The following is a 72,089-nucleotide window of genomic DNA, read 5'->3' on the forward strand; positions in this document are numbered from 1 at the left end:
TTCAAAGACTTTCAGGTTTGAAGGTATTGGTGGAAAGTTCTCATTTGAGACTGCAAATTGAACGAATATTGTCAACATCAATTTTTTATCCAAGTTAAAATGAGCATCTAGAATGGCATGTGATATGATATTTGAAAGTTTATGAAAGCAGGATGTTAGATGTGGTCCTCCTGGGTTGAAACAACTTTTAATTTCTGTCAGGGAGCAATTTGAGACGGTATGAATCTCAACTTTGGTAAACTGGCTTAAGACTGTGATGCGGGAAACAGCAATGGATATGTCTCTATTTCCAGGACATTATATTCATGAATCTGAGACAAGAAGAGGGGAGTTTAAGTAATATTCTGAAAGAGGGGGCGTGACTTGACCACTGAACATGGTAGACACCTGGCATCTTTCTAAAAATACCCTAGATCACCCAGTCTTTTGCGACACCCAACTTACCCACAATAGTCAATACTTTAAGACGAACCATTAGTCTGCTACCACATGTGCTGGGGAGTGGAACTCTTTCAAAGTTGTTACCAGAGGTGTTTGCATGCAAATTATCACAGGTGTGTGTAGAGAACTGACTAGGCCCTTTGCAATGCGTACAAAGTGGTCACCTCCCTAGACAACTGCCCCCTCTCGGACAACACGGCATGCCAAGCCCTCACAGATGCTAACAAGCACAAAGCAGAGCTTGTGGAATGACTCTTATGTTTCAACTGCACCACATACACAGCCTGCATTCATGCAACCGGTGACAAACCAGGTCGTATCCTTGCACGGCTGTTTCATCAGGAAGCACATACCCCCTCAATTGCAGACATTCTGACCAACACAAGTGAGGTGGCATGGCCTCAATCAGCCATACTTCAAGCCTTTAGCTCCTACTATGCAAAACTATAGAGGGCACCGACCGCCTCCTTTTTGGAGAAGGCCAAACACTTCTTACACCCCCTTCACTTGCTCTCCATAAGCACGCTTGAGCAAGAGGATCTAGACGGGTTAGTCATGCCAGCTGAAGTTAAGCAGGCTATCCATGATTTAGCCCACAATAAAACACCTGGCCTCGACGGCATTCCCATCCAGTACTACAACCGGTTCTCAATCCACTTGGTGCCCCGACTGGTAGAGGTGTTTATCGAGGCCCTCCCCACTGGTGCTCTCACATTGTCTCTGCAGGAGTCAGTCCTTACCTCCCTGCTAAAACCACATTGTGATCCCACTCTATTATCATCTTACTGGCCAATAGCGATATTGGGGGCTGACTACAAAATCCTAGGCGAGGTACTGGCTGAGCGTTACCTACAGGCCCTCCCCACTTTAATCCACCCCAATCAAAACAACTTTATACCCGGATGAAGTACATCCAGTAATATTAGACACCTCCTCCACATCATGGATCAGGCCTTCCTGTGATGCCCATGGGCAGTTTGCCTGATATTAGACCTCAAGAAGGCCTTTGACTCTTTGTCGTGGGACTACCTTGTTGAGGTTCTAAAGGCAAGGGGTATAGGTTGGCAATTCCTCACCTATACCAAACTACTATTGGTTGTCTCATCTCTCCTCCAATCCCTATTTAATGCGGAACCCGCCAAGGATCCCGCGGGGATCCCTTTACAAACTCCAGCTACCGGTAGGACAGGGAGGACAAGGGTCCCCTTCCTTTGAAATTATTACCTGGTGGCCAGCTCCAGTGGATCTCCCAGTGGCTGATGGGGAGGAATGTACATGAAACGAGTACGGTTGATGGTCCCATCCCACCCCATGTATTACGCCAATTCCTTCACCCTAGCATTTTACTACAACAATCATGGTCTTTCCATGTATGGGTGGCTCGGAAATGCCTGGCCAGGGCCCTGCAACTGATATTGCAGGTCATCCCATATTTTCTGGTGGTCCCCCTAAAGGACCTACCCGGACCCTAAGGGCCTTTCGCGACTGTGCAGCTCACAGAATGGCACTCCTGCTCCGTGGCCACAGTGGGAAACCTTTTCCAGAATTCCCAGATTAATTTATTTGATCAGCTCAGCCAGTATTACGCCATCCCACCCGGTCAATTCTTGATGCATGGGCACCTACTAGCTGCTGTCCATTCACTTTGGAGAATAACGGATAGGTAGCTGCCAACACACACGGCGATCCATGTCTTACGCACCATAGGAGAGGGGCGACACCTCATCATGTGGTTTTACACAGCATTTAGAGACCATACTGGGTACTCACTGGCACCCAGTCGACAAGAGTACTATACTTGTCCTCATTACCACTAGCCACTCCACCTGAGCATGCATCACACACTGGACCGCGGCGATTCTCCACGCGTGCCAGGGCGCCACCAATACATATCTGTATGTGGCCTCAATCAAGTCAATCGTGTCTCCCACCAGTCCAACCCGAAACCTGGGCCCACAGATCCTCTCACCCCATCCTCCACTCCACTTTACTTTCTTCTTATACTCACCCTGTTCCCTACCACACCACACAAAGCTTCTGCCTGAGACTCTTACAATTATTATATTGATGATGTCTTTAACTACTGTCGTACTTGATCATATTGACCTTGTAATAACATTGATATGACCCTTTCATGCTAAAACCCCCAAAATGATTTAAAAACAAACAGTAATATTCTGAAAGACAGCACCTGACTGGTCCCATGCTGGAACTGTCTCTAGTTGTTATTTAAAACCAGTTGCTCATGTATCTTCTTTTGCCCTGCAAGGGCTTTAAAAATGACAAATGCTACCTTCCCTTCTTGACATAAAATGGAGTTTCTCCAAATGACCGTACAGAGAATTCACATTTTATTAAAGACAGAAATCGTAGCACTATGCCACTAGCCCACTCCTAGTAGATAAACAAATATTTATGAAAAATAAAATAAGAAACAAAAAGTAATTAGGTACATTTGATATTAGATAGGATTGTTTCTTATTACTAAGAGCCTGATTTAGATGTCGGTGGATGGGTTACTCTGTCACAACGATGACGAATTTCCCGTCCGCCGAAATATAAATCCCATTATTTCCCATGGGATTTAGATTTCGGGGGACGGGCTGTCCATCACCGTTGTGACGGAGTAACCCGTCTGGCACATGTATTTAGAGTAAGAGTTGAGATATGTGGATAGAAACATAGGGGTAATGTACATTGTGTCCTTTTCTAGATGCTAAGTGATTTGCATTTCTTATGTGGATGATGGAGTTTGGGAGTAATGTTTTGGAGCTGTTGATCCCTCGGGTATGATGTTCCTAAGAATGTTTCTGCTTCAGACCATAAAGAGGAGCAATCTAGAATGTTATTGTTAATTATAATGTTGTGGTGGACATTCTAGCTTTGGTTGTACTCTCTGGTTCAATGTTAGAATGAAGCTGCTTTGCGAGTAGAATTAATAAACAAATGCATAAAGCTAGCCTCCATATCTTTAATAAAATCTAGATGTTCCTTCCGCTCATTTGGAGGCTCGCCATTCCCTACATCTATGTAGTTCAGGACTTGGAAGGATAATGGGTGGACCATGGATTCCCTGCCATCTTTGGGGCTCTGCCCTCCAAGGGAAAGAGTGAGTGGGCCTTGGATTCTTTGGATCTCTAAAGTTAACTCCTGGGAGGGACAGGATACATGTGCCTCTGATTATTATCCATCTGTATTGTTAAGGTCGTGAATGTCATGGCGACTCAACCCCAGATTTTATGTCAAGATAGAGACTACCATTATAAATAACTCTTCTAATGCCACTTCAGTACAGCAGCACACTTTAAAGTAACCCTAGGTAGCACTAAGAACAAGATATCCCTCACCACAGAACATTGCCCCCTCATCCGACAGGCATCCTCATTCAATGCTGCTCCTCAGAAAATAAATTGTTGTCTTTGTCTGGGAAATTTACATTTTAAGGTTTTCTAGCTCTCCCTAGTTTGGGGAGTTGGATAGTTAGTGACATATATAAAGCTTTTAAACATAAGGATAAGTTCATTACTTATTTAGTTGGTGTGGTTATTTCTTGGAAGCATGCAAGGAGGTAAGTATTGTTATATGTTATAATATTTAGGTTTTTATTGGGGTATAGATTAGGGTTCCAGGTTTGAGGATCTTCCATTAAATTTTAACAGTGTCTTTACAGCCACAAAGTTTTCTGGTTTAAGGCATAGCATCAGTTAGGACCGACATGCACACTCAGAGGAAGTTGTACTGTTGTCTTGCTTGCTGGTGTGAGAGGCTGAAAGGTTCTGGTGCCACCGAGGGTCCTGGACAGAGTGGGCCCTGGTCATCACTTGAGAAAGGGTCCAGCACACTGTTACCTGTGTGTCCTGCATTTATGACTTCAGGTCAGCCGCATAGTCTTGATGGAAAGATCACAAGACTACACTGGCCATGTTGGATGGGGTGTTTCAATGGTAGCTAAAGGAAGAAGTTGTTGTTTGATGTTTCAGGTGCTAAGCAACGATTTTAGTCTATATAACGTTGACAATAACGTGTATCATTCTATCTGGGTTACAGATTTAGCTATTGATGGATTTGTGACATTTTCAAAGTCTGTATGGTAGTGGGTTTTAAGAAATTGTAATTTGTGTTTTCAGCTAAAACATACAAGAATTTTGTATGTGGTGGAAAAAGGATTAGAAGTAACAGAGATGGATTCTAGTTCCATGGAGAAGTTAAGAGTGCTTTTTCAGAGCGATTCAGAACTTGAAGCTTGAAGTAACGAAAGGGGTGCAGGAAAAAGCACAAGAAGCGAGGTGACGTTGTGGATAGGGGTGATTGGTAATTGTCCGAGGCAAACAGCGAGGTCCAGCGTGAAAAGGAGAAGAAAATGGGTAAATCTAAATTTACAATAAGTATTTAGAGAAGAGCCAGATGGCTAAGAAAGAATTAAAGAAAACTTTGAAAGAGATTTCAAAGAGAGGACAGCTTTCGTTTTGGAAGTGCATAGGCCAACCTCTTCCTCAAGGCCATGTTCAGTTGCAGGTCCAGAGACAGGATTTCTTATTTCTTGTGACTCCCTTTTGAGTTTAACCAACTTTGTTTCCTAGTCTGTTAGAAAAGACAGTTGAAGAACCTGTTAGCAGGGGCTCAAGAGCATTTGGTGGGACTGATGGGAAAACATCCTGTAGGGCTCAAGGTAGTCACATCATGAGTCCTGGACCCTGGGTATATGGATGTTTCAGAATTGGCATGGAACGCCTGGGTGTGTTGGTGCCATGTAAAGCTTCTGAATCCCTTGAGAGTTTCTCCTATAATTGTGGACATTTGCATCAGGCTGTTTACTTCACAGTTGAACTATATGATAAGTAATTGTCACAAAACATCAATATCTGCTGGCCATGTCCTTTTGAAAGATAACCTATTTGGAAGGACTATGATGGTGTGAAGGATAATGAAGGTGGCGCGTCTGTGGAGACCACCTAAACCAAGGTATAAAGCTTTATGGGATGCGAGTACTGTATTCAGCTCTTGAAGGAGTGGCCGTCTACTCCATTTCTGACAATGAGGTAGTTGTCTCTGAAACTGACCATATTGTTGCGGTTGATTTCTTTTTGCAGACCATCACAAATGTAATGTGTGTGTTGGGAGCAAGTTCACAATTTTTTACACCAGATAGTTTGACGTTTTTGGCAAACAGAAGGACTAAAACTTCATCATTTTCAATTTCATATTTGATCAGCCAGTTTGGTGTGTGCTAAGTTGTTTCAAGCAGGTCGGCAGACTTCGGTCCTTCAGGTGAAAATCAATAATTAATATCTTTCCGAAAGCTGCATTTCTACACCAACCTTTGTGAGATGGGTAAACGTGGCGACCACAACGGTAGTTGTGGGGTCTTTTACCGCTCATTCAGCTTGAGGGGCATGCAATGCAGAACTGTTTGTGCTAAAGGCATTTTAGAGGATATAATGAAAGCTGACAGTCAACTACTACATCTACTTTTCAAGTTCTTATTTGAAGCCTGTGGACCATGTAAATTCATTGGTTAGGGATGGATGGGCTTTAAACATGCATATCACTGGCCTCTGGTCTTGACACAGAATAACAATTCTGCAAGTGTATGACAAGAATGTCTAGATGTTATTAAACACGTGGAGGCTAGTATTATCTCGCCAAGTTACACATGAGTACAGTTTTAACAGGAGTTGTGCTTGCATATTTTAAAAAAATAAAGAGGAAAAATGCTCAGTTGTGTTTAGCAGTATAAGTACAATTGCATTTGTGCCTTTAGTTTTGCTCGGATATGGCTGATGTCATTTTTGCTACCCTTAGTCTGTGTTAGGTCAGCAGGAGGGCAGGTTGTGTGATGAATTCGATTCCCCAGACATACACTAGGAGTATCATCTCTCCCTGCATTGGTATGGTCAGTACATCGTTTGGGAAGAAAGGATGTCTGTGCCTGAAGCTCTGCTCAGAAGCAGGTGGCTGGTGGAAGTAAAGGCGCGCGCTGAACACCAAGGCCAGTAGTCTCTAATCCAGTACCAAACACTAAAAGTTTATTTTTCTCGTAGTTGCAGATTTCTGTTTGTGATTGTTTTGCTGCCTTTTTCCTCCTTCTTTCTGAGCTCTCTGTTCTTCCCCTCTCTTGGTAAATATCTAATGTTGGAACAAATAAGTGGTGGTGCCCCCCACCGTTAACCACCGGCTCAAATTAAGCACTGGATATAGTTCAGACCTAGAAAGATGGCGTGGTTGGACCTTGGACTCCCCCATCTCTATGGCTCAGCCCTTGGATTGCCTGCATCCCCCTGGCCCGTGCCCGCAAAAGCAGTCAGGTTGGGCCCTCTTATCTACCCGCTGGCATACTTCTGCCACAACCTGTCCCCGGCCCCGATGCAGGCTCTCTCCGTGCAACGTCAGAGCTGGAAGCCCCGCCCATGCCCTGTTGCACAGCCAAGTCCGTCACTGTCTATTACCCCGCACTGTCAAACTGGCGGTGTCAGCATCTCGCCCCTTCCCTCCCCCAATACATGCCATATGGACCCCTCTGTATTATTCACAGCCCCTGACAACACGCTGCCTGCTCCAAGACAAAGGGAACAAGGGACACAGACTTCATCTTCTCACCGCGAGTCACACACCCCCCAAACAGCCCCCTCAGGCCCGCAACCCTCCTCCCCCCATCTTCCTGGCTGCCTGCACCTCTGTTTCCCTCTGTCTCCCCTTCTGTTTACCCCTTCCCTCCCCATGCCGCTTCAAACCATTAACTCCCCACCACCCCCAGCCCCCTCCCCCCACGCCACGCCCCCAATCAGTCAAACTATGTCCTTGAGAAGAGTGCGGCTAATGCGAGGGGCACTTTGGCACAATCGCGCCAGTATTGGTGAGAATAATTGTAAGGTGTAAACAGCAAACCCCGCAAGTGAACTGAACGCAGGTGCAGATAACAGGTTTCGTTACTACAGACAAAACGAAGACGCAGCTGGAGAAATACATACAAATGATGACCACCGTCTGAACATGTGAAACGGAAAGACAAAAGTACTCCTACATAGGTATGAATATAAAATTGCTAAAGTTGCTTATAAAAGATGTATTCTGTTTCTTCTGGGGGGCTAAGAGGGCAGTCGTAGTCTTAAACAATATCTAAAGGAAGGGGAGAGCGCTGGACCTGGAGTAAATAAGAAACTGCAGAACGTGCGTACACTTGCAGGAGTAAAGTGCCGCGGGTCCCTGCCGAACACACCAGTGTGCAGTCAACAGGCAAAAGCGGAATCCGACTCCACCTTTCATCCTCCGAGGTAGATAAAACAGTTATAGTTTAGTCTTGAATGGAATGGTGACACCTACGCTTAAGCGCCAATATACAATTCCAGGTTTGCTGTGCGCTAAACGCACGTCCGGTAGTAATATGCGTCAGGGTGCATGACGTTTCGTTCGCCTGAAAATACATTTAGAAAAGGGGCGTTTTAAAATGCCAGGGACATGACCAACTTAAAAAGAGCTCATAATGTATTCGATCTCAAAATATATTAGACAGCCAGGATATGGCAAAAAGTATTGAAACGTGTCACCGTGACCAGGATAATTCCACTCAGAGGATGACCTGAATCACTACCCTTGAATCAATACTGTTATTGGCGCTTTCTGCAGATATCTGCAACAGGCGAACTCGAACTTTAAGCCTGCTAGAGCCGATAACCGAGAAATAAGTTGGGCGATATATCACTACGTGTTATTGCCTGCACTACTAAGAAAAGTCTGCAGCGGCTAGTGCTGGATGAAACACGAGGCAGTGTTACTGTTTAGGCGCTAGACAAAAAAACGCCATTATAGTTGTAGTGGTGTTTTTCCGTCTTGAGGGGAGTAGTGTTGCCTTTACGCCGCTTCTGTCGACCTAGCCGGGGTACCCCTCGCCAAGTCTGGCACCCATTGTTTGGAGGGCCCTTGACGTATCCCTGTTTTTGTCTGAGGCGGAGAGGCAATTGCCCCCTCCTCCCCCTCCCCGCACAGCCGGTTCATTGGTGATGTGGTGATTGTCCTGGGGGACTTTTGATGGATTAGGGAGCTAGCCAGCTCCATCGCGCAGACCACCTGATCTCGGCCCGGAGCCCCATATAAAGGCGGCGCTGCTGAGCTCAGCCAGTGCAGGCGACGCCCTCCCTCCCACCCGGCTCCTCTCTGCCCTCCCTCTCTCCAGCTCCTGCAGACAAGTAGGCGCTGTCCAGTGCTGAACCAGGGCTCCACAGCAAGCACCGGGCTTCTGCGGCTGGTCCCATCTCCTGGGGGGACAGATTTCTGGGTCACAAGAAGGACATTTATCGGCGCCCTCCAGTGAGGAAATATGCCACGCTCGTTCCTCGTGAAAAAGATAAAATTGGATGATTTTCAGTCGGGCGGGGGAGGGCCCCCCAACTACCACCTGCTGGAGGATTCGTACGTGCTGGGCCAGACGCTCGCCAGCCTGGGGGTCCCGGCCAGTGACCATGGTGAGTCGCTGTTCACTTTGGGGGTGCGTGGGTGCGGGGTATGGGAATTAAAGGGGCGCGTGCACGTGTCTCGGGACCTCTATGCGCAACATGCTGGGCTGCGATGGAAGGTAGATAGCGCTGCGATGGGAGATGTAGAGCTGGAATGGCAGGCGCACTGAGGCCATGGGCTGCGCCGGACTACGGTGGGGTACTGGCCTGTGGCGGGAGGTGGGCTGTGGTGGTGAACTACGGAGGGACTAGTGATGGGAGGCGTACTCCTGTCTGGTGGCACGTGCACGAGCCACGCACGGGCCCTTAACGGGAGCTACCACGGGTCCTGGGCGTGAGGTAAGACATCTTGATCTATAATGGGGTATTTTGGGCAGCCGTGAAAGTACCTGGGGGAGCGGGGCGGCGATGTCAGGTGTGCAAGGCTGTGATGAGAAATAAGGGACGGTGCGTTCTTATATGAAGGGTGTGTTGAACTGTTGTGGGCTGTGCTGGGAGGTGAGCGGTCTGTCCGGTCGGTGATGGCGTGCCTCGAGTTGTGATGAGGAGGACTGCAAGGTGTCCTGGGACGGGAGGTGTGCTGAACTGTGCTGTGTTGTGATTACTGTCTCAGACCGGAAATCAAGGGGGTGTGACGGAAGGTAAGCTGGACTGCGGTGATGGGGCTGTATCGGGCTTCGGTGGAAGTCCCGAGCTGGGGCGATATGAACAGGGAGTGGAGTGGAGTGGAGCTGTGGTGGTATGCGGTGACAAGCCTTAGAGGGCATGCTACTATCCCTGACCGGAAGTCATCGGCTGTTGTACAAGCGCCGAGGTGTGCTGGTATGTGGTGTGGCCCGCACTGTGCTGTGATGGAACGGGAGGGAGCCTGGGTCAGGCTTGGAGGGAGAGTACAGGATGGGGCCTGCAGTACCCTTGAATCTGTACCCTAGAATCCTTCTGCTTCATGCCCTCTGTTTCAGCTCCATGTCTCCGCCATCTCCCCCCTTCCCCCTCTGCCCTCCACATTCTCTGTACCCAGGGCCCCTTCTTTGTACCTAACCCCCCCTCTCTCATCCACTCTTCCTCCGTGCCACAGGTCCTTTCCCCCTGTACCAGGCCCCCTTTCGCTGAGCTGGATGCGTGTCCTCCTTTGTGTCCCTGGTCTTCGTTTTCCACGCTAGATACCCCCACTCTTTGTGCCCCAAGTCCCCTTCTAAGCCCCACCCCCTTCATTCAGGCCCCCATGGATGTCCCCTCATGTGCCTAGTTCATCTCTCCGCACCCCCGTGTCTCCATTCTCTAGACTCTATACCCCTTGCCCCAACCCCGGTGCATGATCTATTCTTCCTCTGTGACCCTGTGATACATACACATCTCGCCTGTACCCCAGTGCCGTTTCCGCTGGGCAGCACACAAGTGACGTAACACAAAACGATGCCACCGACATCCTTTAAATTTCACGCTGGCTGGCCGACGCACAGATATGAAGGCTTTGGTGAGGCCCACTGAGGATGTTAACACAAGAGCAGCTGAGGCCATTTCTCTGCGTCCTCTTCATTCCTTCGAGTCCCATCCCAATATTCTGGGCTCCAAGCCCTTCCTCTGCGCAAGAGGCTCTCTTCCTCTGTCCCTGGGGCTCATTCCTGACTCACATGTTCATTCGCTTGTGCCCTATGACTACTTTCGCCCTGCCCCTGGTCCTTTTTCTGTGTTCACGCCCTCTTTCTCCACTCCACATTGGCTTTCCCGTGGCACTCGTGCGCTTCCTCTGTGCCACTGATCCACTCCCCTGTTCTTCACCCACCTTCCTTCGTGGCCCCTCCCATCATACCTCTCTGACCAGGGCCCCTTTGTGCTGCGCCTCATTTCATCCGTGCCACAGGCCCTTCCTCTGCGCCCATGCTCCCTTCCGCTGTGCCCAAGGCCCACTCTTCCTGCGCTCCGCCCCCCTTCACCTGTGCCCCATGCCCCCTCCCGCTCAATCCTAGGCCCCTTCCGTTTTGGCTACTGCTCCCATCCCACTGAGCCCCACGACCCCTTCCCCTATATCTCATGCAGCATCCAGAAGGCCCAAGGTAAATTTCCGGTTCATTTCCGGTCCACCGCAGGTCTCTGTGCCCTCGTTTGCCTTAGTCTGTGAACTTCACACATTTCTACTGTGGCCCAGACCCTTCACCTGTACCCCCTCTCTTTCTCCGTTTCCAAGGTCCCTTCCTTTGTACCTCATGCTCCTTCCTCTGCGCCTCACCTCCTCCTCTTTACATAAGGCCATACCTCTGGCCCCGATTCCCTCCCCTCTGTTCCATATGACTCGTTCCCTCTGTACAAACGGCTTCTACCTTTCTGCCCCAGGCCTTCTCCCACTGGGCGCTAGACTCTTCCCCTTTGCGCCCTAAGGACTCTTTCCCCGTGCCCTAGGCCCCCTCCCTCTGTGCCCCAGGCCCTCTCCCATTGTGCCCTAGGACTCATTCCCTCTGTACCCCAGCCCCAGGTTCCCTGCTTTGTGTGCCCTAGACTATTTCTTTCTGTGCCAAGGACCACATTCCCACAGTGCCCCATGACTATTTCCCTCTGTGCCCTAGGCGCACTCGTTTGTGCCATAGGCCACCCTCCTCTCTGCCCTCAGATTCTTTCCCTATGCGCCCCAGGTTCTCTCCCTCTATGCCCTAGGACTTTCTCTTCTTTGCCTCGGGTTCCCTTCCTATGTGCCCTAGCCCCCCACCCCCTATGCACCAGGTCCCCGTCCTTTGTGTCCTAGGACTCTCTCATTCTCTGCCCCGGGTCCCCTTCCTCTGTGCCCTAGGACTCTCTTATTCTCTGCTCCAGGCTCCCTTCCTCTGTGCCCTAGGACTCTCTCATTCTCTGCCACAGGTCTCCTTCCTCTGTGCCCTAGGAGTCTCTCATTCTCTGCCCCGGGTCCCCTTCCTCTGTGCCCTAGGACTCTCTCATTCTCTGCCACAGGTCTCCTTCCTCTGTGCCCTAGGAGTCTCTCATTCTCTGCCCCGGGTCCCTTTCCCCTGGGCCCTAGGACTCTCTCATTCTCGGCCATAGGGTCCCTTCCTCCGTGCCCTAGGACTCTCTCATTCTCTACCCCGGGTTCCCTTCCACTGGGCCCCAGGACTCTCTCATTCTCTGCCCCGGGTCCCCTTCCTATGTGCCCTAGGACTCTCTCATTCTCTGCCCCGGGTCCCCTTCCTCTGTGCCCTAAGACTCTCTCATTCTCTGCCCCGGGTCCCCTTCCTCTGTGCTCTAGAACTCTCTCATTCTCTGCCCCGGGTTCCCTTCCCCTGGGCCCTAGGACTCTCTCATTCTCTGCCCCGGGTCCCCTTCCTCTGTGCTCTAGAACTCTCTCATTCTCTGCCCCGGGTTCCCTTCCCCTGGGCCCTAGGACTCTCTCATTCTCTGCCCCGGGTCCCCTTCCTCTGTGCCCTAGGACTCTCATTCTCTGCCTCAGGTCCCCTTCCCTTCTGCCCCAGCCCCCCCCCCCCCCCCCTTCTCTATGCACAAGGTTCCCTTCCTCTGTGCCCTAAGACTCTCTCATTCTCTGCCCCGGGTTCCCTTCCTCTGTGCTCTAGAACTCTCTCATTCTCTGCCCCGGGTTCCCTTCCCCTGGGCCCTAGGACTCTCTCATTCTCTGCCCCGGGTCCCCTTCCCCTGGGCCCTAGGACTCTCTCATTCTCTGCCCCGGGTTCCCTCCGCCCGTGCCCCAACACGCAAACAACCCAATGTCCTTGGGATCTTGGACAGGCCTTTTTCTCACGCCCTTTATCAGAGCCCCCACCGCAGCTGTCTCGCCCCTTTTCTGCACCCTTCTCTGATCGGACACCATCTGGAAGAGGGCCGGTAATCCGCACACACACTCAGCCCTTGGGGAAGATGTGGGGTTCCTTCGAGAGGCGTAAACTGGGGGGCACCTGTAGCAACCCCGCCGTCCCAACGCGCAGGCCCGCACAGCTGGGGCTCGTCATCTCCGACCTGTGGCCGGCCGGAGGGGGAGGGGTAGAGAGACAGAGAGAGAGACATGCAGAGTGAGAAAGAGAGACATAGAGAGTGTGAGAGAAATAGAGAGAGAGAGTGAGTGGAGAGACAGAGGGAGAGAGGGAGAGAACTAGAGAGTAAGAGAGAGACATAGAGTGTGTGGGAGAGTGAGAGAGAGACACAAAGGGAGAGGGAAAGAGAGAGACATAGAGAGTGATACGGAGAGAGTGAGAGAGACATATAGGATGAGAGAAAGAGAGGCATACAGAGTAAGAGAGACTTGGAGAGTGTGTGATAGAGAGAGAGCTAGAGACAGAGACAGACATGTAGAATGAGAGACAAAGAGACAGAGAGAAATACAGAGTAACTTTGAGTGAGAGAGCAACAGACAGATTCATGAGACTGAGAGCGAGACAAAGATATGGAGAGTGAGAGAGAGTGAGAGGAGGCAGAGAGAGACATACAGAGTGAGAGAGCGGTTAGAGAGTGAGAGAGACACAGGGGCTGGTTACGACCTTGACGGAGAGGATTACGCGTCCCAAATGTGACGGATGTCCGTCCGCCGCGTTACAAGTTCCGTGGGCTATAACGGAACTTGTACTACGGCGGTGGGACGCAGCAATCCTCTCCGCCAAGGTCGTAATCAGGCCCATGGTGTGAGACTGAGGGAGACACACACAGTGTGTGTGAGAGAGACAGACAAACCTTTCGGAGGGCAGGGGGGGGGGGTACACTGCACACCCCTCCAGGCGCTCAGCACCTCTGGGTCCCTTTCCCTGGGCTCACAGAACATTGCTATTTTTTCGGGAAGACGTAGTCACCTCGGTCAAAGTATCTCTAATTCTGACCCTCAGCGCCCCCTCCTATCCATTACCAGGCCAGGGTCACGCGCGCAGCTCTGCTAATGCACTTCACTCATGACCCCGGCCCTCCGTGCTCCCTTAATGGATCACACAGCCAGAGCAACCAATGCCCCCTATCCTGGCTTCGAGCCGCCCCGTTTCATCACGGGACCACAGGCAGAGGCCTGATAACGTAGCTCCTTCCTGGACTTCAGCAGCCCATGTTTATTGCCAGTGTACCCCAGCCCTGACCTTGAGGCCGCTCTCCCGCTCTGTTACCAGCCCAGGATCACACACATGGCTCTACTGTGCACCACTTGCTTCATCCTCGTGCTCCATCGCTGACCCGGGGCCCACAGCATCTTCCAGAGGTAGAAGCAGCCCCTACGGAACCTCAGAAGCGCCAAAAGTGTGACTAGAAGACGGAAAACACTGCTACAAGAGCTAAACCGTTGATTGGGTCTATCGAGGCGTGGGGGGTGAGAGGCACAGAGAAACAGACAGAGGGGGAGAGTAACGGGGGGGAGGGGGGGCAGGAGGGAGAACGATGGGGAATAGAAGGAAGAGGGGAGTGAGAGATGGAGAAACGGGGAGAGTGGGAGATGTGGGGAAAAGGACGAGGAGAAGAAAGGAGGGAGGGTGAGAGATGGCGAGGGAGAGAGAAACAGGAGGAGAAGGATGGGGCAGAGAGGAGTGGCAAGGGGGGGGGAGTAAGGAACTGAAATAGATGGAAGGGAGAGAAAGAGGTAACATAGGAAGGGAGACAATGAGAGGAGAGCGAAAGAAGAAATCAAGAACGGGGAAGATCACAACGAGAGCGAGGCCACAAAAGAACGACAGAGAGGCACGTGCAGGAGAAAACAGGAGGCGAGGGAAAGACAAAAAAAGATGGAGGGGCGAGTGAAGTGGGGGGGAGAGGTGAAGGGGGGGTTATTGGGGAGAGTGAGCGAAGAGGGGTTAAAAGAGAGACAACCAGAGGAGTCACACGAAGAGAGGGAGGGGGTGCGAGGAGTGAGGTGGAGGGGGAGGCTTGCGGGGGGGGGAGGAGGGGGAGTGCAAGAATAGACGCCGGGCTCAGGCTGTTCTTCTGAAAATAACCTTGCTCGGCGTTCCAGGGAAGTGTGAAAAATTGCTGAGGGAAGCATTTCTTCCCCAAGCAGGCGGCGTGTGACGGCGCTCTGTACACAGGGCGGGAGGGGAGACGGGGGGAGGGGGACAGGAAGAAAGGGCATTAAGGAAGGACTTACCCACCTGTGCACAGCCCACGCCACTGCTGCCAGGCTGTGGGCGGCGGGCTGGGGAGGGGGCTATTGTCCCCGGAGGGGGCACTTGCAGCAGAGCGTTTAAGATAAACGAATACTTGGGTTGAAGTATTTGTAGACAAGTGGGAAGATGTTTAAAAAAAAAATGATGACCGGCGGCCTTAGTCGATAAAGCTTTCTGATCCATTTGCTGTTAGAAGCGGGACAGCCCGGTGGGTGCTGCGCGTGCTTCAGAGATGCGCCAAGGGTTGTTTAATGTATTTGTAAGGCGCACCACGCATTCGGACGCCACCTCAAAGCGCTTTGAGTGGGAGTGCATGAAGACTGCAATCACAAGAACAACCCTTTGGGATGAGATAGGGACGCTGCGATTTTCCAGAGTGACAATGATTATCAAAGAAAACATTCTGGGCCAGATGGTATGTCCCTCTTTCCGGGATAACGATGGGGGCGTTAACTGCCATAAACAAAGAGCTTGAGGGGGCCTGTGGGGCTCAGTAACTGCAGAAGGGCAACCAACTGGGCCCAAGTACCCGGGCGCCAGGTTTCTTGACCTTGCCTTTCTTTCTGGTCAAGTTTATCAGACACCTCCACGCAGTGAATAATTTGGAAATAAAAACGTGCTGATGCCCAAAGCTCTCATCTGAAACACGCAGCTGCTGCAGTTAACTATGCGAGCATGGAATATTGAGGCAGCATAATCCTGAAGCCATCTCGGGCCTTTTTAATCAATTTCCATACACTTTCTGCCCCTTCAGCTCACTATTGCAGCTTCCTCCCTTTGTGACGCTTTTTCGTTTTTCCTTTCCTCCTTTCCTATATGTATCTTTCGCTTGTAGTAAATGCTTGCGCTTGAGGCAAAAAAAAAAGTGCCGGCCCTCAAAAATAAGTGCCGGTGCCACGAACCGGAAACCACCGGCTCAAATTAAGCCCTGGCTCCACACCAACAAGGTCACACTGCTGCAGCACTTAGTCTTTTTTCTCACTACAAATCATTGTTTCCAGATGTTAGTGCAATAGATTTTCATAAGTGAACCAGGAATTTAACATCCAGAAAGCATCAGGGATTTTTGTGAAAACTTGGGCCGCATGACTTCATGTCTTTGGAGAAATGGAGTCATCTTGAAATCTTGTGAGGTTTGGTGAAGGGATCAGAAAGGTGTTTTGACAAAATATCGGAGAAGAAATATAGTGTGGAGGAAAAATTATGTGAAGAATATCGACGGCAAAAATAGTGTGAAGCTAAGTTTCTATAGGTAACCAAAGTTTTACTATATATAACTCTGCATATATGTACCTTAACAATATATAATATCTTTGAGGTACGCAGATCTGGAGTTTAGAATAGTAAATCTATACTTTGCAATCTGCACTTACCTTCTCGATATTTTGGTCCTCGTTATTTTTTATATGATGTTCTGTCCACATGATATTTCTGTTTCCAATAGTCTGTCAGTGATCTGACGAGAAGGTGGAGTTGGGATGGGCTCCAGTATGCAGTAGAGTGGGTTGAAGCCGGAAAGAACTACTGGAAAGAAGAGGCCGGTCCAGCCAGGAGATGACCGCGGTGCCGGCTGGCGGTTTCAATGTGTGAGGTGGCAAAAACAGAAAGGGCGGCTTGTAGGGAACAGACCGTTAACATAGCAGGGCTTTAAGACTCAGAGGCAGAAATGAAAAGGGGTGAAGATTTGGAGGAGAATAACAATAACATACTATGGAATTTCAAAATAACTTCTATGATTGGAGGGTATTTTTGATGTTCTATAATAAATGCCTAATTTTTTTTGTATAACACTGGTTTGGTGGGGTTTCAAATTGGGTTTTAGTTGGGAGAGTCTGGCACTAATATATGGCATGGTATGGCATGAAGATATGATGCGTGGTATGGTGTGTGAATGTAATTAAATGAGTGATGTGTGCTTTTAAAATTAGGAGTGGGGCTGAAACTTATTGTGACAATCTATAAGTATTTTTTGTGCATTTTGATGGATCAGTTTTGATATCAAACATTTTTACAATAAAGAATATACAGGTTCATTGTTACTTAAGGTATTTTAGCATGCTTTTGTATTCTTTATGTAGTACCTATAGTTTGGAGGTGGGGGTGTTGCCATTTTTTCTTTTGTTGATTCTTTCCCTGTCCCGCTCCAGTATCTTTTTTAGTCAGGGGGCCCTTTTCCATGGTTTTGAATCCGTCAGCCCCCTCCCCCTTGCATTCGGTTGTTTGTCTATGTCTGCATGTTTTCTTGGCATCTCAAGGACCTCACTCCTGCTGTAAAATGCACTGGTACCCCAGGTTTAGATAAAATGGCTACTAATCACCCTTCCAACAAAAGAAAGTGGTGTTTAGAGAGAGGCATTACCACCTTTTAATCCACTGCTGCAGATCAGTAACATTTCCCCATAATGGATTTAAGTTCAGCTTCACTGTGATGCCCATGGCTGAGGATAGTATGATGCGTATTTGAGAGTGTGCCATCCTCACCACCTCTGCACACAACCTTCTCAGTACCTGTAGCTTGGGAGGTGATTTTGTCAGCCCGGAAGACTGTAGGCCGGGCCACCTTCCCTAGCATTTGTTTGCCCCTTTCAAGCTTCCTAAGTTCTCCTGCAGTATTACAGTGATCGTAGGACACAATATCAAGGTCAATATCACCTACTCGGCCTACAACAATTTAGCATCGAGGTCATAGTCTACCACTGCGCATGCGTGTTGAATGTATTATTATTCTACCTCTACTTCCACTGGGCAATACTTACTTAGAGATGTACTGGTTAGGTCGATGTAATGGATGCAATATCATACAAGGCAACATTTGGAAACAGGAACGAAGAGCCTGCAAGGTTGTTTCTCCCCATTGACTGCTTTGACATGGGAATCATTTTAGGTGGGAAAAAGCTAAGTTAGGAATCTGCTGCCTCAACTGGGTCCTGTTGCATGTATGTAACACTGTCTGCAATATAACGCATGCAACAGGGCAGCTTTAGCGCTGGTGGCGCCCGGTGCGACCGTCTTTTTGTGCCCCCCCCCCCCCATCTCACCTCCTTCCCCACAAACATTCCGATCTCTCACCAGCAGGAACATTAATCATCAATGTCATTTTGACAAGTTTACTGTTGCCTGAAAACTGCTAGGCGCCCCGGGAAGTACTGTACACTTCCTTTAAGCCCATAAGTTATTTTTAAACACAGCGCCCCCAACCAAAGTCAGCGTTAGGTGCGGCTGCACCGGTCGCACCGCCCTAAAGTTTTCCTTAGAATGCAGTGCAGTGGGAGTGTGCCAAAAAATGTGCGTCTGGAGCCACTGTGGATTATCCAGCTCCCAGATGACCAGACCAAAGAACTCTGATGATTTCCTTTCTTTCAGGGTCAAAGGGGTGAGTGGTTGAATGAGGTAATGTGGCTAGGGGGACGTGGACACTCTTTTTAAGTTCTCTTCACCCCTCTGTCGAAAGCGGATTTCTTGTTTTAACAAGGTAGGAAGGATTATCCGTAAATTATTACAGGCAATAAAAATTAACAACATTCTCTCCTTGTTCATAGAAATTGATGCTCTTTTAAAGCGCCCCTCTCATACCCAGTCCTACATTGGAAAGGAAAACATATTTCTGCTTGGCATCTGTGAGAATTTAGAATATTTGCTCTTTTGTTTTATGAGACAATTGGTTTAAGGCTGGACCCATTGTTACATAACTTCAACAGTGCCCGCAGGAACTATATCTCTGAAACGGGCAGGTATCTTCCAAACCAACCGCTAACCAGCGGCTCAATATAGATGTTGCGTTGCTGCAAAATCTTTCAGAAGGTGCCAGATCTGTCTTACTGGTTATATAGGGATATAGGTTTGCAATAGACCTTTTAACTATAACCTAAATCAGAAACAAGTATAGCAAACCTGCCTTATGACTGGAACATTCACAAGATTGCCCGGGGTATAATTTTCGAAAAAACCGCAGAACCCCTCATCCGCCATGGTGGCATGCTCCTTCGTAGGGTTCCTTCCTTATCCAGAACAGACCTGTCATCTGCCCGTCTGGGCTCCACTGGAAAGAGAGCTTTTATAGACCCAACGTATGGATCCAACATAGGAGGCTTTCATCCAGGAAAAAAACCTGCATAAATTGCATATAGGACAACCTATTCATCCTTTAGTCTGGCAGCATACAGCAAGATTAAAATAAGAGAAAGAAATGTTTATCAGTGAAATGTGTCAAGCCAACATTCAGTAATTGAGAGGGCTCCTCTAGGATCAGAGAGCACCAAGCCAATTAATGTCATATTTTCAGGATATCCCTGTAAAACAATCTCACCTAGAATGAATATTACATGTTTTACATATTCAGTCATCACCTTCAAAGTATGAGAAGGATCCCATCCTCTTGGGCCTACCTTGGATTCCGCTGCATTAGGCTGTGTCACGTGTCAAACAGGCTGAGAGTACTCCACACAAAGACACAGCTGTGGTCCCAGGGGTACCCTCGCTGGCCCCTTTGTACTCTAATGCAGTGGTTCCCAACCTGTGGTCCGGGGACCCCTGGGGGTCCACGAAGCCTCCCCAGGGGGACAGCGACTGCTTAGAAAATTAAATAATATTAACAGATTAGGTCCCCAGCGTTCAGTAATGACTCAGTGAGGGGTCCCCAGATTCCAAAAAAGATTCAGTGGGGGTCCCCGGGCTCCAGTAAGGATAACATGGGGGTCCACAGAAGTCAAAAGGTTGGGAACCACTGCTCTAATGGGCTGGCTACATTAAAATAGACTTTACAGCTGAACTAAGTAATAACTGTTCAGGTAGCTTCGCACAAAAAGAAAACCAGATCTTCATGAAGCCTAAAAGCTAAACATGAAAAAAAAAACAAGAACATATGCTTGGAGTAACATGTTTAACCATCCCGTAATAACGTAAAGCGGAAAGCATAGAAGCAGAAGTTCATGGGAATATCTAAGTTTCAACATGGAGACAGGATCTACAAAAAACCATGAGTGATGGAAATGCCAAGTCGGGGCCATCAAGCATGTGCTGCTGATGAAGACAATTATTTTCTTCTGTCTTCTTCCGTAAGATAGATCAATAGATGAAACACTCTGCTGTCATCTGGTGGGTCCTGCAGATCATAAACCTGAATTCCAGGACAGGCAGTGCTTCTTGTCATCCACCCAAAATAGGTAAGTTACCATTAATTTGCAATAAATTAAAAATACGTTTTTACTTTTACTGTCCAAAGCACACAGACAACTGCAGGATCAAACGCCTGTCTCCTCGCCATTAGGGTCTGAAGTACCAATTATGGTACATCCGAATGTTGCTCGTGCTGAAACAAATTCTCTATATGCGAAGCTCATATGAGGGCTTAAGATAATGTTTCCAAACTCAGGTCTATAAATGTGGAAGTTTGGTATCTGAATATCAAGTGTTAAACATTGTGCTACAAAAATATCATAGCCAAAATATTGACTACAAAAATATTGTGAAGGTAAATATATAGGGAAGTATAGGGTTACTGCACTTAACTGCACCCCTGTATACCTGGAATATTCAGGATTGCTGTTGTACTCTAAAGTGACAGCGATTGTTCAAGCAAACATTGTGCGCAAGAATATATATATATTTCCACTGAAAAAAACAAAGGTTAGATGGACTTTATAGTTAGGTTGATGTTTTACCCACGCAAAACGATATAAATTTAGCTTATATACTTATAGTTATACTTATGTTAAGAAACTATAACTCGTTGCTCAAAGTTACTTTCCGGCATGAGTTATAGATTCTTCAGATAAGTATAACTATAAGTATAACTATAACTGCTGAATTTCTATGGTTTTGTATGGGTAAAACATCAACCTAACTCCAACATTCCTGCAACCTTTTTTTTTCATTGAACTTTTATGATTTTTATAAAGCACACGTTAATATTTCTGTCAGCGAATCAGGGCCTAGCTTTTCCCCAGGATCTGAGGAGGGTCCGCGTCCCTATATATAAAAATTAGGGTCCTCAAATCCACGGATCGTCCCTAAGCAGAAAAATGGGCAAGTGTTTCCCCAGGACCCCTGCATGTGTCCTTTGGGGTCAGGATACCTGTATCCTGACTCCTTATATGGTTTTTCAGACTGTTTTTCCCATCCCCCCAGGCAATGCGAGAAACAAAATGGTGGCCGCAACTTTTCTGTCAGGTTATGGTCAGACAATCAGGGCCTTGCTTTTCCCCCAGGATCTGAGGAGGATACGCATCCCTATATGTACAAATTTGGTTTTCATTTAATAACTAGAAAACCACTGAACGGATTCACTGATTCCCACCAAATCACAAAAAGATTGCTTTCTGGACCAGGACCTAGCTTTCTGCCACATTTGTTGTAAATCCGTCCAGTGGTTCGGCCGCTATTCCTGTTCAAAATCCCTATGGAAAAATGAATAGCGAAAAAGCGTTTTGGGACACCCCCTTTTTCTCAGCCTGTCCTCATCCCGGAACTTTCCATACAGACTCTGAAGTGAGCAGCGCATTTTTGGGGAAAATTCTGTGAACATTCATCAAACGGTGCCAAAGTTATTAACAAATGAAAAAAATGCTTTTTCTATAGAAACTAGGTCCTAACTATAACTACCTTCTGGCGATATATATCCAAACCTTGTGCCAACAAGAAAACGCACACTTTTCACCTCAGCACACCTGAGTGCTCGTTTTCTTGTTGGCACAAGGTTTAGAAATAAATATATATATTTACCTATGTAAACTACCTTCACAATATTTTAGTTGTCTATATTTGGCTACAATATTTTTACAGCACAATATTTCTGTAGCCGATATTCTGACATAAAACCCAAGTGGTAAGACCCTCCCAAAATTTAATTGCAAGTCCTAACACTCTTCTCGGCTTACATGTTCCTTCTGCCCACACATTTGCTTCTCGTTTCCACTCACTGGTAGGATGGAAGAGTACTTTTAAGGTGGCTGTATGTCATGTTAACACATCTTCTATTTATCGATGTATCTCACAGTGAGTTCATCAATCGGCTCCACTTATCATTCACTGTCTATGTCAACTCTTGGACATAAAGTGTGGGTTCGCTGCTGGAGACATAGAGGATACTAAGGAGGTCACCAAAACACATTAGTGATGTTAAAAGGAAAGGAGAGAATGTTCGGGGGTAGGACAGGGGCCAGTAAATGACAGAAATGGCTTCCAATCTGAAAACAGCAGGGACATAGGAAAGAACTCTCTCAGGGCCAGGAATGGACTGGAACAGAAGCTGACGTAACATGGGGCTCATCAGATGGTCATTGATGCTAATAGAGCAAGAAGGGCTAGTGTAATCCCAAGAACTGTTCGCCCATCTTGTCCCAGAAATGCATGTTGCCCTAAGAAACGAGATCAACACCTCTGGCAAACTGTCTCAGTGATCCAGTTGATATGGCTTTTTTGGTCATGCACCAACTCAACTTCCTTGACCTGGGCGGAGTAGGAACAGAACAAGTCACTTCTCGGGTCATCTAGGACCAGCGAGGGGTAAATCATGCCTTATGTTTTATTGGTGACTGGAACTTGTGTGCACCAGGATAGCCAACATGCAGAAGAGCTAAGGGTGGCAATGCAAGTGATGGTCCACTTTATGGTAGGTGGCAACAGAAACAAGCATTGGTAAAGCAAATATGTCTGGGTTTGATGTGCTAACACAGACAATGTTAACAGACTAGAGTGAGACACAGGTGGGAGCTAGCAGAATTGTACATATAGGACTAGTTCAGTACAGTCCTTCATGCAGTCCAATGTAAACACTCAAGCGGAGTGGAAGAATACACCCAAGCAACCAATAGCATTTGATGAGAGATGAATACTCCACTAGGCTGTGCCAAAATCTGATTGACAAATTCGCAAGCCCATGGCTAAAAGAGTCTATTCCAAGAAAGAAGAAACAAATAAATTAAAGGGACGGACCTAACGCCAATGCTATTGTTAGCAGTCGGTTTGTTTGAGATCTGTGCAGTCAAAATCCAGACCTAAAAAGGAGGAGGTCAGAAATGGGTCAAGGATGCAAAGAGCCTGAGGGAGGGAGGTGCTGTTTCCACTAAGATGCCCCGAGGGTTGAACGCTCTCCAAGCAGAGCCGTGCACGCGCCACCTGCCTCAGAGAAGAGGCGTTACCAGAAAGTAAGCCAAGGAATGATTAATGAAGCCTCCAGGGAAATTAATTGTGCTTTTCCCAGTCACACGTGGGATCGCTGGAGGAAAGGGCCCACGTGCTGACACAGCACCAGAGAAGTAGGGCGACAGAAGACCTGCCTTAGCAAAGCATGGAGGCCAGCAGTTCTGCTGCCTTCCTGAGAGCGGTGATGGGTCCACAGGGGACGCAGGAACTGCTTATGCGGTTCTTCAATGTTTACATGGCCTGCAATCCTCCGGCTACCGGTGTAAAATGCGCGAAGGTCTGGGGAACTGCATAAGCGATTCTTAAAGGTCCGCATGACCTCAGCCTTCCTGCTACCAGTAACTGATAACAGCAGCAGCAGGAAGTGCTTAAGCAATACTTCAAGGTCTACCATGCCTGGAGCGTCCCTGCTACGAGTAAGGATGGGCAGGAGTAACAGGGCCAGCGTACATAGTTCCACAAGTTCTGTCAAGCCTGCAGCCCTCCTGATACCAGTAAGAGATGCACAGGAGCAGCAGGGACTGCATGATCGATTCTTTGAAGCCTACATGGCCTGCAGCTTTCCCGATACCGGCAAGTGATAGGCAGGAGCAGCAGTAACTGCATGATTGATTCTAGAGATGCACAGTAGTGCAGGAACTGCATGATGGATTCTTCGAAGTCTACATGGCCTACAGCCTCCTCATACCAGTAAGAGATAAGAGATGCACAGGAGTAGCTGCAACTCCATGAACAATTCTTAAATATTGACAGAACCAAACAGGAGGCAGGAACCACGCAAGCGATTCTTCAAGATCTGTAGATTCACAACCCTTCTGCTTTCAGTAATCGAAACGCGGGGCAATGGACCACTGGTAGCTGCATAGGGACAGCAGGCTGCATGAATGATTCTTGATTGTTTACATGCCTTCCGCTGTGCCCTGGATAAGATGGTACATGCAGAGTGCAGCAGGACATGCATAAGGATTTTCAAAGGGGTGTAGCTCCTCAACCCTGCAGCACAGTCATGCTTTATGCATAGAGGAAGCTGCAACATTATAAATCATTCCTGACGATATATAGGCCTGCGGATCTGCGTAAATCGTTTGTGGAGTTCCATAGGTCTACAGCTCTCCTGTGGGATACACACATACACACATGCATACATACACAAACGTGTGTGTGTGTAGAGAAATAAGGGCACTAAACTGACTCCTGAAGCTCTATAGACCCTCCACTCTCCTGCATAAAGGCAGCAGCGACTGCATAATTCATTCTTGACGACCTACAGTTACATCTCTCCTGTGGTTTGAATAGAAATTTGTCTAGGTGCAGCGGGAAATGCGTAATTGATTCTTGAATATCTGTGCCAAACTAATCTTACCACTGTGATGATGCAAGAGAGATGGACTGAGTTCAAGATGTTCTTGTTTTCAAGTGGAGCTTCTCAGCAGAAATGCAGCTAGTTCCTTGACTGAGACTGCACAGAACTGCACAGTATTTACTACTCTGCTTGCTGTAGGATATTGTCCTTCTTTCTAACAGTCTTTTAATGGCCTCTTGTGAGCTCTAGATGGATCCACATGTTATCATATTTTAAATGCTGGTAAAGCGCCTCTGCAAAGTTACCTTGTACTGTAATTTGTAAGACAGCATGCAGGGTTGATGAACCTGCAACAGAAGCTTCTTTGTATATTAAGGTCACCGCTTTGATTCCCACGTGGGTTGCGTCAACCTTTCTCCTCCAACAAAGAGTTGGATGTTAGTGACACTTGCAATTACCAAAACAAGTTATTTGGTGGTGTGAGAGGTGTAGTGGTGGATTAGCCTTATAGCCTGCTGCAGAGAATGATACTGGCTGTTAAAGGCCCAGAACCCGAGTTATAAAGAGGGTAAGGGCTACCAACAACAGGTATAGCCAGAGGCTATAAGGCTATTAGAACATTCAACCCACTAGGGACAGAATTTTATAAATTAAAAAGTGAGAAGCAGAAAGACAAACGTTGCAATATTGGAGTAGCAGTCCTATACCAGCCATTATAAGCCCAAAGCCTCTCCATTGTCTTCAATGAAGCGATCAACATTCCAATGTTCTAATAATGATTAAATGCAAAAATCTTCACTCATGTGCAGATGTACACAATCTGGAAAATTCCATCAAATAAGAAGGAAGGCAAAGGAGTACAAAAGATGCATCTGCCACGGTCACTTGGGACGACAGGGTAAGAGGAGCTGAAAAGGAAAGCTTACTAAAGCAAGAAGGGATGCCTGACATTACCGTGAAGGCAGCACACTGCCTCCGAAGGCTATCGATTTGCCATGTTCCCTCCATTAACGCATTGTATTTCATCGGGTGGTGACCATGGGGCCTACAGGCACTATCGGATGCCAGAGCACTCGGTCGAAAGACCTTCTACTAGAAGGACAGTCTTCACAGGGCGGGCTCTACTAGGCATGATACCTGGGATTATCAGGGTACACCCCATGTATTCAGTGCTGTGCTGTAAGGACGAGGACCTGAGAAATACACAGCAAAGTAGTCATAGAGAGGTCACTGTGATGTGACAACACGCTTCGGAAAGCCATGGCATTAGTGAAATGCTGCGTTCTAGCCTGATTGCCCCTTGAAGTCCGATTTAAAGTTTGAAATGAAGATTTTTAGCTCACCTAGATGATTGCTGCTGTGCACCTGTACCACGATCGGAGTTGCTGAGGTTTGCAATTAATGCACATCACATCGAACTCGCCAGCAGCAAAGCGGGCAACGCACAGGCAGGGTTAGAGAGTGTGTGATAGGGCACTCTCTGAGTGATTGATAGCAACAGTGCAAAGGGGGAGCAGGTGCCAGTGTCCCCTAGTTTATCTCTTGAGCCAATGTGTTTCTCTTTTACATTAATAGTTTCACCTGATCGCAAGCACTGTGACACACCGGGTCAGAGACCACCCTATTCTTTCATTCATTATCTCTTCCAGGTGGTCATTCATTCATTCAGTTCATGCAACATGGTGGCTTCTGTGCCTTTTATGAGCCGAATCCCTCTCTCCAGTCACTTATGACCAGGGCCACCGGAATTATGTGGCAGGCGATGGACAAATTATACAGCAGGGTTGAGTAAATTATGTGGCAAGAAAAGGCAAAGTATGCAGCACATTTTTTTATAATATTACTTCATTTTTGTGGCCTTTTTTTACATTTGGTAACACTCTCTGGGCATTGGTTGCACCTCATTAGCACCAGTTTAACACCCAAATAAAGCAAGAAGCAACGGCAAGGTGACCAGTCCAGCTTTGCAAAGGGCCATCCACTGCGCTGCCTTATGTATTGTCACATTTATAGTAACTTTTAAACTATTTGCGCTAGAAACATTTTTTTTCTTAAAATCTGCAGATTATGTGGCAGATGATGGATTATGTGGTAAATGCGGCAAACCTTTATGTGACAATCGACTAACAATCGCATAATTCCAGTGGCCCTGCTTTTGACAAATAATGCTATATATAGCAGGACCTGCTGGTGCATGTACTCTTGGGTTGTGGACACAGTGGACCAGCCACCCCCCCCCCCCCCCCCACCCCCACCGGTTCACCCATCTCTCCAGGGGTCAGGTTTGGTTAAGTGCCTCTATCCCGGATGTGCTCCCTCGGATGGGAACACTGGTTGGCCTGGCGCTTGGGGGTGGGGCAGGGTCTTCCTGAAGGCCGGGCTAGATGGGAAGTAATTAAATATTGACTGCTGTCTAATGGGCTGGGAGCTAATGGACCGGGGAGGCTGCATCTGAGGAGAGTGGGCAGGAGAAATAGGAGTACACGGCGCACACCGGGGCACAGCTGCGTCTGGGAAGGGGGCAGGAGAACAGGAAAATACTCACCATACGTACACAGGTGCACCACTGTGTATGAGAAGAGGGACAGAAGAACAGGAAAGTACACACCATACGTACACAGGTGCACCGCTGTGTCTGTGAAGAGGGGCAGAACAGGAAAGGAATGTACACACCGAGGGTGCACAGGGGGGCCGCTGTGTATGGGATGCGGGGCAGGAGAACAAGAAAGTACATAGAGCGCGTACAGGGACACCTCTGTGTTTGAAGAGAGGGGTAGGGCATATAGAAAGTACACACCGAGCGTATACAGGGGCACTGATGCGTCCGAGGAGAGGGGTAGGAGTCTAAAAAGTAAACATTGTGCCTACACAGGGGCACCGGTGTATCTGGGGAGGGGGGCAGGAGATCTGGAAAGTACACACCGTGCGTACACACGGGCACTGATGCGCCTGAGGAGAGGGCAGGGCACATGAATGTAACCACCGTACGTACACACGGGCACTGATGCAGCTGAGGAGAGGGGGGCACAGGAATGTACACGCCGAGCGTACACACGGGCACTGATGCGGCTGAGGAGAGGGCAGGGGCACATGAGAGGGCACACCGTGCGTACACACGGGCACTGATGCGTCTGGGGAGAGGGCAGGGGCACAGGAATGTACCCACCGTACGTACACACGGGCTCTGATGCGGCTGAGGAGAGGGCAGGGGCACAGGATTGTACACACCGTGCGTACACACGGGCACTGATGCGGCTGAGGAGAGGGGTAGTGCCGAACCAGGGTCGAGTGAGATCGGTAACATTATAGCTACCGCAACAACTGCGTGACACCGGGCCCTGATAATTGTTGTTTTTAATACCCAAAAAGCGGTGAAACTGGCCATTTCCTTGCTTGCAGAAGGGCCTACGGCATCCTTGCTACACAGCTCAGTGAAATCACACACGGCGCTACCTGGCGCTACCTGGCGCTAGGCCCACTACACGGGGCCAGCACCAAAAGCAGCCCCTGCTGCGATGTTCAAACCAGGCCCGCCCCCCCTCGCCAAGTTCCTGTGTCTCTTTCTCATCCTCTCAGTCTTTTCATGCAGTGTCTGCTGCGGCCTCCCATGGCTCCAGCCACCCTCCCAGCCAGGGGACGTCTCATGGAGTAAATGGCCAATCCAACCCTGACTAAACAACGGCCACACCATGCATGCCAACAGACCCGATTCAGGCGGGAGACTCGATTTTATTTTAGCTAAAAATGTCTTTAGTTTCCCGCATAAAATTGCCTCTGCCTCAATAGAAGCCAAAAGGAACAAATCATTCTCTCAATTTTATTTTCAAAATCTCTCACTTTACAGGTTTGAAATGTTGCCATGTATGCCACACGGACAAGCATCTCCCTCACTCTCTCTCTTTTTTCCCCTCCAGACCCCCCCCCCCCCCCAAGAACAAAGAACAAGCAGGTGCACACACAACATGCAGAGAGTCAGACTGTATCCACGGAAGGGCAAAGTGGGGAGGGAGGAAGTACATACATGCACACATACACCTCACACTAAGCATCTCAGAGCAATCATACAGAGGCCTGCTATGCCTGGCCTACATTGTGCACGCATGTATGCTGTGTTTGGGAGGAGAGACAAAGGACAAGCGAAAGTAAACACTGTAATAAGAGACACACACATGGACCACGCAACATGCACACTACGCATACTTCTGATAAGTGTGCCATGTCTAAAGTACATACACCAGCAAGTTCTGGCTACATTATGCAGGCAGGCCTTGTCTACATTCCACAGACAAACATACAGGCCCATATTTATGGAATCTGGCGCACAACTGGGCTAATGCAGTTGTGTGTCATTTTTTTTCAATGCTGGCTAACGCCATACGTGCGCCATATTTATAAAATGATGCACAATGGCGCTAAGGAATGGCTAGCATCTAAAAAAAAGACGCTAGCCAGTGAGGGATGGTGTTAGGGGAAATGACGCTAGTGAATCAGAAATAACGGTAGGCTGATTAGCAGCCAAACATCTGCCGCTAGTCAGCCTAGCGTCATGTTTTGATGCACAAGCAGCCAAATAATGACTCCTGTGTAAGTATAGACAGGAGTCAGTACCCCTAGACCAGTGCCCACCACAGGGGACCAGTGTCCCTGGAGCAAGTCCTACATACCCAGTGCCAGGAAGGGGGAGCCATTTACACCACACACATACACAAACACTTACCTGCAGCTTACCTCGGATGGGCTCCCTCTTCCTGTTGTGTCCCTGTGGCGGGGGTGTTGCTGGGGCTTGGGGTAGGCATCTTTTTGCCCATTCTATGGTGTTCTACCATGGGAATGAGCCTACCTTCACTTTAACACCATGTTAGCACCATTATTTAGGCCCGCCTCCCAGTTGCGCATCCATTCTGTAACAGGAGTTAAATATGGCGCTGGGGGTGGGGGGGCTAACGTAATCTTTAGGAAGGGAACGCCTACCTTGCATCTCTTTGACGCAAGGTGGGTTGGCGCTTCCTAAAAATTGCATTAACTCCATAACTTTGACGCTAGACGGTCTAGTGTCAAATTATAAATATGGAGTTAGGTTAGTGCCACTTTAGCGTCAAAATAAATGGCGCAAAGGTGGCGCAAATCTTTAATAAATATGGGCCACAGTGTCTCCTTTGCACAGACTGGTGGTGTCTGTAAACATGGCAGCCAGGTTCACAAAATTAATGCTGGGTCTGGGGGCTTGGTCACTTGGCCCATGTCTGACTAGAAAGTGGGTAGGATTTCAGTTAGGACAGGAACGTGGTGGACTTATCCACTTATGAAATGTGAGCAACTTTATCAGGTTTGAGACTGGACAATGCTGTTCTTTTCACTGACAAATCTCTACTCCTCCCCCTTCTGCCCACACACCGCCAACTCTGTTCACCCACTGCACAGTCTGCTAACACACTGGCCCTGTGCTCACACTTTGCACAATCTGCTCAGCGACTGCCCCATGCTCACACACTGCACACTCTGCTCACCCACTGCCCCCTCTGCTCACACACTGGACACTGCTCACACACTGCACACTCTGCTCACGCACTACACACTCTGCTCACAAACTGCCCCCTCTACTCACACACTGCCCCCTATGCTCACACACTGCACACTCTGCTCACACACTACCCCTCTGCTCACACTCTGCCCCCTCTGCTCACACACTGGACACTGCTCACACACTGACCCCTCTGCTCACACACTGCACACTCTGCTCACCCACTGCCCCTTCTGCTCACACACTGGACACTCTGCTTACACACTGCCCCCTCTGCTCACACGCTGACCTTCTGCTCACCCACTGCCCCCTCTGCTCACACACTGGACACTGCTCACACACTGCCCCCTATGCTCACACACTGCCCCCGCTGCTCACCCACTGCCCCTTCTGCTCACACACTGGACACTACTCACCCACTGCCTTTCTGCTCACACACTGCCCCCTATGCTCACACACTGCCCCCTCTGCTCACCCACTGCCCCTTCTGCTCACACACTGGACACTGCTCACCCACTGCCCCCTCTACTCACACACTACACACTCTGCTCACACACTGCCCCCTCTGCTCACACTCTGCCCCCTCTGCTCACACACTGCCCCCGCTGCTCACCCACTGCCCCCGCTGCTCACCCACTGCCCCTTCTGCTCACACACTGGACACTGCTCACCCACTGCCCCCTCTGCTCACACACTGCACACTCTGCTCACACACTGGACACTGCTCACACACTGCCCCCTATGCTCACACACTGCCCCATCTGCTCACCCACTGCCCCTTCTGCTCACACACTGGACACTGCTCACCCACTGCCCCCTCTGCTCACACACTGCACACTCTGCTCACACACTGCCCCCTATGCTCACACACTGCCCCCTCTGCTCACCCACTGCCCCTTCTGCTCACACACTGGACACTGCTCACCCACTGCCCCCTCTACTCACACACTGTCCGCTCTGCTCACAGTCTGCCCCCTCTGCTCACACTCTGCCCCCTCTGCTCACACGTTGACCCTCTGCTCACCCACTGCCCCCTCTTCTCACACACTGGACACTGCTCACACACTGCCCCCTATGCTCACACACTGCCCCCTCCGCTCACACACTGCCCCTTCTGCTCACACACTGCACACTCTGCTCACACACTACCCCTCTGCTCACACTCTGCCCCCCCTGCTCACACACTGCACACTCTGCTCACAAACTGCCTCCCCTGCTCACGCACTGCACACTCTGCGCACACACTGCACACACTGCTCACAAACTGCCCCCTCTGCTCACACACTGACCCACTGCTCACACACTGCACACTCTGCTCACACACTGCACACTCTGCTCACACACTGCCACACTGCTCACACACTGCACACTCTGCTCACGCACTGCACACTCTGCTCACGCACTGCACACTCTGCGCACACACTGCCACACTGCTCACACACTGCACACTCTGCTCACACACTGCACACTCTGCTCCCTGCCACTTCTGCTCCCCTGTGGTGGCTAGTGATCTTTGGAGGTGGTGGGGTGTGAAACTTGGCCTGAAATCTTGCAAGCGAACACAGAAAGTGATCCAGATTTATTATAAGAACATTTTGAAACAAATGATGACACAGAGCACATTTTTAAACGGTTTCCCCAAAAACTGTTTAAAAGTCATCACCTCTGAAAGGGGCACTCATGAACTATTCCAGCACTTTCATGGTGTGCCAAAGAAGCCTGACTCTCTCCAGGAGCTGACCAATCTTTTACAATGTTTGCCATATTCTAAGAACCACCTCCAGTATGTGAAGGACATCATTCTGCCATGGACACCCCCTTATGCCAAGAGCTGCATTCAGTAACCCAATGCTAAAATGTTGCCATGGGTGGAACTCTAATATACCATAAGTGACTCCATATGTCAAAAATTACCCCTGGAATGCAAGGCCAACATTTTGCTATTGCCGGGCTGCCCTCTTTTATGCCAAGAGTTACCTCTAACATATCAGCACCAGCATTTTCACAAGTGCCCCCTATGCCAAGAATTATCTTCAGAATGCCAGGTAATGTTATGTGCTATGGGTAACACCCCACTACCCTGTATAACACGGATGTCCTCTCATATAGGCCAAGGATTATCTTGAACATGCCAGGCCAGCCGCAAACATGCTAACATAACCTGCACACACACACTCTTGCATGCACTCACACACACGCACTGTATCTTTAGCAAGCCCATACACTGAGACACACAGAAGCACACATTTGCGCGCACACAAAAACATACACACACCTTCACCACTCTTGGCAGAAGCTTATAACCGGCCAGGTGCTTTTTATGAGGAGACCCTAGCAGAAATTCCAGTTTGACTCCTTACAGGTGCTTTCTTTCGGATCATACTGCTTCTTGGAGCTGTATATCAGAATCTAGTGCTGTAGTGGGTCCAAATGGAAACACTACAGACTATCTTGTTTTTCCACTAGACTAATGCAACAATGACCGAACATAAATCATTCACCCCCCCTCAACCCCTCTCACTGTAACCCAGTCAACTGGACGTTTCACTGGGGCTAGTTGGGTAGTGAACACAGAAAGAGATGAATCGCGCATGTGCACAGACATACACAAATACTACACACTTCAAAAAACAAACATTACCTCACAATGTACACAGGCATGCTGTATACGCAAGCGTAGCACAAAAACTTGTAAATAGAAGGAGGTACACACATTCCACACCACAGACATGAAGATCCAGAAACAAAATATGAAATTCTAAGTGTATATATGACACACACATTATATATTTACACTACACACGCATACTGTACGACACACGTTACCCCACAGTATTCTCAGAATAACTGAAGGATGAATAGTACATTTGTAAAGCTACGGAGGAACCTCATCTGGTATCATTGTTATGTTTATGTTTGTGTATCGCACATAAGACCTCAAAAAGAGGTATCCCACTGATCCATTAAGACACATTGATCCATTAGAGAAGAAAGAAGACGTAAAAGGAGATATCTACTTCCCCAATATTAAGGTTGAACAGGTATGTTGTTTAGATTTGAGGAAATCCTTTTGTGATCTCAGGTAGCTTGGCAACTTGTTCCACGCCTTTGGGGTTATCACTGAATCAATTCGCCCTCCTGTTCTTATTTTATTACCTTTGGGGGTGATAGGCTGGTTCTGAAAGGAAGATCTCAGTATTCTGGATGGTGTGTATCCACTGGACAGTGAAGTGATGTAATCCTTCCTCCGACTGTACATCGACTCATGGCACAGACGAAGAGCCTTATACAGGCTACTCCTTCTGGTTGGGAGCCAGTGACGTGTGTGCAGATGGGAGGAGACAAAGTTCCTTCTGCTCAAGTTGAGGACTAATCTGGCTGCTACATTTTGGACAACTTAGTAGTACATTTTGGGAGACCTAACAGTAATGGGATACCATAGTCTAAACGTGAAAGAATTGGTCCATGATGTAGCAGGAAGCAGAGGTCAAACATTCTGAATAATTCTTAATAGACGCATGCAGATGGACATCAATGAGTTTAAATGTAATGTGAAAGAGAGGTTCAGGTCAAACTTGATGCCTACATTTTTTGCTATAGGTGTTGGTATTAGGAGAAGCCCCAGTGTAGCTGAACCCCATTTTTGGGTCAATATGGTCAGATTACTGCACAACATCAGTTCTGTGTTTCCCATTGAAGCATTAGTGATTTTTTTCTCCTCCAGTTAACAATTCCTACTAGACAGTTTGAGAACTGCTGATTATCACCTTTCAATCTTAGAATAAGTTGTGTCTCATCTGCATATGCAAAACATCTAAAACCATATGCACCAATCAGCTCCACCAGAGGGGTAATGTAAAGATTAAACAATGTAGGATTCAGTGCAGAGCCATGTGGTAACCCAACTGTGGTGGATTTAGTGGGGGAGCAAAAGCTACCAGGGCATGTGGTTTTTGAGCGTTCTGATAGAAAGGATGAAAGGCATTTCAGTGTAATCCCAATACCCCCAGACCTGCCAGTTTTTCTAACAGTATGGAATGCGAGATGGTATCGAATGCAGCTGACAGATCAAGGAGTATAAGAACTGCTGTGCCCCCAGTACCCAAGGTTTCATGGATGTTGTTTGTGGCCTTCACTAATGCTGTCTCCGCACTGAGACCCTGTTTTAAAGTCTAAAGTTAATGCTCAATACAGCACCCCTTCTGAGGTCAGCGCCAAGTGTGGCCACAGAAGCCGCACCCCCTAAAAGGGGTCCTGCATGGTTCTATGGGTGAAAACGATTTGATCGTTGTCCAGATAGTAAGAAAGTCTTCCTCAGTTGCTAGGTGAAACACTGATAGTTTTAAAAGGTCAGTGGGACATAGAATACTTCTGCTGTTGTAAATCTTAATCACAACCAGTGCTTAATTTGAGCCGGTGGTTTCCAGTGCGCGGCATCGGCACTTATTTTTGTGGGCTGGCACTTTTTTTTCGCCTCAAGCATTTACTGCGAGCAAAAGACACATATGGGAAAGACGGAGGAAGAGAAAAACTGAAAAGCGTCACAAAGGGAGAAAGCTGCAAGAGTGAGCTGAACGGACAGGGGGTGGGTGTAAATTGATTAAAGAGGCCCGAGACGGCTTCAGGATTAGCTGCCTCAGTAGTCTGTGCTCGCATATTAAACAAAAAAAAGTCGGAGTTTCGTTAAACATTAACACAGGAAAATGTGTACGTGTATTAAATAGGAATATTGGCTGGCGTATGTATGCACCATTACTAAGACGAGCTGCAGAGCCTTCACTACCAAAGGAAGCTTGTAGGTGTCACTAACTAATTTTTTATAAGGGTACAGTCACAGAGCTGCCAGCGACAATCAGTTATTAAAGCGCTTCTGCAGTATCATGGGCTCCCTAGTTGTGTTGGTAAAGTAGATTGCCTTCGAGTTTTCCCAAAATGGCGCTATGAAGAGGCTTAAGTTCTCTGATTTAAAGGATTCTAGAACACGTGTAGACAAGATACAAATTTAGAAAACAAGAAAGTGAGGGGAGGGGGGTCACAGTAATGTATACCTCTCTTTGAAAAGATAGTGTTTTACCGGCATAAATATTGATTTTTATTAAACTGCACACAGAAAGCCCAATCAGGTAGGCAGATGTTGAGGTTTTCATGTCCTGTTCCTCTGAAAGGCCTACTGGGCTAAGGAAGAGTCAGGCTAACCATGAAGTATGGTAAATCTGCAGAAAAGCCATTCACTCCCGGTATGGATGAGGCTAAAAAAAAAATTAAAAAACTTGGCTGATCCGCCGCTGCGCTGCTCCTCTTCCTCCCCTCGCTGGAGGCACAGGCTCCCAGCCTGCTCTGCGGCCAATCCTCACGCTGCTCAGAGCAGCGTGAGGACTGGCTGGGAGCGACCAGCCAGGGTGCTCTCAGGCAGACTGGCAGCCTGCGCCTGCTCTCTCCAGCCCCGCAACACAGTGCCGGGCTGGAGATAGCACACTACGCATGTGTGTTTTGCCGGCCTGAGACACCCGGCTAAACGCACATGCACTCTGAGAGAGTGCACAGTGCACTCCTCTCACTGCTTGTCACCCCCAATGCCCCGCCCCTTTCACACCAAAAAAGGATACTAAACACAGTTCAGGCATGCTGAAGAGCTTTTAGTGAGTGGAAATGGATGGCGTTTTGGGGGTTGTGAGGTGGTCACGGATGGATGGTGTTTAGGGTGATTGGGATTCACCAAATGAAAAGTATCCAACATAATTGTTTGACAAAGTAAAATATATACATCCAAAATAATGCTCCCTGAAGTAAAAAAACGAAATTAAAAAAAATCTGACGAAAACATTTCTCAAAGTAAAACCTGCACTACACCTTATTTTGCATTTGCACCTTAACAATAGCATACAAAAGACAATCTTCAAAAACGAGTCATTCTATCAATTGGTTTCAATGAAACGGTAAATGCCATTAATTCTGCAAATTTCCATTAACAGTTTAAGTGAAATGGATTCTCAGTAATGGTATTCCATGAAATAGTTTTCCTATGAAATCACATACAACAAAGTCTAATTTGTCACACAAGAAATGTGCCCATGAAAATGCATGCAGAGTTGGGCAGGACCTCCCCGGACTTACTACACTTTTAAAGCTGATTGCCTGTCTGGAAAATGTCTTGCTTTCCCTTGTAGACCAGTCCACGTATCTCTGCAGTATAGCTAGAGTAAGTGATTAAACTATTTCTCAAGTGATCCTGTGCTCACCCAGATGCTCTCTCTCTTCCCACAGGTTATATTGAGCACTGCATCACCTCGACCCCGTACAAGAAAGGGAAGGCGCCTGTTCTACGCTCACCATCCCCCGACCCCCTCTACACTCCACCGCACGATGAGTTCAGCGAGCCGGATAGCCCCCACTCCAGCCTCTCAGCTGGCTACTTCAGTGGCGAGGCTGCTGTCACGGACAGCTACTCCATGGACTCCTTCTTCATCAGTGATGGGCGGTCAAGGCGCCAGGGCAGGAGCCCAGGGTGCGGCAGCCAGAGGCACTCCTGCAGTGAATGTGGGAAGAGCTACGCCACATCCTCCAACCTCAGCCGACACAAGCAGACGCACCGGAGCCTGGACAGCAAGATGGCACGCAAATGTCCCACCTGCAACAAGACCTACGTGTCCATGCCGGCCTTGGCTATGCACCTGCTGACGCACAACCTGAAGCACAAGTGTGATGTGTGCAGCAAGGCCTTCAGCCGGCCTTGGCTACTACAGGGGCACATGCGCTCTCACACAGGCGAGAAGCCCTTTGGCTGTGCGCACTGCGGCAAGGCCTTCGCCGACCGCTCTAACCTGCGTGCCCACATGCAGACCCACTCAGCCTTCAAGCACTACAAGTGCAAGCGCTGCGAGAAGACCTTCGCCCTCAAGTCTTACCTAAACAAGCACTACGAGTCGGCCTGCTTCAAGGGCACAGAGCACGAGTGCATTGAACAGGATGAATGCATGCAATAAGAAACAAATGAGACAATGGGTTTGAGAGATGGGCATGGGGAAATGGTCAGTCAGATGGACACAGAGAGCGGCATCCCTCTGGTCATTTCCTACTCCATTTCGTTAGACAAAGGGTGCCTGGGCCTGTGGCACCAGAGCAGTGGGGTGAGTGCTGAGCTGTCCTCTCTGAATCCTGTCTCCATTCTGCACTGGTCCACGCCTATAAAAGCATGCAGAATCCTGGATACTTCCCTTCTCTCACAGCACTTTTTTGGACCTCTTCGGGACCCTTACCTCATTTAGGTATTCTACAGTGTACAATTCAGCACTTCCTTCTTTTTACCCTGACTTCCCTTTGGCATGTGTTGCAGTCAAGGCAGCACGTTTCCATGATGGAGGGCTTCAGGCAGGATATTTTGTTGTTGATAGAAGGGCTCCAGGAATATTAGAGGGGTGTAGGTAGCCCTGCGACCAGGGCAAGGGGCTTCCAGTTTCATACTTAGGGGGAGGTACTATGGGGAGGGTGTGCTCAAGTGGCCAGGCCCCACCTAGAATATTTTATAGCAAATAGTTATAGGCACGATATTTAGAGAAGCCAGAATAATTTTCTCATGTTGGCTATTTAGGATTATGTATTGGGGAGGGGAGGGGGCGGGACATTCTCGCATTCCTTCTAAAACTTTAGCCCATCCACCAACCAACGGAACCTCTGCTGAATTTTATGCAATATTATTGCTCTTCCTTTCTGAGAAATGACTCTTTTTCCCCAGTCTTCCTACGCACAGCAGCTCGCAGGCTGAAAGCACGTGGACTGTGACACCTCAGCAGTATTCCAGGCGCACGCGCGCTTCAGGGAAGTGTCAGAAGGCCGCCTCGCGCGCCAGGGGCCTGCTGCCTGCGCAACGCAGTGTTTACTGAAAACTCTTTGCAATCGCCATGTTATTTATTCTGTTTGTTACTGTGGGAACGAGTATTTATTTTCTAAGGTGCCAACTGTACCCTGTGGTGTTCGCGGGGTTGTGCCAGGGAGGCGGGTCTGTGCCAGGTAGATGGGGCCATGGGGGGTAGGTTAAAGGGGGGAGGGGGCACCCAAAATCTGCAGCTTCCTAGAACCCAAACTTGAGTGTCTATGGTTTGTCTTCCAGTCCTGGGGTGGAGGGGGCGCTTTAGTTTATTCTGCCACATTGAGAGAACGAAAGCTTTTATATGCAATAAGAAAACTGCAGTTCTCCCCTTGCCCCCACCTCTTTGGACACTGTGTACCCTCCGTTCTACACAGTGGGGCTTTTCAGACAAAGACGTGGAGAAATTGATTTTTTTTATTTAATAGGTAACTCCCTCTATCAGAGAAGCATTCCACTTAAGTTCGCTGAGCTCCCTGTGAGCTGACCAGAACTATGGGACACTGCAGGAGGCTGTCAGTCATCCATGTCTGGACACAAACCGAGGTCACCTCTGCTTGATCTGATTCTGGGGTGTGCTATTGCCTGTGCAATTTATGGGGTCATACCTGCTTGGCTTTACCCTAGGCTTACCAATTCCTCTCACCTGTGGTACTTACCAGAAATGTTCTACCTACGAGGTTGTATTTTTTGGATTGTACACAGTATAAATATGCCCTCCTTTTCAAAGTTGGGAAAAATGACTCGATGGGAGAAACTGCTCCTTCTGACACTGGGTCATATGAGTTCCCCTTGCGTGTAAAGGAAAAACAGACCCCTCTGGAACTCGGGTACCAAGATGTTGACCCCTTACTGGGATGCATATACATTCAATCCAGGGGTAACCTTGGTACATGTCCACTAAGGCTCCAAACCCTGGACATGCAACCTCCATCGTGTGTCCCAGGTAGTTTCTTCAGACATGCATGATTGACCCTTTGTGGCCTGTCACCTATGGTATGTGACCTTTCCCTCCAGGTCCCACAGTCTACTTTCCCGCTCCTGGACATGTTCAGGGAAAAGGGACCTGCAGATGCCACAGAACCATCCCTTTTAGATACGTATGAACCCAAGGGCACACTTTCAAGTCACAGACCACTCCACCTTGGCACTTCCTCGCCAGACGGCACCTCACTTCGGTATCATGGAAGAAATCATGATTTAAATTATTTAATTATTTGTATTTAATATGAGCTAATTTATTTAATTTGTTATTTATTTGAAAGTGTTATGCATTTGTTGAGACAGAGCGAAGTAAGCCACCCTAGCACCTGTGACATGCCTTCCCATTTCCCAGGGTCCAGAACAAGAGAAGCTGATGGAAGCCTACAGTTTCTTCTGCCATGCACCCACAGATAGAAAAAAGGGCATCAACTCATTCTTACTGACAAAATACCACTTCTCTGACACAAGCACTGTGTATAAGTCAGTGCACAGGACAATTTGCTCCAGAGGAGAACTGACCGGTGTCCAGTGATAGTCCAGGAGGGCCAGATTCATGCTAGATTTTCAGGGTATGCACTCCCTACATATTTGAGTTCTATTAGAATAATTGTACATGCATGTAACTTATGAGGAGGTCATGAAAGTTTGGCATGTATTAGGCCTTCCTGATCCTACAATAGACATTTTATACTCTGAAGGTGTCAGGGATAGGGGAACCGGAGTCACCACTGGGGTTGGGAAGAGAGTGCCACAAACCTTCTTGGTTCAGGGAGGGGGACACAAACTATCACTGCTGACGAGCCTGTCAGAATGTTCTATGGCAGTGGTTCCCAACCTTTTGACTTCTGTGGACCCCACTTTATCATTCCTGGACCCAGGGACCCCCAATGAATCATTATTGGAATTCAGAGAACCCCCACCAGAGTCATTACTGAAAGCTGGAGACCTAATCTGTTAATAATATTAATTTTCTAAGCAGTCGCGGACCCCTGAGGAGGCTTCGCGGACCCCCAGAATCCCCTGGACCACAGGTTGGGAACCACTGTTCTATGGGGTCCTGCTCACAAATGCCATGTGGGGGTCTTCTTAGATGTTACGATTCACAAGCAAAGTAGTAGTAGTATGGGTGCAGATCTCCACCTCATCATACTTTTCCTACTTTTTTCTATTCACAAAACATTTCTAGTTCTTTGCCTAGAAAGCTGCAGCAGGCGTTCTCCTGGGAAGGTTGTGTGACTCCACCTGGGCTCCCAGTCCTGAAGTTCAGAGATCTCCATAGCAGAGAACTCTGCGCAGCTGCATGTAAATCACCTCTGCAAATCCCTTTTAGGACATCATGAGGCAGCTCCAGCATAAGGTGCCACCTAGTGGTGGCTGACGTGACCTGCCTCAGCACGGATCTATCACAAAAGTCTGCTAAGCCTGCTTTTGTATGGGCCTGGCAGCTGCTGTTTGGAAGATGGGTGCCATCCATTTCTAGTGTTGCGGGGGTGGGGGGAGGGGAGGGAGGCCCTCTCAGTCTCTGCTCATGCAAAAGCAGGGGGCATCCCTAGTCTGTGCTGGAGTTATCAAGAAGGGCCTCAATGTATAAGCTAGTTGAAGAAGGGGTATCCCACAGACTGCTGGTGCCAGGCTCAGGAGCTCTCACACACTGTGCTGACGTCATGCAGAATGGGTTACTTAATCTGGGCTAGTGTCAGGCACAAATATGCCCAGAGTCGATGGTGGCAAGTTTACAGTCCTCTGGCCTATGCTGTAATTTTCAGCAAGGACAGTGGTTCTGTATTCTCTTTATTTTATGCTAAAGTGGTGGCCAGAAATCATATTGTGTTACACAGAAGATACACCTCGCTGCTCCACCTGTGAAGCACACAGAAGTGCAATATGTGGCTACCTCTCTCAATCTGTTGCACAAGTGCCACAGGAAACCTACAGGGTAAATCAATGAGAAAGACAAAACGTGATGGGTTGAAATGCTTAAAATACTCTTAAACTCTGTTGATTCATCTGGATAACATTATTTTCCATTGATTTTTGCTCACTATGTCATTAGGGACTGAAACCAAACATAAATCAATCTGGCTTGGGACTTCAACTGACTAGAAAGTCAAGCTCACACTTCTGGGCCATGTGCCAGTCATGTTTTCACCCTACTATGCCTGATATACAATGTGCAACTGGAGTGACTATGGCGCACTGAGCTGTCAGGCCCACATCTGGGCATACCTGTGCCACTTAGAGTGTCTCAATAAGAAAGGCAAAAATCGATGGGTGGATGTAGTTGAAAAAACGTTGCCTAATGGCCTTTGTTCTGGGCACATTCACTCATATATTCTTTCATATTGTGTCATTACAGACAGGGACCAACCACATGCAAATCAGCTATGGCTTTCTAAGATTTGTCTCAATGCAAAAAGCACACTCCATCCTCAAGTTCCACACAAACAATCCCTAATTGTTGCATGGCTGATTCCATAAGTGTACCCCAAAAACACATTAATTTGCTCTTCACAGATTCCTTTACATGTTAGCCAGTGTTTATGTGCAGATTAAGAACTGTATTCAAATATACACCAGCCACCATCAGCGCACCTCAACAACACATGTTCTTGGCAATACACGCTCCAGATCAGTGCCCACACACGCATACACACAAAAACACCTCTACCCACCAAACACACATTTCTCATATATTATCTTTATTGTATATGCAGATACAACTTGCACACACATCTGCTTCTGCCACACATAAATAATCTTCCCAGTGAAGGGAACAAAGCCTCACAAGGAGCCGAGAGGTTCCTCTGCTTCTGGGTGCTGCTCCATATATTGTACATAGGAAGAAACTACAATAGCAATAATGACTGTGCATGTGTCTTTTATCTGCCAACTTTTGTACACGAATATGACTAACTTATTACCTGCAGTGTTCAATGTGATGCATTTCAGGGAGAATAAATGCTCGATCGCTCATCTGTGTCCTCGTCGTTGCTTCTTTTGATGTTCTACACCACAACCAGGTCACTGTCTCCTATAAGGTGCTCATGGTATTACCATTTCCTGTGCCAAAGAAATTCTGGGAACTAATAAGACACACAAAAAACATTGCAAGCTGTAGGTTTTCAGAAGAATCAGCTCTCAAATCCATTGACCATTGTCCTGTGCCAGTCTGCTCTGAAGAGACCTTCCCTTTTTATTCGCCAAACCCTCTTGCGTGGTCTAAGAGTTATATCAACATTGACAAAAGTTCGTATTCCACCTTAAGAGTTTTCAAAGAATCCTCCCATCTACAGATTTGCCCTGCAAATAGACCATTGTCAATGTCACCCCACACAGATCAACAAATTTGAAAAAAGTATTTTTCTTAGTCTCGCCACCAGACACCTACACCATCTGCGATGGACACACAATGCTGGCCTCTCACAGAGGTGATGAAACCATATCCTCCATCTTTTAGGGCCATACTCTTGCTCCCAGGTCAAGGAGGAGTCCAAAACAAGAGCCTCTGCAGCATCCACATGGGTTACATCTCATCCGAAGCTCCAACAAAACCTAGCTGTCCAACTGACTCTTTCTCCCTAATTGTCCTAGGTTTTCCCAAGGCCAGCATAATTTGAAGCTTCCTGGTTTTTCACAAGGCCAGCAATATTGCAAGCTTCTCTCTGTAAGACGCTACTTCTTGCCTTTTTCCTATACTCAAAATCACTGTCCACCCAGGTGGGCCCTTAAAAATGGTTATTTACCCAGTCACTAGCTTGACCGGTAATCCACTCGAGAGCCATGTCTGTCACTGGCTGAATATAACTTCAAATCTATTTTAATGTATTAGCACCTCAATGGTCACATACCACTGAAACAAATCCCAGAAGAAATATAGTTGAAACTGTATAGGCAAATACGCACCAGGTAAAAACCCTGTTTTATTGCATGTAATTAAAAAATCAACTTGTAATTAAAATATTATTCCATTACATATCCCACTAACTTGTGGAGAAATTCCCAATACCCCCCCACCCCTTTCTCTACTATTAATAATCCATTTTTCTGTAATCACAGTCTTCTATTGCTTAACCCTACACTTTATTTTCCTCATCCCTTTTTCCCCAATCGTGCTTTATTAGGTGAAACCTAACTATTCTTAATGTTAACCGTAACCAATACTCATACCCATATGCTTTCTCTTCCCATTCCCCTATCTCTAATCCTGTCTTTAGCTCTTATCCTAAACCTAACTATCCTTAATGTTAACCCTAAGCCTAAACTTTAACCTGTCTGATTACCCATAAATTAACCACAACTATTCTTAACATTAAACGTAACGCTTACTCTTACCCTGTGCCTTGTCCTTTCCTTATCCCTCATCCTACCTTTATCTATTATGCTGGACCTATCATTAATGTTAACCATAACCCATACCATGACCTCATCCTCTCTACTCCCCTTTCTTTACCCCATCACCTTATCCTTAACCTAATTACGCTTAATGCTAACCTTGACATACCCTAATCCTTGTCCTCTCTTCCCCTTCCATTTTCCCTAATCCTATGTTTAACTACTATCCTAAACCTAACTATCCTTAATCTTAACTGTAACTCATACCCTTATTATCACCCTCTATCTTCCTCCTCTCTTATCCTACCTAGTAATCTAAACCTAACTATCCTCAATGCTAACTGTAACACAATTTAACTCTGTCTCTTCTCTTTCCTTTATCCCTAATCACACATTTACCTCTTATCCCAAACCTAACTATCCTTAATCCTGTCCCGAACCTGAATGCCTACCCTTATGTACGCTCCTCCACTACCCTTCTCCATAATCATACCTTTAAAATATTTAGCTCGTTGGCTTTTCAAACCATCTTCAAACATATAACATGCTCAACTTCATTATTATCCTAAACCTAATTATCCTTGGAGTTAACCCTACCCCACGCTGTTATCCTTACTGTTGCTTTCCATATCCCTAATCCTATATTTAGCTACTATTGTAAACCTAACTTTCCTTAATGTTAACCCTAACCCATATCCTTATCCTGTCTTTTCCTTCATCCCACCATTACACAAACCTTAGGTATCCTCAATGTTACCTCAAAGCCAAGACCTCTCCCTCTTTTCCTACATGCTTTTGCAAGACTAACAGAATACCACAGTCGCTCTCAGTACGGGAAGTCTCATACGACCTGAAGGCATCTTGCTCTCCACCAGATGAAAATTCATGTGAAGCAAAATAATTTTTAGAGACAGGTTACCCAATCACTGCCTTATATGGTCATCAGTTAAAATGCCTTTTTCTATATTTACTGTGAACAAGGGCGGGAATATCCAATGGCTTCCTTGCCTCCACAAGCTTGTGTAAAAAACATTTGCATTCCTTTGCAATAGAGAAAATCACCAGGCAATGGTCTAGCTCCTACAACCACTATTGTCATAACCCTACTACTAAATCCAGCCATCACCGTAACCCCTACCCTAACTTTTACTCTTGTCGTAGATTAAGAATAACTCTTAACCTAAATCTAATCCTTACCTAAGCCTACCCATAAACATTACTTACACCAGTGGGATGTACTGGATCCAGGTGATGATGCAAAAATGAAGAAATGTGTTTATTAATAAAGGATTCTGAAGGACTCAGTGTTAGAGGTATGCACAGTTAAAAGGGGATGGAGTCACAACCTTGCACGTTTTGTTTACATTTTGGGAGTTTGGCAAAGTTCAAAGCTCCCTAAGCAGCATCAGTGGGCCCTCTGGTTTTTGCTAGTATTGTTAGCTGAGTACTTCCATTTGTCCTTCAGGGTAAGTGATCTCACTACACCATTCAGTGCCTATAAATATACATTAAAAGAAAAAGGGAAGGACTGCCGTGATATTCTGCATGTGACAGGCAATGATTTGGAATGGAAGAAGAACTAGAGACTGACTTTCTCCAGAGAGAAAACAGGAGGTCCTGGAAAGGGCCAACCGTGCAGTCCGAATAATGCCAGACAGTGAATTTAGAAGGCATGACCCACAGTTCAACAAAGGCAGAAAGAATTAAAAGTATAAGGCCAGCTATGTGCCCAGAGTCCTGTCCCATCCTTACTTCAAATAGCACGTTTGAGGGAGAAAGCCGATCGTTGTGCAGTCGAGCATGTTATGTTTCAAAGTGGTTTGAAAGGACAATGAGCTAAATATTGTCACCAATCTTGATAACTTTAGGTAAAATTTAAATTGGCCTATAATTAAACACAATATTAAAATCAAAGTTGGGCTTCTTAATAAGCACCTAGTAAAGTCTTCCTCCCAGCATTGCTGAACTAACCAGAAGGTAGAAGAGGTGCTGAACAAGGAAGATAGGGCAGAGGTCACTGCAGGAGCCATGTCTGAAGCTAGACACCATACAGATGTAATTTGAGGAGCCCAATTTAAGTGAAGGCTACAAAACCTGAACCTCACTGTCTTCAGTAGGAGAACTAATCTAATGAGTGACTTCACTAGGACTCACAGGCAGGTCCCCACCAAACAAATCTGTGTGATAAGAGTGAGCTCTAATGGCATTGCAGATCATCTTCAGTTTCTCCAAGAAGAAATTAGCAATCTTCTCACATAGTCCTTGAGACAAGAGATTGACATAGCAACAGATCTAGGATTAGCAAGGTTACTGGCCTCCCCAAACCGGCGCTCGCAAACATAGTGGGACGACAGATCTCCTCACTGTAATGGGTAGTTTTTGCTTGAAGCTAACATATTTTATAAGGTCTGAACTAAAGTCAGTAGGCCGCAGGGGCTTCTTTAATGGAAGAGCGGTGCCACTTTGTCTCACCCTGCCAAACAACCCACCTAGACGTCGATATAGCAATGTAAACTAATAGCTAAAACGGCAAGATCTGGTTTGGTGATCTGTTTCTCTTTTCTCGCACTGGCAGTTTTGCTGGTTGCACTTATATGAGGAAAGGAAAGATCTCCTTCAAAGACGACACTAAAGCAGCAGCACACTTTCTGGGCATGCTAAAGGGAGCCAATTCACTGTGGTGGTTCTACCAACCCCTTGAGCAGGATGTCCGATTTCTGACTGCATAGTCAGTTCCTCCCGATCCAGCAGCAAGCATCCTTTGTGTTGTCTGTAACATGATTTCTAAGCCCAGCACTTCGACTTGGCTTGAGATAGATCTGGGTGTCTTCAGCATACAAGCAATGGATAATCTTATACACGTCCAGGGTGTCAGCCAGTTCTATGCTGTAGGGGTTAGACAAGAAAGCCATGTTTTGCCAGCAAGCACAGATGATGATGTAGATTTCTGAGAGAATGTGGTGCACTTTAACCAGTTGGAAATAACTTGTAAAGAATGACTAAACCAATTTAGCTCCATCCCTCCTGTCCCTATGACTCTTATGAGGCCCATCATACTCTATGATGTTAAATGGTGCACATAAGTCGATTAGTATCAGGAGACAAACATGACTGTTGTGGCAAGCAGCAAGTAATTCTTTCCTAAAGTATAGAAATGTGGGATGTCTCACATCCGGGGAGAACCCAGACTGAAAGTCACTCAGTAATCAGGTTGTGCCAGGTCTGAGGAGAGGTGGATGTTTCCTAACCCTTTTACTGACTCAGCCCTGCAGGGGAGGCCATAGATGGGATATAGTTAAACAGGACAGATGTTTGTCCCGATCGAACCTCCTTTATCATGGAAAAAAGGCATTAAGACAGAGAGCTAAGTGCAGTGTTAGAGTACACAGGTTAAAAGTGCCAAATAGGTTACAGATGCAAATTAGTGCAACTTTGATTTCGAATAGAAAGAGTGCCTTTTTGTGCCCTGATGCAGTTGATCTGGTCATCTCCCGGGTCTGGCTAGTAAGTGGCCCGGCCATGCATATAAAGTGCAACTGAAGGAAAGATTAATACAATGAACACAATGAATGGCATTTTCACCCAGAATCTTTCCAGCAGTGAGCGGAGTTCATTGGTAAACCAGACATTCCTCCTGCTGAGAGTGCCTTTCATCCAGGCGCGGCTCCTCAGATGTGGCAGAGGAGCGTTGCACCCCACCAGCAGCAGGAGCTGCATAACTTTTACTACAAAACGATAATAAACTAGGTTTATGAAACTAGGTTTATTATAATGTTGTAGTAAAATGGGCAGGGCATTAAGGATGATGAGACTGAGGAGGAGGGCACAGCACTCCTGCTCAGTGCGCATGTATGCTTGGCCCGCCATCTCGGGCAGACCATTGTGCCCACACCCAGACCACCTCTCATGGCAGTAAAGCCCCTTTGTGCTTTCTGACGGGTCACTAATGGCTTGCAGAGCCCCAGCATAGTCCGTTAGACACCCGTACAACTTTTTACCAGAGGTCAGATCATCTCGGTCAGCCATGTCCCGCAAAACTACATCCAACATCCTCAGCTCCTATAAACCTTCCCCCTTTCTCTTCCCAGCCCTCAGAATCCTCTGCTGACCATCAGACTACCCCTATCGGCCCTCAGCTCTACCCTCCTACACACTAGAAAATTTACCTTCATAACCTTATTGCCCTTAGGCTGCCTCTCAGATTTGAGCTCATTTGCCTCAATAATTCATTGACAGACCTCAGAGACCAGTGTGCCAGTACTGAGAGAGCCTCAGCAAGCCTTCCAGCATTCTATCCCAGTTCTCAAACTATCTGCAGAAACATTCATCAGGCCTTTGGAAACACCCGAGTGGTTTTCTGAGACACTCAGAAACTCTGGGCAGAGACTCAGACCCTCCCATCTGGGCCGCTGAAACGTCGAGTTGGCAATCAGCAACTTGCATTCAGCCATCAGAAGCCACCCTTAAAAACACTCAGCTGATCTCCACATATTTTTCACTACCCCTCAGAGATCCGAAGCTGGCCATCAGACAGGGATCATCATCACGTTCTCAGCTAGTATTTAGGCCGTCTCAGACAGACCTCATATATGCTGCCTGATCCGCAGAGCTCTTCTTCATCATCGGGCCTTCAGAACCCTGCAGCTACCTTGACTAGCCCCCAGAGACTCTAACCTGATTCTCAGAGCATCTCAGCCCGATTGTGGGCTCTAGAGCTTTTGTGAAGAGCCCTGTCTTCTTGTCGGGCATCAGGACCCTTCCAATGCCCCTCAGATAAAGTATACCTCCACCATCCAATGAGGGTTCCCCGTTGTCCCTCAGAGCACCCTTGTCTGCTATTTAGCTTCTCCGATCCATCTACATTCCTCTACAGCCCTTCAGCATGCCATTAGACTTCCTCATCATACCCTTAATTAGCACTTATTGGACTCTAAAATTACGTCAGCCTGTCCTAACAGCCTCTAAGCTTGCACTCACTGATGCTCAGAAGCCCTCTGCTGACTGGAGACCCTTAGCCCAGTTCTGGTGAGCCCCAGCTGGTACACAACTGAAATCTAGACTTCAATGAGAGCCTTGATCCTTCTGCAAGCCATTAACTGATCCACAGGGACCTCAAACATCTGTTGCCCAGAACATCCTAAGTCAACCCTCCTGATGCCCTCAACTGACTCAGAGCCACCCCTCCGAAATCCTTAGCTGATTCTCATGAGATCCTCAGCCAGTACACACACTCCTACCCAACACTCTACCTACACTCAAGCGACCATCAGGGCAGACTTAGCTGACTTTAAGAGCTCCTGAGATTCTGGGTCTGCACTTTGGCACCCATAGCTACTCCATGTACACGCTCTGTCAGCCTTTAGATCCTGTCTTCTGGTCCAGGGAGCGCCTTGCATCTCCCCTACTGACCCTCAGCCAGCCATTAGACTGAAGGAGGGAGGGATGCTCACGCCATGTAACACGGACAGCAGAAGGCAGGAGTGCAGATGGGGGCAAGCAGATGGGGGCAAGCAACACAGACAACGGAAGAAGGGATAATAGGAGAAACACGGAAGGTGCCAGTACACAAGGGAGAAGCTGACAACCACTCACACTTGCAAAATGCTTAAATACAAAGAAAATAGTAGCGTCTAAAAAATGAGCAGTCGAAGGACATAAGTAATGCATCCGTGTTCCAGGGAGGGACAACACACAAAGAGGAAGGAAGTTTACAGCAGCTGACCAATAAGAAGCAAGCAAATGAGACTGACAGTGAAGCAAAGCAATGGCAAGCAATGGGTGGGTGCAATGGTAAGCAATGGGTGGGCTCTAAGCTCAGTGTTAAAAAACAATACGTCTTGCAAGACAAGACCTAAAAAAAGTGCATTTAGAGTTAACTTCTTAGTGCTTCTCACCAGGAGTGATGTTTGGCTTAGTGTGAATGAGAGCTCAACCTAATATCCAGATATGTTGCCTAAATCAAAATGAGTGAGATTTAACGTCCCTGAGAATATCCAATTAGTGCTTATTGACCCTGTTGCCACCATCAATGTCGTATCCCCCAATTAATCTCCATTTATTATGATCCAAGAGCTTTCAAGTTATTCCTTGGCAGGCATAAATATGTTATGCAGTTCAGATTACACTTTGCATTCTGGTACATTCAATGTTACTTTTACTATTATATATACATATATGCAGTGTTAAATGCCCCGAATACAAAGGACAAAACAAGGACTGTATGTCTTACTCCTGTGTTACATAGAACACCTTGGAACCTCTTCTCTGAGCTAGTTAAAATTTAAGAAATATTTAATTTTAAGAACGCATATTTGCACATCGGGGGTGGCAGAATATGTTGATTAGGATTTAATTTGGGAATTTTTAGCGTGCTTGTGTTTTTATTCTGCTCTTATTTACTTCCGGTGCTGCCTGTAAGAGCGGACCTTGACTGACCGCCATTTTTGGTGCTAGCTTTAATAAGGGCTATTTAAACAGCATCCTGGTGCGATTGTCCACAGGCGCATGCAGTTTGCGCGCCAAAAGAAAGCCCGTCTACACCCAGCCATGCGCCGACCACCCACAGTGCCAGCCACGCTGTCTGTTGCATATCAGAGCCATGAGAAAAATACTGCATCAGGTCAGAACCTAGAATTTCTTATGCTAGGGACCAGCTGTTATTAAGTGGCAAACAGCATAGTCCATCTCCTGTGCCTCTCACTGACAAAGTAAGCCTGATGGACCTCCCCCTGCACTTACCAGATACAGCACACATCATTTTGAAATGTGAACTAGGAAATTGCAGGTTATTAATAAAGCACGCTATGGAAGGTAATTTTTTATTAGAATTGGGTAATGAGGATGTGATGTTTATTACCAAAACCTGGAGTTCTCTAGATTCAGCAGTAGAGATGGGTATGGTCTGTCTTATGGGCTTTAAAGTCTTCCCTTATGGGCTTTAAAGCCTTCCATAAACCACAGGTTTATCAGAAAGGAGAAGGAGTTGGAATAATCTTTCAGAACAAATGGAATTTGTGCTTGATGACCTAGGAGGGCCAGAGGTTTTGGATTTTACACTGAAATCTGAGAAAGGCTCAAAATACTCTGTTGGGTATTTTGTGTTACAGATCTTCGGGTCCCTCTAATCAACATCTTTAACCTATGTTAGAAGTTTTTTCTAACATGGCACTCGCCATTTCATACTTTTTTATATTATGAGATTTTAGCCTATGGGCAGAGGGAGATGTGTCACACCCTTTTAAAGAACTTCTGAACTCTTGTGAAGTATTGAGTCTCCAACAGAGAGTAAAGGGCCCCACCCATCAAGCAGGACACACTCCTGATCTCATTTTTTTCCCCTGAGGGGTTGTTATCTGTTAAGGATATTGTACCCTTACACTGGAGAGATCATGCCCTAATTTCATTTTATGTACAACTGAGAGAATGCTGTTTGTCTACATCATTGGGATCACCTTTGGATCCCCTTCCTCCTAGATTGTGGAAAGAGTTTGGAGATGAACACTTTCCTTCTATTTGGAAAATTATACCACCAATCGTTGCTGAAAGGGGGGGGTTCCACTTATGTGAAAAAAGCAATAGTTACCCCCTTTTTTGAAAAACCCTCAGCAGATCCTTCAGTATTGAGCAACAATAGGCCTATTTCACTCTTGCCTTTTCCAGTGCATATACTGAAGCAACATGTGAATAACTGTCTATGCCAGTTTCTGGAAGCCTCTTCCTTATTGGAGGATGAACAACTTGGCTTCAGACCTGGGCATGACACTGAGCCTGTGCTCTTAGTGGCTATGGATGAGGACTGACTATGGCCAGTCCACATTCTTTGTTATGCTTGACTTGTTGGCTGCCTTTGATACTGTTAATCATAATATTCTCTTGGACAGACTAGCCTCAAGTGGGGTTGGGAATTAAAGTGGCTGGAATCCTACTTCTCTGATAGCTGCCAGGCGATTGTTCTGCCTCCTTACTGTACTGGATTTAAACATCTGCAGCAGGGAGTTCCCCAGGGCTCGCCAATTAGCCCAATCCTGTTTAATATCTAGGAGGCCACTTATTACCCTTAAAAAGGCATATAACATCAGGGTGGTCAACTATGATGATGACACACAGTGGACTGTGTCCCTTAATCATAGTCAGGCAAATGCAGTGGCTGACTTTCAGGACTGTGTATCAGATGTTGCTAAATGGATGAGCCTTAACTCTCTTAAGCTCAACTGGGACAAAACTGAATTCCTGAGCTGTTCAGCGAGCAGGATCCCCATGACTCTCCCTTTTAATTTTTGGCCTCTTTCTACTGGTGAAGAAATTCAACCAGTAGATACTGTCTGGAATCTTGTGGTACTATTTGATGATAAGCTATCCCTAGAAAAACATGTATAAAACTTGCTGGCACCTGCTTTGCATTGCTGTGGGGCCATAGGAAGCTACTGCCTTTACTACCCACCCAAATTAAGTTGCTTGTGGTATGGAGTGTTTTACTAAGTAGACTGGACTACAGCAATGTTATTCTGCTTGGGGCTCCAGACTATTTAGTCAATAGGCTACTTAGAATCCAGGTAGCAGCAGCCAAACTTTTGCTTAACAGACCCCCGAGATCATCTGCTCCCAAAGCCTTGAAGGATTTGCACTGGCTTCCGATAAAGCAGAGAATCATTTTTAAAGCAATGTGCATCGTTTTCTACAGGGAAAGGCCCGGTACAGTTATGCGAAAGACTGAGAATTTACACCCCCGATAGAACCCTTCGCTCGAGCTCCCACACCTGGTCTGTATAAATTCAGAAAAGCTCACCTAGGTGGACAGGTCTCAGAGTAGCTCAATTTTGGAATAAATTAACTTTGTGCCTCAGATCATCCTCAGATTGGTTACAATTCTATGGCAGGACCGGAGGCTTCGGATTATGCTTCTCTTTCTTTACTGTCAATCAAAACAGCAGCCAATTAAACTTACAGAAAATAAAAAACGACATATCCCAAGAACCCCTGTAGTCCGGCCTGACCAATCCCAGGCTAACTCCCAGTATAAGAGTCACAATAACAATAGTCCTTCCTCTTTCTTTGCTGCTGCACAGCCAGAGATAAATTCCCTTTTTATTCTGTTAACATATACTATTGGTTTTTTGACTTATTGTATGGTTTTTTGGCCCGTGGAGCGGGAGCGGGCTGAACGGCACTCTTCTGCAGGGCTTAATTTAAGGACACGCTTCGCGGTCCTGCACTTTTTTGTAATTGCCACCCGCGCGATCGGATGGTATTTCATCTTCCGATTGTGTGACGATTCGTTTTAGTCTGTTTATTGGTGTCACTTTCGCCCGCGCAGGAGAGGTTTTTTTTCCCTTGCTTGTGTGCGTGCAGCGAACGACAGCCTGTGCTTTAACCATTATGGGTCTCCCTTGGAGACCCGCAGAGAGCGCTGGTGAGAGAGCTGTCCGCTCTCTATTTCTGTGGTTATTCCCTCGCGCATGCGCACAAGCTGGACTTCCGATTTCAATCGGATTTGTGTTGTGTGCATCGCATGACGGAAAATCTAACTTTCTGCCCCCTTGAACGCCCAACGGGCGCAAAAACGTTTTAAGGCTTTTGCCTAGGAAATAGTACAGGTGCTCCTTCCACTCAAATCTTGGGCTTGTTAGCGAGACAGTGTCTCAGTGTTATTAAAAACAGCAAATTCTGCTTTATTTGACCTTTAGGGGTTTCCTCCCCTCTTTGAACTCCTTGTGTGCATCCTGCTATGGCTTATTTTGCTGAGGAGGACGAGTATTACCAGGAAGAGGTGGAAGAACCCTTCCAAGATCAGATGGAGGAAAGATTGGTACAGGCCTTGGGCCATCATGTTCAAGACTCAGTTAATCAGGCTTTAATTAAGGTCTTAAAACCATTTGCAATGCCGCTAATTAGATATGGGCAAAGAGAACTGATGAGTCCCCCACCCTCTGGGTCCAGAATAAGAGATCCTCAATCTGAGGAAGGTGGTATGAACCCCAGAGCCTCTTTAGGACCTTTGTCTTCAGCAGAAATCCTTTTGCAGATGGCCACAGCAATCCTCAAAGATCAAGAATATGGTCCTGGGTAAACCCAGCTTCGGACGTATTTTCACCTCCATTAGGTTCTCGCAAAGAGCTGTCGCAATCTTCGGCTTCACACTCTGAGTCAGAGTTCTCTGAACCCAAACAATTGGGGAAACACAAACGTAAATCCCATCATGCCCCGGATGAAGTGCTGACGCAGAAAAGTTTGTTGTTTGACCCTGAAAACATTATTCATCCCCGTTCCACCGAATGGGTCCCAAGTGTGGAAGTGGCCCATTATGTACCAGACAGACTGCACATAAGTTTTGATAAGGATGTGCGCAGTACATTGCGCTCAGAATGTCCTCACCCTTCCCTTCTTGGGAGAGTAGCTGATACTCCTGAGCTGAACCCCAGTGTGCCTACCTTCTTGAAGAAATTTACGAAGGATGCCAAGAAAGGGCTTGATCGAGCCTGGAAAGGTTGCCAGGACAAAATGTTGGATCTCTCAGGTCCCATTACTAAGATTCTGGCATTAGCTGTCCAAAACAAAGAGACCGATACTCCTTTGGACCCAGAGGCCATTCTTGAATGGGCTCAAAGAGCCATCTGTCTTCTTGGAAATGCAAATTGCACTATGTCCACAGAACGGCGAAAATCATTTCTTATGCGCACCATCCCCAAATTAGCAGAACTGGCTCCTACTGAACCAGGGGCTCTAGCTAATGGACTACTCTTTGGAGACAGATTTGTTAAAGACCTGGGTAAATACGTCTCTACCTTTGCAGCTCTAGATAATGCCCAGACTTCAATGAAACGAATGTTCAGCGGAGGCCTTTTTACCAGGGCCGGACGCTATCTGGGTCGGGCGTCAGGCCGAGGCTTTCAACAGATCTCCCCCAACTACACCCCTATAGGCCGAGGCTACTATCAGTCCTCAGGATTCTATCCTTCTAGGGCCAGAAGAGGCCGAGGTCGTGGTTATAGAGGAAAAGGTGTTGAACGTGGTACAGATTCTTCTGCTTCACTTGAGAATTATTCCCTTTACAGAGGTAATCCTTGGAGGGAGGTTGGAGAGTCATTTTCAAGCATGGGCTCATATTACGCAGGACCCTTGGGTTCTGCAAACGGTGCAGGGTTACAGACTGGAATTTTACTCCACTCTGTTTCAAGGTCACCGTTCTCTGCCTCTCCTTTTTTCCCAAGAAGAGCGTATTTTTATAGACGGAGAGGTTCAAAAACTTCTTTGCGAACAGGCCATAGTCCGTTCAGAACCACATTCAAACGGTTTTGTCAGCACTATTTTTGTGGTGCAAAAGAAAGGAGGAGGTTTTCGCCTAGTATTAAATCTGAAAGATTTCAAATAATGGATAGTGTATCGCCATTTCAAGATGGAAGGTATCCATTTACTACGAGACCTGTTGCAAAAAGGGGATTGGTTAGTGCGCCTTGACCCCAAGGACGCATACATAACTGTGCCAATTTTCCACCCCCACCAACGTTTCCTTCAGTTTCTTTGGAGGCACCAATGGTACGAGTTCAGGGTTCTCCCCTTTGGTCTGTCTTCAGCCCCTTGGTGTTTCACTAAACTTCTACTTCCCGTAGCACAATTTCTTCGAGAACAAGGCGTTCGCCTCATCATTTATATCGACGACATACTAATTATGGCCCAAACCAAAGACTTAGCCTTACTTCATCTGGCATGGGCGATTCAAATCCTCCAGGATCTGGGTTTCTTGATCAACAGTGAAACGTCAGTGACTGTTCCCGCACAGTGTATAGAATTCTTAGGTTTTCAGGTGGACTCAGTTCAGGCCCAGCTAAGGTTACCGTTGTTGAAACGGATCTCGATCAGGAGAGAGTTACGGAAAGCCCTTGCCTCTCCGACTATATCGTTATGGATTTTGGCCAGACTAGTGGGGCTTCTTGCTTCGTCAATTCAGGCGATCTTTCTGGGCCCGTTACATTATCGAGCTCTTCAACGCCTAAAGATCCTGCATCTTCACAAGGGTCTGGCATATTCAGAGCAGATTCCATTATCGGAAGAAGCAAAGATGGAGATTGCATGGTGGCCGGATCATATGGAGGTATGGAAGGGCAGGGCCATTTTTGGGTCCTTGCTGGAGATAGTGTTAGAATCAGATGCCAGCCAATGGGGTTGGGGAGCTCGTTGTGGTTCGACAGAGACGGAAGGACGGTGGTCCTCGGAGGAGTTGAGCCTTCACATCAGTTGTTTGGAATTGCTAGCGGGGGCCTTTGCGATTCGCTCACTCTCCCTCATCAAGGCTAGTTGTTGCATTCTGTTACGGATGGACAACATCTCAGCAGTGAGATATGTAAACCGACTGGGCGGGACTAGATCTCGCATGTTAGTGGAAATTGCCAAGGAATTTGGGCATTATTGTCTCCAGAACCAAATTCATGTAATAGCGGAGTACATTCCGGGCTGCTCCAATGTAGTGGCGGATTGGAACTCTTGTTTTCTGAGGGACGGCACCTATTGGAAACTTCACTTCACGAAACGATTTTTCAAAACCTCACTGAGAGATGGGGTCCCTGCCTGATAGATCTTTTTGCATCACGCCTCAACTCCCAGCTTCCACAGTTTTTCAGCTGGAGACCAGATCCTTTAGCGATGGACTCGGATGCGTTCCTTAAGGACTGGTCCCAGGGTCTACTTTATGCTTTTCACCCATTCTCAATGATTCAGAGAGTCCTGGTGGAGATCAAGAGACAATTGGCTTAAGTCATTTTAGTGACACCTCTCTGGAAGGCTTAGGCTTGGTTTCCAGGTGCGATGTCCCTATCATGTGTACCTCCAGTTCTAATTCCATCATTCCCTTCATTGCTCCTAGACCCTTTGGGTCTTCCTCATCCTCTAGTAATTCAGAGGCAGTTCACTCTCATGGCATGGAGACTTTCTGGAGACATTGGCAAATGCCGGAGTTTCAAGTGAAGCTATGTTCTTCCTGTCCCAATCTTGGGCTCCCTCCACCCACAAACGTTACGAAGCCTCCTGGAGGAGATGGCTGGGTTGGTGCGGAGAGCGGAGTATTGATCCTTTGGGGGCCCAAATTTCCATGATCGCAAATTTTCTGTCAGAACTAGCAACTCAAGGCTTAGCATACAGGACTTTTAATAATTTTAGGTCAGCTATCTCAGCAGGTCATCCACACATGGATGGTAGACCAGTTGGAGAACATCCTTTGATTTCCAAGGTCCCTTCGGGGTGTTCGGATGGGCAAACCTCTGCAAACGTGATATTCAGTCCTGTGAGATGTAGATGTGGTTTTACGTTTTATCAGATCTTGGCCGTGTAATGACGATTTATCCCGTAAACAATTATCAGCCAAACTCACCTCTCTTTTATTCCTCATCTCGTGCAGACGAGTCTCGGATGTACGAGCATTGGATTTGACGGGTAGAGTATTTACTCCTTCTGGAGTTTCATTTACGATTTCTAGATGTACAAAAACTGCATCTAGATGTATTTCCTATCCTGCTTTTCCTCATAATCTGAAGTTGTGTGTCGTACAATGCTTGAAAGCTTATGAAACTTGTACGCGAGAGTGTCACAGAGATGTAGGTGGTCAACAGTTCATTTCCCTGCAAACACAATTTGGTCCATTATCAGCAGCTACTTTAGCTAGATGAGTAAAGTGGCTTTGGGGAGAAGCTGGTATTGACACTTCTGTTTTGGTGCTCATTCAGTTCGGGGAATTACGGCCTCTAAATCTCTTAGAGCTGGCTCCTGCTTAGAGGATCTCATGGCAGCGGCAGATTGGTCTTCGAATACTACTTTTAAGGTGTTTTATCATAAACCTGTTGTAGATATAGCGTCAACAGTGGTGGAACGGCTTTGAACTAGCATAATCCGAAGCCTCCGGTCCTGCCATAGAATAAAAAAAATTCTAGCTATCGGGTCAAGAATTTTCAATTCTATTAAGGACACGGAGGTGAGGATTATCCCACCCTTTTTTGTAAGATCTGTGATTTTATTGTGTGTTATGATTTAAGATCTATAATGATTGTATTGAGATGTGTGCATAACTATAATGCCCCCCCTTTTTGTGATTTATTCAATTCCGAATAGTATTATTAGTACATTTCTTTTATTCTTAGGTTCCGCTAATAAAGGCGACCGAGATTCAAGACATATAGGCAGTTCATGACCTCATCGCAGTGGATTCGTTGATCAGCATGTTTGCGGCAAGTTGCTGGATGTAAAGAAGTTCCGGTTTGAGACAAAGAAAGAGGAAGGACTATTGTTATTGTGACTCTTATACTGGGAGTAAGCCTGGGATTGGTCAGGCCAGACTACAGGGGTTCTTGGGATATGTAGTTTTTCATTTTCTGTAAGTTTAATTGGCTGCTGTTTTGATTGACAGTAAAGAAAGGGAAGCATAATCCTCGCCTCCGTGTCCTTAATAGAATTGAAAATTCTTGACGCGCTAGCTAGAAAAAAATGTATTTAGGAAAGCCTTGAAGACCTGGCTTTTTCCCCTAGTATGTTCCTGCTTCACGCTGTGTGCTCTTGTGCTCAGTGTTGGTACCTTTTTCCCGTTCCTAGCACCAAGATACCAGGTTTGGTGACAGTCTCGCTTTATAAATGTCATAATTAAATAAGAAAATCAATAAAGAGATCGCAAAATGACCTGTGTGAGTAATTTTGTCAGTGCGCATTTTTCTTTGCATTCTGATATCTGTAGTCCTCCTGCATTAACAACTGGTAACAAACAACAATTGCCATCATGCCGATAAAAAATCCGCTGTATCTGATAAAATGCGGCATTCCTGCAACCCCTAACATTCTTCTCTTTCATGTAAACATGCCTATGAGCTGTGACACCGCAGTCCTTCTTTTATGTTCGTATCTGCCGTCATTTGTAGTTCTTCAGTGTCCACGGCTACTCTAGTTATGTTTTCCTTCTTCTCCGTCTATGACCTGCCCTTGCTTTTGATTTTGAAAATCTATGACGTGGTTGTTTTCCTGAGTGATAATCTGAATTTGACTGTCTCTACAGTAGGAGCAACCACAGCAATTTCTGTTCTAGCTGGTTCAACCGAAACTTTGTTGAGATGAGAAACCGCACGTGCGTGCGTATCTGTCACGTGATAGTGCGTCTCCTCTCTAATGGGCGCGGTGCATTGCTCCGCGAAACTCCATATTTGAATGTGGTTGCTTTAGATGATAACAACGAAGGAGGAGAGAAAGATGTATTCAACGCATCAATTTATATCTCACGATTATGTGTAAGAAAAAAAATGTCCTAGTATCAATTTCTAAAATGAAATTTAGAAAAAAAGAAATTCAGCACCTTTGCTGTTTCTAAACGAGATAGGATACCTGAACGTTCTGTGCATTATAATTAAAGAAATATTGGCCTTCGCTTGCCATACCCTTTCACAGAATTGAAAAAGACTGCGCCTCTTACTGGCTTCCATTGTAGTGGTTCAAGTTTTCTACGTCTTTCGTCAGTGTCTTGCCAGAGTTCCTCTTCGAAGTCTCTGCGGGCGCTTGCGGTTTAGGAGGGCGCTGTCATCCGCATCTCTTGCGTGGCTGCCTGCTGCTGGTGGGAACAGACGGTCTCAGGAGCTGGGGCGGAACCTGGCAGCTGATAGAGAAAGTTTACGACTAGGGCTCGGGAGCAGTGTCAGACTTTCGCTGAGGTTTTTTGTTGTAGTTTTTATATAGCGCAAACTTGGCCCAGGGGCATTAGAGGACTTTACATGACCACTAGATTATATTATATATTTATTTTCTTTTTTTGGAGTCGTGGGCACAAGAACTGTCTGCTGCAGCCAGGGCTGCCCGGTGACAGTCTGGCGCTGTGGTTGAGGGGACTTTGTGCTGCAGGTGGGCGCAGCGGTAAAACAGCACTGGGATTCAAGGATCAGTCTGTAGCCACCATGGAAGGCACAAATTCAGTTACCAAGCAACAAAGAGAGGGAAGCATCCACACTGGCAGTATCAGGACGGTGCACAATATCCCAATGAATGTCCTAATCAGACCCATTCCACCCATACTGGACGAGCCCAAGGTGCAGAGCCTGATGGAAACTATACAGGTGAGTGAACTGTTACTAGGGGTGCCACCTAACAATTTTTTACCATCATGGCCAGTATTTTACTGTTCAGGTCTGTAAAAAAAATAATAATAATTGGGGACCTGACTTAATGCTCGTATTTTTCCCCTTGCCTATAAATAGTTAAAACAGTAAATCCATGAAGAAAACACTTTAAAAGTGTTTTCACAATTGCCCAAATGATGTCTGATTTATAATTAAAGCAAACAGACAGAAAAGCCACGTGAGAAATAAATAATTATGATTTTACATAAATTCTTGTTTAAGTTTCATATCGCCGCCCTTACAGAATCTGAAAACATAAGGAAGTGGACACCATTTTACTCTGAGAAAGGTGGCGACCCGATCTGTTACCCAGTGCAGGGCGAGGGAACCTACTCAGACCATATGCAGAAAAAGCACAGAGGCAGGCAGAAATGATTACATGTGCATACTTACATAGTCCTGCTTTTATTTTGTGTAGAATTATTGTTAAGTCATGTAGAATTGTTACTGCTTAAGTTGTTGGCCCTTGCCCTTCTTCTCACTCTTTGAGTTCCAAACGCTTCTGCCAGGCAGTTGCTGTTGGTAATCACAGGACGAGTATCCTCCAAATGTGGGGTTCTTCATATGACAGAAACGAAACCCACTTTAGTAAACTTTTCTGTCTTGAATACTTACTCCCTCACACAGGCTTACACGAACACTGATAGGACAGTCACATCACCTCCCGTTCTCACAGTCACTGTTTCTGGCCTAAGACTGTGGCCCTTAGCCAGACCTACAGGACCGCCACCTTTCTGCCAATGGACGGACTGGTGGCTTTGCGTTCCTAATCTGCCAGGGCAGCTTTGCAGCACTGCCCTGGGATTACGACTCCCCTCTCAGCCAGCGGTTTCATGGCGGTAGCACTGAGACAGGGTGCAGGGAGCCCCAGGGGAGCTCCTGCACTGCCCATGCACTTGACATGGGAAGTGCAGGAGCCCCCCGGCCAGCCCTGTTGTGACGTTCACTGCTTTGCAGTGAAAATCGCGATGGGTGCTGGTGTACCCTACACACCACAGCATTGCTGTATTATGAGCCGGAGACAATGCTGTAGGCCGGTTCCTGTTGGGCCAGCGGGCTGAAACTCAGTTTCCACCCGCTGACCCTTTGAGAAACTCATAATTGGGCCCGCGGGGATGCGGCCACACTGGCGGCAACCTGCCAGTCAGGATGGGCTTTTCCATCCACCGAAGTCATAATCGACCCCTCAATGTTACCTAATGTATTTTGGGTGTTGTAGTTTGGCTAGCTTACAATGAACTAATTGGAGTTACACTGTAATAGCAATGATTTATGGGTAAACGCCCAGGCCTGGAAACGTTGTCATGATGTGATGGAGCAAGGTAGACACCCTGAGAAAAGCACATCAGGTTCAAGTTCCCCCTTATACAGGTAAACACAGTAAGTACGGCATGACTAGGAAAGCAACAACCTTTCCTTGGAGTGCTTTCACCAGGGTAATTTTCCAGACTCCTCTAATGAACCAAAGCTCTTATTAGATTATCCGAAAAGCATTAAGTTAAGTTGTATGAATAAAGATGTATACATGGATATTTCAGGGCCCTATGTGCTAACAATGCCAAGTGAATGTAACCTAAGGCATTGTGCAGAGGTGAGGTAGAACGTTATGCAGAGGAAATGTAACAGTGACATAATATGCTGGTATCCCAGTTAATTTTTGTAACTGGACACCATATATTTATGTTTGATGAGTCTATTTATGCTCTTACATGAGACTGTTTACTAAGAGACCAGCCCTGTTGTAAATGCCCAACTGCAATCCTGACTAGACACAGCAATCATGGAGCTCGACACAGCTTCAGTCACAGCTTGCAAGGAAATGGTCTTCTGCAATGAGCCTTGCACTGCTGCCTATGTAGCTGTCACTCATTGTCACCTGTGGGGGGCTTCACACCGTGACAGGACTAGCTCATGGTGGTACAGACCAAACTGACTCTGCCAGGCTTTTATATGAGGCACCTCACACTGCCGTCATTCTGGCGGGCACTGCCCAGTACTTTTACGGGACTAGCACTGTGCTGCTGTGGAAGTGGGGCACCCTGCAAACACTGTTCTGGGGTACTTCATTGGTTATAGGCAGTCTGATAGAATATTCTCCCACATATTGCTACTGTGTATGTTTAATAATCTCCCTTCTCTCCCTGTAATCAGAGTGACTCCGACCAGGTGCCGCCCATTGACGTCCTCTGGATCAAGGGGCGAGAAGGAGGTGACTATTACTATTCCTTTGGGGGGTGCCATAGGCACGCAGCCTATGAACGACTCAGGAAAGAGACAATCCCTGCCAAGATCATCCAGTCCTCCATCAGCGACCTGCGCACGTACCTGGGCTCCTCGACACCAGACCTAAAGTAGGGGTCCCTTATTCCTGAGGTTTAACTTGAGAGAATTACAGGCCACACGAAGCACAGTCACAGGGCGTGGAACTCTGGTGAAGAACATCAATGCCTCACATACCACTTTGCATGGACGAAGCAGAGTCTTGTGGTTGTGACACTAAGAACTGAGCAGCAGATCAACAGCGGTCTATCTTAAGAACGCAGGTTTCAATGTTACTCTAGGAAACAACCTATACGACACTAGTAGCAGTGACATCTCATTAGTAGAAAAACCTGTTCAAAACGATTGCCCGAGACTAGAATTTTGAAAATTCTAGACGGTCAACAGCTCTGAACTGTAGGTAATGTGATTGACTCTGTTGTTTAGATCACCAGTCTGTTTGGAAATCTCCCAAAGGTCCAGATATACCAATCGATCTTGGTTTGGTTAATTAAACAGTCCTCTTTCCTTCATTCTGCATTACCTGATAAATCTCTGCCTTGATGAGGTGGAAATAGTTCAGGAACAGAGCTTGATTAAAGAGGGCTGCCGTCTGGTTTACAAATTATGCCCCCTGTATGTGGAAAATTTTTGCACCGAAAATTAAGCTACATTTCTCTAGAGAAAATTGAACAATTCGATGCTTTTCATGCACTTGGCTTGATTGTAGAGGACGGGGTAAAATGTTTATTGGTCCTTGGAATTCAAAAGGCTTGGACTGCCAGGGGTTCTTCAGGCCCACTGCTCAGCACTTTATATTTAGGAAATGTGGCAACAAGATATGACTTCTACAATGAGTGCAGCAGCTCTGGCAAACTCATTATGGTTAGTCCCCAATAGGCAACTCGGCGGTCACTGCAGTACACCTTAATTTTCCGAGGTGTTATTTTACCAACATAGGACCTGAAGAGTCTCCAAAATGACAGAGCTGTCCCAAAATCCTGTCACTTATTGCCAAGTGTCTGACTCGACCAGAGTAGCTGTCTGATTGGATAAACAAATGCTGAAACAAGGTTACCAGTGAAAGTGCTCTCCTACAGACACACATTCTAGAGGTTACTGTAATTGCCAGCTGCTGTACCAGTAGTTCACTTGGTGAATTATAAATGCAATGTTAAAGTTTGTTTCTTGCAGACTCATGTTTTTGTTTGTAATGCACAAAACGTGTTGCATTTTCTGATGTAACAGACCTACATTTTGCTTTATTCTTGCGGAATATCAATTCAGCCATAAAGCAAAAAAAAAGCCTAAATAGAGACAAAAAATAACCAACAATTACATAAAAATACATTCCTTGCATGTTTTTTAATCTTTGCATTTTAAATCTCACAATGTAAAGCCTAATATTGATAAGTATTTTTCTAACATATGGTAATTGTACATAAATTCATAAATCTTGCATATGATTGAAATGTGACATATATGTGTGAGTGTGTGTGTAGATATATATAAAGTAAGCTTTTCCGAATTGTTTGGGATGGTAATTTGTTCTTTATATTCTTACTGTACACATAGGTGTTTAGGATTTTTATTGACAAAAATCATGTACTCATCAAATTATGTGTTTTATGATCCCAAGGAGCCCTATTTGAAGTTATAAGTCAAGTGTAAGTTGGTTGACATCTCCTTTTACTTCATTTTATGTGTGCAGCAAAGGTAAAATAGGTACTCCTGGTTTGAACAAAACAAAATGCGCCTAATCAGTACACTAGATCAAGCGTTTCATAAGTTGCCAAAGAGCCTTTATAGTGTATTAATCGTACAGTCTAATCTATATAGGTAGTATAATAGACACTTTGAAGACCGGAATTCTTGAGAACATACAAGTGAGTAAAACAGTAGATCCTGCCGGTTGTGTGAATTTACATTGCCTTGCTATGTATTGCTACAACATTTTGAAAGAAACTCATAGGAAAATACCACTTCTCAATTTTTTTGTTCTAAAAGAAAGTCATTGGAAAAACGGCTACTCCAAAGCATTTTGTCCAAAATATAGCTAAGGACGTTGTCATTTTGTTCTTAATAATCAACATGGTTAAGTAGTAGAAGATTTGAAACTTTGGCTTAAGCATCCCCAGCGACTGGCGAGGGACTTACTTGACAGTTTATTCGCATGTAATTTGTCCCTGCTTAACCATGAACCTACCTACACAATATATCATCTCTTAGATGCTATCTTTGTATTATCAACCTTCATTGTGTTTATATTACAGAATATATCATTTTACTTTGGTTAGACCACATGGCAATTCATTTCTTTATCAATATCAATTGTCATCCTAAAGTTAAATTTGGCAAAATATCAACTATGTTTAGAGAATAGAATTACCTCTCACTAAACGCAGTGGTCAAAATGTGCGGTTTCTGAGGGGTACAACACGCCCATACTTTTTTTAATTAAAAAAAAACAGTTCCACTTCTTTTTGTGAAAAGACAACCATCCCGGGATAGTTAATTCAGAGAGCTGAAATGCTTCAGCTGAAACGTTAGGCAGGGAGTCTCATGTGCTGTGAAACAGAGGGAGGGGCTGACAGCTAATCAAGCCTTCCTGCCAAGGTGCATGCTTGTCTAAAATAACTGTAAATGTGCACTGGTTAATTTGTACATGTAAAGGCTGCTTGGAAGCTGGTATCAGCTTTAATTGATAGAGAGTTATAAAAAAAATGTCACTAGGTACAGACTGGCTATTACTAGAATTTATATTTTGGAAAGCACTTTTTTTATCTTAAGCTTATTTGTGCATTTGTAGTAGCCTATGTTTTACTGTGTGTAAAAAAAAAAATAAAAAAAAAAAAAAAAAGCTTACAATAATGACTTACATGTTCACTGTGCTTTCTGTCATACAGTGGGGCCTCATAGCACTAAACATACACAAGTCACTATTCTCCACTACACCAACCAGGATTCAATTCTGTGTCTCTCGTTATATACACAGACCTCTGCAAAGCATTGACTAATAGAGGTTTCATATTGTAAGATAGTACATTTTCCATTTAATGACTTAACTTGCATGTATTTTTCATTTAAGATGATACTTTTTTTGATATGTAGTTATCTGAAGGTGAAAGACCGGAAAAAGTTATAGAATATGTTATTAGCCACGTCTTTGACCCTGTCCTCGCTTTTTCACTTCACCCCGTTGCGCACTGCATCACAGTTCCCATACTTTTTTTTAATGCACTTCGACCACTGACTAAATGACATCATCACTGTTATCGTCAGTCCATTGGAATTATATACTAATTTGACCAATAATGTTAAGGATCTTTTACTCATTCTGAATAATAAAGTACCAAGGGTCACATGTACAAATGTCAGGATTTGCGACTCGCAAATTAATAGTATTAGCGAGACGAAATTTGCGAGTCGAAAAACCTGATGTACAACAGTGTCTCAGATACTGTTAGCAATTCCCAAATAGGTCACAATGGACCTGCCTCATTAATATTCATGCGGCAGGTCACAAATTGCGACCCTTTGGTAATGACCGGCACTCACAGGGATGGTGGCGTGCTGGAGTCAGTAGACCACAATGTCTGTGACTGCTTTTTCAATAAAGCAGAATTTTTTTGTGTGAAATGCAGCCTGTTTTCCTTAAAGGAAAAGGGAATGCATTTCAAAAACGAAAAATCATCTTTTAATTTTTTCACAACGGGCAGTAGTCTGTGAGACCACTACCTGCCCTGAAAAAATGTTGCCACCTCTATTCACAAAAATTCCCTTTGCGAATGGCTTACCACCAATTTGAAATGATCTACAAATGTTTTACAACCACATTTGAGTCGTAAATCATTCTTACATACCCAAACAAGGTACCGAATCACAATTTGGGCTTTGAACATTCCAAAAAGCATTTTTCTAGTCGCAAACCGCAACTAGAAAAATGCTTTGTACATGTGGCTCTTCGCTATTTAGATTCCATTTTACCTGCAAAAAACTATTTAGTGTTCCATCAGCTAGAAAGGCTGATTAAACCCTTGGTTCACCATCAAGCTGGTTGCACTAAAACTAGATCCTCACAACGCCGCAAGAGGCTGAAGATCTAAATATGATCTACTTGCTAAGTGGCTGTACCTGCAGACCTTAGGGAAGTACAAGGATAAAATCCAATCTGCCAAATGTGAATATCACTCCTCATGAATAACAAATTGTGGTATCCTACGTAGAGTACAGATGTACCGCAGGCAACGTGCAGTCTTGAAAAGATTGTTTATTGGATGAAATCAACACCGATGTCCTCAGCAGCCGTCCCTAGGAAAACAGCCTCTCAACTGCCAAAAACCATTTAACGCCACGCCTCGGGCATCGGAACTCGCAGAGAGCAACCTTCCATAAAGGTGCACTGCAAGAATCACTTTGAATATAACACACATCTTCCCCCTTAACAAATACTGCTAAGATGAAACAACATAAGGTAACACGATATGGTGCCCAACAAGAAACAATTGAATACATCTCATACTGACTTGGTTGTTTGTTTACAAAATATGATGGCCAACTAGAAAGCAGTTAAAACATCACATACTGGCTTAGATGTTTGGGTCTAACAATGTTCCTTTTAGGCCTGTGAGCACTTGCCGCCTGGTCTTGTCTCTCATCCAGCTGTCCTATGTCACCCTGCTCATCATTTCCACACACTCCCATGTCTTCACCCTCATGTAGTGCCAACCTTCCCTGAACACTCTCAGCCAAACCCACATTATGAGCATTGTCACCTACACTCATGGTAAAACCCTGCACTTCACCACTCTCACCCCTTCCACAATAATCACTGAAACTGTACCCACTTCCAGTATGAACACCTGCATGGGGATTGTCAGAAACCACACCAGGCTCCCCAGTGACTTTCACCACATTTCGTTTGCTCCACCACTTCCCATTTTCTAACATGATGGAGTGTTTAGAGACTCTGGCAACCTTAGAAGTCGGATAAAATCTTGACCCTTCACAACTTCTGCCTTGAGGCCTCTTTACTCTCACTTTTTCCCTCACACAAAATTGCACATCCAAAACCCTTTTAAGACTGTTGTATCTTATTTTACTTCTAGCTTGCAACTTCTCCACCCTATCTTTAACTTGATCAGTGTTTGAAACAGACACACCCTTCATCGTTTCCTGCACAACCCACCTAGGAGCCAACTCATTGCAAGAGTGTCTAACCTTTAATAAAACAAAAGGGGGAACGCCCATCGTAGCATGTGGAGTGTTGTGATAACACCAAATTCTTTCAGCCACCAACTCTTAAACACACCTACCCGAACGATCGCCAATTGTATAGTTTCTTTGAAAGTTCTATTCACTCTCTCCACTAGACCATTGCCTTGCGGACTATATAAAGCAATGGTTAAATGCTTGATGTTGTGCCCCTTCAAAAATTCAATCATACGATGCAACACGAATTGGACACCATTATCTGTAACCAGACACTTCGGAATTCCCTCACAACGAAAGATCTCTACCAAGAACTCAATTACATTAATTGTGTTCGGCTCTCTCAAAAAGTTGTAAGAAATCCATTTAGAATGATAGTCCACAGCAACCATCACATACCTCTTGCCCTTATGCTGACCCCCAATAGGACCAATGAAGTCTAAACCTAGTTTTTCCCAAGGCCTATCGGGATAATGTACTGGCCTCAACGGCACCTCCCTCGTATGTAAGCTCTTGTCAGCCCCCTTGCACTCACTACAATTCTTGACCGTCATCTCCACCTCAAAATCCATCCCTGGCCACCAATAATACAAACGCAACCGTTTACTTGTGCCGGTAATCCATACATGTCCTTTTATGGGCCAATTTAACCAATCTGTTTCTTAACTCATTAGGCGGAACCAAATGCTCCCCTCTCATCACATGCTGTTAAACACACTTGAAAGACTGCCATTCGTATTTAATAGTAAAAGTCAGCTTACCGGGAAGAGTGAAAGTGAAAATATGCTGTGAGGACCTTATGCGTAGGTTCATGAACAGACGGTGTTGATAGAAGCTTGTCGCCAAATTATGTTGGACCCTACGTAGAGTACAGATAAACTGCAGGCAAAATGCTGTCTTGAAAAGATTGTTTATTGGATGAAATCAACACCGATGTCCTCAGCAGCTGTTTCCAGGAAAACAGCCTCTCAACTGCCAAACCATGAAACGCCACGCCTCGGAACGCGCAGAGAGCAACCAACCTTCCATAAAGGTGCACTGCAAGAATCACTTAGAATATAACACACATGTTCCCAGCTTATTTATGGCCATCAAGGACAAGCCACATCTTTAACCAGTTAGTTAGTTGAGGTTCTCCATACATTGTTCAATCAACTTGTAACCCATTTTATAAATAAGATTGCTAAAATTTGATCTGACATGAAAGCCAATCATGACTAACACCTCTGGATGCACAAACGATATCTTTCTGCAACTTTTGTAATCTTTTTTCTTCAGGCCAGTAACTGACAATGAAGCCATTAATCAGGTTCAAACCACCTAAGCATCAGGCTACCCTGTGACATTTTCCAAGATATGACAATGGAGCTTTTTGGCCCTATTTAAATTGCTGAAATTGTTTCTTTGTTCAATCATTCTTTTATTCAGAGTAAGGTACCTTATACCTACAAATCTGAGTTAAATAGACCTTCACTGAATAAAAATATTTTTGGGTAGTCGATGCCACTTTTTACTATCATCCCATTTCCTTACTCCCATATTTAGTGAAACTCGTGGAATAATGGCATTTCGCTATGTTCAAACTTTTGTTAAATCGGATAAGGTTCTACATTCATTCCAAACATGCTTCAGACCTGAACTAAGTATAGAGCTAGTGGTATCATCAGTGCTGGATGATCTTCGCCACTCAACTAACAATTCTGAGGTCTGCACCTAGACCTTATTAGATCTACTTTTGACATTTGACACTATTGAGCATTCTCTGCTCCTAGAGACAGTCCTAACATTTGGCCTTAATGAAGATGCAATCAATTGGATACGTTAATTTCTATCAGATCACCAGCAATCAGATTTGTTAAATTTCTGCTGCTCTCCAGCAACTCAATTTAATTGGGGCGATCTTCAGGATTCAATATTATCTTTGTTATTCTTTGGTATGTAAATAGCGCCCCCCTGCGGCTCAGTCTTTAAACAACATGGATGTCAAATTCTATGCCTGTGCTGTTTGACCTACAGATTATTTTTTAAGTTGTCATCCAGAAATAGGTTTTATGAATTGTACCACTTTTGTACATATAGAGGCCTATTCGCAAGCAGCAGTCTGTAGTACTTTTGTATTACCACAATAGAACTATTAACGTACTACAAAATGCTGTTCATCAACATGTAAGTGTACATCTCCACCTCACTTATCTTTTGTATGGGGAGATCCTCACACATGTAAGTTTACTACTTAGAATTAAATGTGGGAGAGACCATGGGCAGTGGCTGGAAAAAGGGACACACTCACTCCTAAATTGAATGGGTTTAGGGAGGGACATGCACCCACCACAAAAGTCCATTGCTGTTCACAAACTGCTCTTCTAACGTTACTAAAGCCATGAAAGGATCCAAAACAGTTTCAAATACTTCCAGATCCTAGTTTAAGTAAGCCAAGAACCACACACAGCCAACTACTGGTTTTGCAGCACCCTTCCATAGACAATAATAGTGATAGAGACTGAAAATAAAACACCATAAGAAATAGTATTAAATTAAATTATTTAAAATAGTTAGAAATACAAATGAATATCATTTCATACAGAGAAAATTGGTAGAGATGTACTTTGAGATGCAGTACACCTCTGGAACATCTGTGCAAAAGGGCAGACTGTGTGATTAGTGGTTCGGGTGAGGTATTGCGGTTTTGGTCCCAGAGGGTGGCCTACGTTTTTTATTAGAAGTCTAGTTCGTTGTTGAGACAGAAAGGGAACTGCGATGTGAGAATTATTTAAACTGTGGCGCCTGTTCCAACTTGGTGGCCATGCTGCTTTATGTGAAGTATTGAGATCCATAAAAGATGATCTTTGTACCTTCTCTGCTACACTCTGTGCTGCGCTGTTTGAATGGAGAAAGGCTTTGCGAGCTGATCGGACATGAATGCCCCATTTCAGATTTTCTTAGTGCGCATTAAGGCAAAACTAAACACGAGCTAGAATTTGGGGGGGGGGGGGGCGGGGCACACAGTGCACCCCCACATGTGCATGGTTCTGTCTGATGACTGTCTCACAGATCTACAAACTCATAGATCTACAAACTTTAAGCAGCAGTCTTGATATCTCTTGAAAGCTCAGCTCAGAGTTTGCAGAGAGTGGAGCTCTTTGCAGACTTTGAGGGCTCTATAAGTCTATGTAATGTTTGTAGAGCGTAAACCTAGCCTGGGGGATCGAAGTACTGTACAAGGCTGCCAGCCAGGATTACCATCCAAGGTCATTTACAGAGTTGTGGAGTGTGGCTACTGTCATCAATAGTGGTATTTCCAACATGTCGACATGTGTTCTTGAAGAAGGGAGTCTTCAGCTCTTTCTTTCCACTGGGGGGTTGGGGGGGGGGTGCAATTATGGTGTTTATTGGAATTTTGCTCCAGATCATGTGTGTGTAAACAGAGAAGGTGTGTTTCCTGGGCTTTTCTTACATGGCTTCGTTTCCAGTCTGGTGATGTCCTGGCTCTATAAGTGGTGGAGTTTTGCTGATAAGTAGGCACAGTTACAGTTTGTGGGGGTCTTGTAGATGATGCAGCCGATGATGCGGGCACATAAGGGCAGCATTTGTATGCCTTTATTCTGTAACGATCTAGAGCGAACAAACGAAACTATGTCAGTCTGAAGATGAATTGAGAGGTTTACTTGCCCTTGTGGTTTTGAGTTTTCGGGCCGCAAAGGATGCGAGACCTGTTGTTAAATATATAAAAAATGAGACTGTGAGCCAGAAGCGAATTCCACAGAAGGTAAACACCGCCGCAAATTCTATTGCAGGGAGCCTCCCGTGCATCACGAAATAAAGAGAAGACGAATCCTGAGTGTGTGGTGACGTGTTATCATGAGACATGGAGATTTGCTATTGAGTGTGAATGAAAAAACTAAGGAGAGCTGTGTGGTGAAACCAGCGTGCAGTATGGAAAATGGTGGAGATGCCGAATTACGAACGTTATGTGCGACATATTTAATATAAGTAGGTAGCGGGTCAATTTGGAGGACACTTAAGCCACATATCCAGTGATCGGATAGGTCTCCCTCTGTAAATGTGATGCAAACACCGGTTTTCGAAGTCGTGAAATTCCAGCTTAAAAATAAACATTTTGTATTGTAGCGGGAGAAACCCTTGAGGTGCTGCTTACAAGGTATGTGGGGATCCCGTGTGACAGGCAAGGGGGGTATATGAAATTTGGCTCTGACACTCAAATTGCAAAGCCCTACCGCGTCAGACAAAAGGAGATAAAGTGGTTTGGCTAAATGGAATCCCACAATATTTTGGTCGAGTGTACGAAGCTTGTTTGAAAACTACATTTTCCGGTTCTTTTATCAGTATTTATATAGCACGCATTCCTTCATTGGTGTGTCCTCTTGACGCTAAGCCGCATTTTGATATGTTAAAAGAATTTTGGAGGAATCCAAACAGATATACTTTAGACGTAATCTTACCGACGTGATCAAAACTGGACACCGCCAAGTCTCGGGGGGGAGAGGGGTGCAGGACGCTGACCCACTTGATGGCCGTCAGTCTGAATTCTGAGTTTATGGAGTCAGCTGGGCTGCCTTTAACAGTTGTACTCCAATAAGATAATTTATAATCAGTTGATTCCTCCTTTGGGCTAAATCGAGATTGTAATATCGATGCACCGAGCAGGAATAGACTACCCTACAATATATTTTCCACCGAGGGTGTCGTTATGCGATCTGACGTGCTTTACCCATGAACTTCAGGCGTTGCTGATCTGATCAATGCATATGCGCTTATTGCTGTCTTTCTTTCTAAATGATGCCTCTTTCTAAATATGCAAACTGCCGTGATGCCAGTTGGACAATAGATGGCGCTCTTTTCCCACTGTCGCGCTGAAGTCGCGCAATGCTTCCTTCTATAGCAGACATAGGGCCTGATTTACGGTATGGCGGAGGGGTTACTTCCCGTCCGCCGAAATATATATCCAGTAGGATATAATGAGATCTATATATCAGCGAACGGGATATCCATCACCGTTATGGCGAGTAACCCCTCCGCAAACCTTTAACACAGGCACATAAACTGCCAGGCACGCAGGTGCACGTCTGTGTCTCACCGCATCATGCAGCATGCGCCACAGGGTCAGCCCACTATTAAGTCTGTGTGAAGAATGGCATTCTGCTCTTGCAATTGCACACAGAAAGCAGCTCCCTTTGTTCTTTCACAAAAACATTCATAAACATTGGTAAAGCCACAAGTTGGCTGCCAACGCCAGGCCTACTGGCTTTGCCTGTGGTTGTCCTAGATTTTTTTTTAAATGAAATCCTTGGTATATAAAAAAAAAATCGGATAGGTAAGGACGTCTAGTGTACATTACGGTGGGGAGCAAGGGTCCCAGTTTT

General features: G+C 46.1%; 2 protein-coding genes across 2 annotated transcripts; both read left to right on the forward strand.

Moving 5' to 3' along the window:
- Window positions 1-8,420: 8,420 nt before the first annotated feature.
- On the forward strand, window positions 8,421-41,746 carry SCRT2 (scratch family transcriptional repressor 2). The gene is made up of 2 exons (XM_069243311.1): window positions 8,421-8,900; window positions 36,190-41,746. The coding sequence occupies exons 1-2, from the start codon at window positions 8,756-8,758 to the stop codon at window positions 36,906-36,908; spliced, it is 864 nt and encodes a 287-aa protein (XP_069099412.1). The 5' UTR covers window positions 8,421-8,755; the 3' UTR covers window positions 36,909-41,746.
- A 16,864-nt stretch (window positions 41,747-58,610) lies between these two features.
- SRXN1 (sulfiredoxin 1) lies at window positions 58,611-64,328 on the forward strand. The gene is made up of 2 exons (XM_069243312.1): window positions 58,611-59,175; window positions 61,390-64,328. The coding sequence occupies exons 1-2, from the start codon at window positions 58,837-58,839 to the stop codon at window positions 61,591-61,593; spliced, it is 543 nt and encodes a 180-aa protein (XP_069099413.1). The 5' UTR covers window positions 58,611-58,836; the 3' UTR covers window positions 61,594-64,328.
- Window positions 64,329-72,089: the final 7,761 nt, after the last annotated feature.

Source organism: Pleurodeles waltl, chromosome 7 (genome assembly GCF_031143425.1).
Source record: "Pleurodeles waltl isolate 20211129_DDA chromosome 7, aPleWal1.hap1.20221129, whole genome shotgun sequence".
In the NCBI taxonomy this organism is placed as follows: Eukaryota; Metazoa; Chordata; class Amphibia; order Caudata; family Salamandridae; genus Pleurodeles; species Pleurodeles waltl.

Coding starts and splice junctions, on each gene's coding strand:
- SCRT2 (XM_069243311.1), top strand. CDS start 8,756: ATGCCACGCTCGTTCCTCGTGAAAAAGATAAAATTGGATGATTTTCAG. Junction 8,901..36,189: donor GGTCCCGGCCAGTGACCATG/GTGAGTCGCTGT, acceptor CTCTTCCCACAG/GTTATATTGAGCACTGCATC.
- SRXN1 (XM_069243312.1), top strand. CDS start 58,837: ATGACCACTAGATTATATTATATATTTATTTTCTTTTTTTGGAGTCGT. Junction 59,176..61,389: donor GCCTGATGGAAACTATACAG/GTGAGTGAACTG, acceptor CCCTGTAATCAG/AGTGACTCCGACCAGGTGCC.